At 44.0% G+C, this 56,201-nt stretch overlaps 1 protein-coding gene across 1 annotated transcript; it reads right to left on the reverse strand.

The window, feature by feature from the left end:
• Positions 1–4,213: 4,213 nt before the first annotated feature.
• Positions 4,214–40,178, reverse strand: LOC137346610 (E3 ubiquitin-protein ligase TRIM50-like). The gene is made up of 6 exons (XM_068010195.1): positions 39,774–40,178; positions 29,798–29,893; positions 27,100–27,330; positions 23,434–23,456; positions 11,131–11,255; positions 4,214–4,761 (listed from the first exon to the last, which is right to left on the reverse strand). Exons 1-6 carry the CDS (start codon positions 40,176–40,178, stop codon positions 4,214–4,216), a joined length of 1,428 nt encoding a protein of 475 aa, XP_067866296.1.
• Positions 40,179–56,201: the final 16,023 nt, after the last annotated feature.

Genomic DNA, 56,201 nt, shown 5'->3' on the forward strand with positions numbered 1-56,201 from the left:
TCTTATCCACCTGCGTTGCCACTTTCAGTGACCTGTGGACCTGTACGCCCAGATCCCTCTGCTTGTCAATACTCCTAAGGGTTCTGCCATTTACTGTATATCTCCCACCTGCATTAGACCTTCCAAAATGGATTACCTCACATTTGTCCGGATTAAACTCCATCTGCCATTTCTCCGCCCAAGTCTCCAACCGATCTATATCCTGCTGTATCCTCTGACAATCCTCATCATTATCCGCAACTCCACCAACCTTTGTGTCGTCCGCAAACTTACTAATCAGACCAGCTACATTTTCCTCCAAATCATTTATATATACTACAAACAGCAAAGGTCCCAGCACTGATCCCTGCGGAACACCACTAGTCACATCCCTCCATTCAGAAAAACACCCATCCACTGATACCCTCTGTCTTCTATGACAGAGCCAGTTCTGTATCCATCTTGCCAGCTCACCTCTGATCCCATGTGACTTCACCTTTTGCACCAGTCTGCCATGCGGGACCTTGTCAAAGGCTTTACTAAAGTCCATATAGATAACATCCACTGCCCTTCCTTCAACAATCATCTTCGTCACTTCCTCAAAAAACTCAATCAAATTAGTAAGACACGACCTCCCCTTCACAAAACCATGCTGTCTCTCGCTAATAAGTTCGTTTGTTTCCAAATGGGAGTTAATCCTGTCCCGAATAATTCTCTCTAATCGTTTCCCTACCACTGACGTAAGACTCACCGGCCTATAATTTCCTGGATTATCCTTGCCACCCTTCTTAAACAAAAGAACAACATTGGCTATTCTCCAGTCCTCTGGGACCTCACCTGTAGTCAATGAGGATGCAAAGATTTCTGTCAAGGCCCCAGCAATTTCTTCCCTTGCCTCCCTCAGTATTCTGGGGTAGATCCCATCAGGCCCTGGGGACTTATCTACCTTAATGCTTTGCAAGACACCCAACACCTCCTCCTTTTTGATAATGAGATGACTGAGACTATCTGCACTCCCTTCCCTAGGCTCATCATCCACCAAGTCCTTCTCTTTGGTGAATACTGATGCAAAGTACTCATTTAGCACCTCGCCCATTTCCTCTGGCTCCACACATAGATTTCCATCTCTGTCCTTGAGTGGGCCAACCCTTTCCCTGGTTACCCTCTTGCTCTTTATCTATGTATAAAAAGCCTTGGGATTTTCCTTAATCCTGTTTGCCAATGACTTTTCATGACCCCTTTTAGCCCTCCTAACTCCTTGCTTAAGTTCCTTCCTACTGTCTTTATATTTCTCAAGTGCTTCATCTGTTCCTAGCCTTCCAGCCCTTACAAATGCTTCCTTTTTCTTTTTGACTAGGCTCACAATATCCCGTGTTATCCAAGCTTCCCGAAACTTGCCAAACTTGTCTTTCTTCCTCACAGGAACATGCTGGTCCTGGATTCTAATCAGCTGACGTTTGAAAGACTCTCACATGTCAGATGTTGATTTACCCTCAAACAGCTGCCCCCAATCTAAATTCTTCAGTTCCTGCCTAATATTGTTATAATTAGCCTTCCCCCAATTTAGCACCTTCACCCGAGGACTACTCTTATCCTTATCCACAAGTACCTTAAAACTTATGGAATTATGTCACTGCTCCCGAAATGCTCCCCCACTGAAACTTCGACCACCTGGCCGGCTCATTCCCCAATAACAGGTCCAGAATGGCCCCATCCCTAGTTGGACTATCTACATACTGTTTCAAGAAGCCCTCCTGGATGCTCCTCACAAATTCCGCCCCATCCAAGCCCCTAGCACTAAGTGAGTCCCAGTCAATATAGGGGAAGTTAAAATCACCCACCACCACCCTGTTACCTTTACATCTTTCCAAAATCTGTCTACATATCTGCTCCTCTACCTGGCTGTTGGGAGGCCTGTAGTAAACCCCCAATATCGTGACTGCACCCTTCCTATTCCTGAGCTCCACCCATATTGCCTCGCTGCATGACCCCTCTGAGGTGTCCTCCCGCAGTACAGCTGTGATATTCTCCTTAACCAGTAATGCAACTCCTCCACCCCTTTTACATCCCCCTCTATCCCGCCTGAAGTTTCTAAAGCCTGGACCATCAGGGCCTCCTGTCACTAGCCCCATCAATGCGCTGCAAAAGTGTAAAAGCTCCATTTTGAGGCACCCTTGCACTCCCCTACCTGTCTCAGTTGCGCCCAGCTCTGCGAGTAGGCCTGCTGTCTATCCAGTGCTGCGGGCCCTCCTAATTTGCCTTCTGCCTTGGAAACCCACCCACCATCCTTAATTATACAGTGAATGCAGAGGTGGCCTATTAATTGGCTGCCTCCCAGAAAATTCCAGCTGTCAGCGAACCTCTGACCCGTGCAGGGTCGGGTCCCAGAAATGGCCCCGACGCCTGAAATTTTTCAAAATACATAAGATTCCGACCAATCATGAATGCTACCAGCTGAACCACAGAAATGTAACACTTCCATTTCCCACAGTGGCTGATTATCTGCACTGTGTGGTCTGGGGAGTACAATAGATATGAAACAGTATAAAGTGGTTTGATTATGTTTGCAGTCATTAATCTTATTAATTAATTTTCTGCTACTCACCTTTGTCAGGCAGCACAGCATCAGTTTAGGAAGCTTTGCTGCTCTTTTAATTCATTGCAGTTTTTTGTATAGCTTATTGCATTTCTTTGTGTCTTATACAGCAGATTGGAAGGACACTGTTTCACAATGGTGAAAGGCAGCACACAAATATGTATTTTTGACTTTGACAGTGGATGCTCAAAGTTGTGGATTCGTCCATTTCCCAGCCATTATATCATTCAAATATCTATATGATATGGATAGTAAATGGCGAGGAGGATAGCAGCAGACTTCAGGAGAACATAGACTGGCGAAATAGGCAGACACATGGCGGATGAAATTCAATGCAGAAAAGTGTGATTGATGCATTTTAGAAGCAAGGATGAGGAGAGGTAATATAAACTAAATGGTACGATTTTAAAAGGGGTGCAGGAACCAACAGATCAGGGATGTACATACAGAAATCCTTGACGGTGACGGGACAAGTCGATAAGGCTGTTAAAAAGCTACATGGTATCCTTGGCTTTATAAATACAGGCACATAGTTCAAAAGCAAGGAAGTTATGCCATACCTTTACAAATCACTGGCTAAGCGTCACTTGGAGTATTACGTACAATTCTGGGCACCACACTTTAGGATGGATGTCAGGTCCTTGGAGGGTGCACAGGAGATTTACTAGAATGGCACCAGGGATGGGGGAGTTCAGATACATGGAGAGACTAGAGAAGCTGGGGTTATTCTTCTTAGAGAACAGAAAGCTAAGGGGAGGTTTAATAGAGGCATCGCTAGAATAAATAAGCCACTGGCAGAAGAATAGGTAACCAGAGGACACAGAAGTAAGGTGATTGGAAAATGAGCTAGAGATGAGATGAGGAGAAATTGTTTTACACATTGAGTTCTTATGATCTAGAATGCACTGCCTAAACGAGCAGTGGAACAGATTCAATAGTAACTTTCAAAAGGCAATTGGATATATACATGAAGGGGAGAAATTTTCCAGGGCTATGGGCAAAGAGCAGGGGATTGGGATTAATTAAATAGCTCTTTCAAATAACCAGCACAGGTACAATGAGCCGAATGTCCTCCTTCTGTGCTGTAAGATATGATTCTATATATAATATAAATCTTGCAACCAACACATGTCTGTCACTCTCCTGTTACAATCCGGATGTCACCCAAAAGACATCACTCAACAGACATCATTCTTTGTTACAGATGGAAAAAATCTTAAACAAAATGAGATAGAAAGCCAAACCTTTCACCATTGCTTCTTTTAATCTGGAGCCAGAAATTTTAAGCAGATAATTGCCATCTATTTGACCTCAGCACTTTCCAAGCAGCTGAAATTGTCTGCATTTGGAGAACTTATTTAAGATTACTTCCCCACACAAATCAGTGGCCATAAAGGGACAGGCCTGTTAAACACATATCCATCTTACAGCTAAACATCACAACTGTGTTTCAGACCACCCTGGAGATCTGCTAATAATTTGAAAAGAAGGATCTCATGAACTAAATGCTGCTTTTCATTGGATGAGCTATGTTACAAAATCAGGAGGCAGTAATTATGACACCAAAACAACTGTCATGACATCATAAAGAAAGTTAGTTGCTTTGCATGATGCATCTTGCTGTGTGACTGGAAGTGTTTATACACGGCAAAGTGTGATAGGTGCTAAGTCACTGCTTCTGTCAACACAACAAAGGTCAAAAATTGGATAAATCTTCCCTTGAAAATCTGCATCAAAAGCATAGATCAAGCTCAGCTCATCTGGATTATCGACATTATAGAACGAGAGTCGCCTTCCCTCATAATCCAGGAACACGCCAATCTTCCGCGGCCTCACCAAGAGTGAAAGCTGGATTTTGGGATTCTTGTATGCCTCATAAATCTTTCCTTCCTTCACTCCGATCATCCAGACTCCATTCTCCGGAGTCTTGTTCAGCTTTCCTTTACGGCCGGTGGTGCCTTTGATGACACCGAGGCGCCACTTCATCTTGTCGCTGACAATCACTTGCCAGTAGTGCTTGCCTGAGGAAAAGCCTTTGTTGGCGAGGATGCAGGTGTTGTAGTCAAATCGCTCCTGTACTAACGACAAGCGCTTCAGATATGTTCCACATTCTACCCTGGTGCTACTGTTGGTAATGATCAGAAGGGGGTGTGCGGTGCTGGGATCCAATTTTAATTCCTCTGGTTCTGACAGAAATCAAACAAACAAATACATAGAATAACCAATCTACATGGAGAAAATTTCCAGCCTGAATATTAAATTCAAGGCATCAATTCTATGGATATACACTTCCCGCTAGTTATGCAAAAGGAGATATTGCAGTTAGATACCCATTCATCTGCGGGTGCTACAACGGGGTACATATAGGCATATTGTTTAATTTTAAAATTCATTTTTGGGATAGACCATTGCTGACAAGACCAATATTTATTAAAAACAAAATACTGCGGATGCTGGAAATCTGAAATAAAAACAAGAAATCTTGGAACCACTCAGCAGGTCTGGCAGCATCTGTGGAAAGAGAAGCAGAGTTAACGTTTCGGGTCGGTGACCCTTCTTCGGAACCACCAATATTTATTGCCCATCCTAGTTGCACTTGAGAAAGTGGTGGTGGCTGTTTCTCTGGAACTGCTGCAACAATTAGGAAGGCAAATGGCATGCTGGCCTTTATTGCAAGGAGTACAAGAATAAGGAAGTCTTGCTACAATTGTGCAAGGCTTCAGTGAGACCACACCTAGGATGGTATGTTGCTTCCCTGGTGGTAGGTTCAAGGATGTCTTGGAGCAGTTGCAGGACATTTTGAAGGGGGAGGGTGAACAGCCAGTGGTTGTGGTACATGTCAGTACCAACGACATAGGTAGAAAAAGCGATGAGGTCCTGCAAGATGAATTTAAGGAGTTAGGAGCTAAATTAAAAAGCAGGATCTCAAAGGTAGTAATCTCAGGATTACTTTCTGTGCCACCTGTTAGTGAGTATAGGAACAGGAGAACAGATCAGATGAATGCATGGCTGGAAAAATGGTGCAGGAGGGAGGGATTTAAATTCCTGGGACATCAGGACCAGTTCTGGGGAAGGTGGGACCTGTACAAGCGGGATGGGTTACACCTAGACAGGACCGGAACCGATGTCCTCGCAGGTGCGTTTGCTAGTGCTAATGGGGAGGATTTAAACTAGAATGGCAGGGGGATGGGAACCTGAAGAGGAGGAAACAAGGGTAGAAATGAAAGACAGGAAACAAAAAGGCAAAAGTGGAAGGCATAAAAATCAAGGGCAAGAAACAAATAGGGCCATAGTGTGAAATAATGCGAAGATGACTAAGAATGTTAAAAAGACAAGCCTAAAGGCATTGTGTCTCAATGCGCAGAGTATTCACAATAAGGTAGGCGAATTAACCGCGCAAACAGATGTAAATGGATATGATATAGTTGCGATTACGGAGACATGGCTGCAGGGTAACCAAAGACGGGAACTGAACATCCAAGGGTATTCAATATTTAGGAAGAACAGGCAAAAAGGGAAAGGAGGTGGAGTAGCATTGTCAGTAAAAGGGAAAATCAATACAATAGTGAGGAAGGATATTAGCTCAGAGAATCCTGATGTGGAATCTGTATGGGTGGAGCTAAGAAACACCGAGGGGCAGTCAACGTTGGTGGGGGTTGTATATAGACCCCCAAATAGCAGTGATGATGTACCGGTTAGCACCGCAGCCTCACAGCTCCAGCGACCCGTGTTCAATTCTGGGTACTGCCTGTGTGGAGTTTGCAAGTTCCCCCTGTGACTGCGTGGGTTTTCGCCGGGTGCTCCGGTTTCCTCCCACAGCCAACGACTTGCAGGTTGATAGGCAAATTGGCCATTATAAATTGCCCCTAGTATAGGTAGGTGGTAGGGGAATTGTGGGGATGTGGTAGTAATATGGGATTAATGTAGGATTAGTATGAATGGGTGGTTGATGGTCGGCACAGACTTGGTGGGCCGAAGGGCCTGTTTCAGTGCTGTATCTCTAAATAAATAAATAGGAAATTAGAGATGCATGCAATAAGGGTACAACTGTAATTATGGGTGATTTTAATCTACATATAGCTTGAGCAAACCAAATTAGCAATAATACGGTAGAGGATGAATTCCTGGAGTGCGTATGAGAGGTTTTTTGGACCAATATGTTGAGGAACCAACTAGAGAACAGGCCATCCTAGACTGGGTATAGTGTAATGAGAAAGGATTAGTTAACAATCTTACTGCGCAGAGTCCCTTGGGGAAGAGCGGCCATAACATGATAGAATTCTTCATTAAGATGCAGAGTGAAAGAGTTGATTCCAAGACTAGGGTCCTGAATCTAAATAAAGGAAACTATTAAGGTATGAGGCGTGAGTTGGCTAAGATAGATTGGGGAATGTTACTAAAAGGGTTGGCAATGGATAGGCAATGGCTAGCATTTAAAGAGCGTATAGATGAATTACAACAATTGTTCATTCCTGTCTGGCGCAAAAATAAAACAGGTAGGGTGTCTCAACCATGGCTTACAAAAGAAATTAGGGATCGTATTAGATCCAAGCAGGAGAAATATAAAATGGCCAGAACAAGTAGCAAACCTGAGGATTGGGAGCAGTTTAGAATTCAGCAAAGGAGGACAAAGGGATTGAGTAAGAAGGGGAAAATAAAGTATGAGAGTAAGAGTGCAGAGAACATAAAAACTGACTGTAAAAGCTTCTATAGATATGTGAAAAGAAAAAGATTAGTGAAGACAAATGTGGGTCCCTTACAGTCAGAAACAAGGTAATTTATAATGGGGAACAAAGAAATGGCAGACTAATTAAATACATACTTTAGTTCTGTCTTCACATAGGAGGACACAAATTACCTCCCAGAAATGTTGGGGAACAGAGGGTCTAGTGAGAAGGAGGAACTGTATGAAATCAGTATTAGTCGGGAAATGGTGTTCGGAAAATAGATGGGATTGAAGGCTGATAAATCCCAGGGCCTGATAATCTACATCCTAGAGTACTTAAGGAAGTGGCCTAGCAATAATAGATGCATTGCTGGTCATTTTTCAAAATTCTATAGACTCTGGAACAGTTCCAACGGATTGGAGGATAGCTAATGCAACCCCACTATTTAAAAAAGGAGGCAGAGAGAAAACAGGGAATTATAGACCAGTTAGCCTGACATCAGTAGTGGGGAAAATGCAATAGTCCATTATAAAAGATGTAATAGAAGAGCATTTGGAAAACAATGACAGGATCAGACAAAGTCAACATGGATTTACGAAAGGGAAATCATACTTGACAAATCTACTGGAATTTTTTGAGGATGTAACTAGTAGAATAGATAAGGGATGTGGTGTACTTGAACTTTCAGAAGGCTTTCGATAAGGTCCCACGTAAGAGATTAGCGTGTAAAATTAAAGCACATGGGATTGGATAGAGAACTGGTTGGCAGATAGGAAACAAAGAGTAGGAATAAACGGGTCTTTTTCTGATTGGCAGGCAGTGACTAGTGAGGTACCACAGGGCTCAGTGCTAGGACCCCAGCTATTCACAATATATATTAATGATATAGATGAGGGAATTAATTGTAATATATCCAAGTTTGCAGATGAAACAAGGCTGGGAGAGAGTGTGAGCTGTGAGGAGGATGCAGAGAAGCTCCAGTGTGATTTGGACAGGTTGAGTGAGTGGGCAAATACATGGCAGATGCATTATAATGTGGATAAATGTGAGACTATCCACTTGGATGGCAAAAAGAGAAAGGTAGATTATTATCTGAATGGTGATAGATTGGGAAAGGGGGAGGTGAGACCTAGGTGTCCTTGTGCACCAGTCGCTGAAAGTAAGCATGCAAGTGCAGCAGGCAGTTAAGAAGGCAAATGGTATGTTGGCCTTCATAGCGAGAGGATGCGAAAACAGGAGCAAGGATGTCTTGCTGCAATTATACAAGGCCTTGGTGAGACCACATCTGGAGTATTGTGTGCAGTTTTGGTCTCCTTATCTGAGGAAGGATGTTCTTGCTATGGAGGGAGTGCAGCAAAGGTTCACCAGACTGATTCCTGGGATGGCAGGACTGACGTATGAAGAGAGATTGGGTCGATTAGGCTTGTATTTGCTAGAGTTTCGATGAAAGAGAAGGGATCTCATAGAAACCTACAAAATTCTAACAGGACTGGACAGACTACATGCAGGAAGGATGTTCCCAATGGCGGGGGAGTCCAGGACCAGGGGTCACAGTCTGAGGATAAGGGGTAAGCCATTTAGGACTGAGATGAGGAGAGATTTCTTCACCCAGAGAGTGGTGAACCTGTGGAATTCTCTACCACAGAAAGCAGTTGAGGCCAAATCATTAAATATATTCAAGAAAGAGTTAGATATAGTTTTTAGGGCTAAAGGGATCACGGGATACGGGGAGAAAGTGGGAACAGGTTACTGAGTTTGAATGATCAGCCATGATCATATTTAATGGTGGTGCAGGCTCAAAGGGCTGAATGGCCTATTCCTGCTCTTATTTTTCTATGTTTCTCGAGTACTGTGTGCAGTGTTGGTCTCCATATTTAAGGAAGGATATACTTGCTTTGGAGGCGGTGTAGTGGAGGTTCACTCGATTGGTTCCTGGGATGAAAGGGTTGTCCTATGAAGAGAGGCTGAGTAAATTGGACCGATACCCTATGGTGTTTAGAAGAATGAGAGGTGATCTCATTGAAACTTATAAGATTGTGAAGGTGCTTGATGGTAGACAGTGAGAAGTTGTTTCTCCTGGCTGGGGATTATAGAACAAGGGGGCACAGAATAAGGGCTTGATCATTTAGGACTGAGATGAGGAGAAATTTCTTCAATCAGAGGGTTGTGAATCTTTGGAATTCTCTACCCCAGAGGGTTATGGATGCGCCATCAGTGAGTAGACTTAAGGATGAGATTTTTGATCGCTCAGGGAATCAAGGGATATGGGTAAAAGGTGGGAAAGTGGAGCTGAGGCAGAAGATCAGCCATGATCGTATTGAATGGTGGAGCAGGCTCGAGGTCTATTCCTGCTTCTATTTCTTATGTTTTATTAGTGTAGTGCAGGTACACCCTCAGTATGGTGCAAAACTTGGAAGGGAACTTGGAGGTGATTATGTTCTCATGCACCTGCTGTTCTTGGCCTTCTAAGTGGTGGAATCCACAGGTTTTGGGCTGTGCTGTCAAAGAAACCTTGGCAAGTTGCTGCAGTGCATCCTGTGGATGGTACACACAGCAGTCACAGTACGCCAGTGGTGAATAGAAGGTGTCAATCAAGCTGACTGTTTTGTCCTGGCTGGTGTTGAGGTTCTTGGAAGAAGAGCAGGAGCAAAAGTAAACGTAATGCCAGGTCTCCACCCCTATTGCATTCCATTGGGATTTCCTGGCACGTTCCCACTCATACAGGCCCGCAGCTGTGCTCGAACTTCCTATCTGATTTTTTTGGAAGAAGGTCCAACCAGCCTGTGCCTGGAATTCCCCCAGGCCAAGCAAATAACTTGGGGGAGGAAAAACATAGACAGTTGCTTCCTCTCCAATGACCACTGGGCACCCAGAGAGGAAATTCTACCAGTATTTCACACCCTGTCCTGGGGTAGAATGATATACAGCTTCACTTAATTAAAATCTCTTCCTGCAGGTTCAATTCAGTAATGGGTTTGGAACATCCCAGTTCTAAGTAAGCATAAGAGTACAGCATAAATCTGTTCTGAATTCAGAATTAATCTGGTAATATCAATTACACCACAGTTATGTGGATTGCAACACCTTGGGGCCACATCCCTTAAAGTAGCTCCTTTGCGGTGGCCAAGGTTATATAGGCGCATTCGGTGCTCTGACTTTCTCTGAAACTTGAAGCGATACTGCACACGCCCATGTAAACATAGACCACCATATTGCATTTCTCTCATTTGCTTTGGGATGTGGGCGACATTGGCAGGGTCACATTTTTCTCCAGCCCTGAGAAGGTAGTGGTGAGCCCTCTCCTTAAACCGCTGCAGTTGAGGTGCGGATGGTGCTTCGACACTGCTTTTAGGTGTGGAATTTGAGGATTTCGGCACAGCAATGTTAAGGGAACAACATTGTGGAAATAAGAATGGGAGAGATGGAAAATGGGCTGTCAACTTGCTTTCAACCATTTTACACTAGTGCACAAATTCAAAGTTACTCCTTATGTGTCCAAGTCCATGAGATGTGCGACTTACTTATTACATAGTAATTACGGCACAGAAGCAGATTATTCAGGCCTATATCAATGTTTATGCACCACATGAGCCTCGTCACACATATTTAATCTAACCCTATCACCATGTCCTTTTCTTCCTTTCAGAGGTAATGTTGGTTATGAACTAACAAAAACATATTTTCTGATAAATAAATTAATCTATAAATTCTATTTAAAACTAAATACTAAACATACCTGGTAACAATCTCTTTACTTACTCTTACCTGGTCACATGATGCCTTTACTTGCTCTTACCTGTTAAAAATGATTCCTTTACATAATTTCACCTGGTAACATGATCCCTCAACTGGATCCCATCTGATACAATTCCCACTATTCAAACCCACCTGGTAAAATCCTCTTCTGCAGTTTTTTCCAGACTGTCAGTTTGATATCATCATGTCTAAAGCCAGGTTTAAAGGATATGGCACTGAAGGTTTTGTCTGACTGTGGCTGTGGCACCTGTTGGCAACTAAAAGAATCATCAATGCATTAAACGATCAAACCGTATACACTAGTATTAGTTTGTGAAGCTTCATGCTTTTCAGAACCGATGACAGCTGGTTGATACAGTCAATCTATCGACAGTGAACACGTTTGCATCTACAATTAAAAGGGAAGTATATTCCACTAAATTGCCTTGTAATCCTAAATGTAACAGAGGTAGATGGTAAACTTCATGTCTCTCTGTCTCTTCTTTTTGCTTTGCATAATGTTTTAGAACTGCTGGGCGGTGCCAGTATGCAAGCACTTTATATTGACCCAGTCCACCTGTAACATCATGAAGTACCAAATAGAGTTCCCCGTATTACACTTAGTTTAATATATTTTTCCGTTTCACTCCTTCCAGATTCAGCGATGAAGACTTGAAGGAATCTCTTAATATTGCGCAGGTCTTCCAGTCTCTTCATTGTAGCTTGACCTACTCAAGCACCTCCATGTGCTTAAATCTGCTACCTAGAGTCTAGACTACTACTGACTCACCCATAAATCTGCTACCTAGAGTCTAGACTACTAGGCAGCACAGTGGCACAGTGGTTAGCACTGCAGCCTCACAGCTCCAGCAACCCGGGTTTGGTTCTGGGTACTGCCTGTGCGGAGTTTGCAAGTTCTCCCTGTGACCATGTGGATTTCCGCCGGGTGCACCAGTTTCCTCCTACAGCAAAAGACTTGCAGGTTGATAGGTAAATTGGCCATTGTAAATTGCCCCTAGTGAAGGTAGGTGATAGGAGAATGGGGGGATGTGGTAGGGAATATGGGATTAATGTAAGATTAGTATAAAATAGGTGGTTGTTGGTCGACTCAGACTCGGTGGGCCGAAGGGCCTGTTTCAGTGCTGTATCTGTGTATGTATGTATGTACTACCGACTCACCCATAAATCTGGTACCTAGAGTCTAGACTACTACTAGTATCAGAAAAGTTAAAATTACCCCTCAATCGGGAAAGAGAGATCATGTTCTTCAAAATTTAAAAGTGCAAAGAAATGTACATTCAATAATCATAGAATCTTACAGCACAGAAGGCGGCAACTATTCGGCCCATCGTGCCTATGGTGGCTCTTTGATAAAGCTTTCCAGTTAGCCCTACCCTCCTGTTATTTCCCCATCGACTTACAAATTTCTCCTTTTCAACTATTTATCCAATTCCCTTTTGAAAGTTAGTATTTAATCTGCTTCCACCAGACATCATACCAACTCTCTGCATAAAAGCATTGCTCCTTATTTCCTCCCCCACCCCATCCCCAACTTTTTAACCAATTTTCTTAAATTTGTGCCCTTTGGTTGCAGGGAAATATATATTTTTATACTAAAATGTGAAAAATATAAAGTTACATAGAATACATATCATTGAAATTTTGGGGAAATGGGGAGTGCATTTGATTTTAACTTCTGGGACCTAGGTTCAAATCCAGCCCAAGTTGATGAAATGATAATCTCATCTGTCTGCTGACTGTAAGGTGCTATATAAAATGAGTTTGGGCAGTCTCAGTACAGTTTGAAATGGGCATGGCCTGACCACCACAAAACTACAATTCAACAGCAATGTCACTCAAATGGATCTGTTGTTGTCAGAAATGGAAGATGGAGAGAACTGTGGCAGTGGATGAAGCACATTGTTGGAGAGAATTGGGAAGGAGCCTTACTTTGCATCTAGCAGAGTTATACCTCACGAAGAAATGTTTTATTCTGACAATGAATGCCTGAAATGTTTCATTCGCCACAATTAATATTCCTCACCTTGAGGGCCAGAGCTCTTTTTCTTAAAAAGGGGCTCCAAATGCTCCATAAAGGCCCATTCTACCTATGCCAGATCTATGCACTCTGCATTTACCTGTCCTTCCTCCATATTCTATTATATTCTCTCTTGTCACATACATATCCAATTCTACTTTAATTGCTAGAGACCCCACAACACTGCAGCGAGCCAAGCTAGACAGCAGCCCAGGAGGAGTTGAAACACTGAGTACAGCAGGCAATTTGCCAGGAGATCAGAGCTTTCACCTAATCTAGCAGTGGGTCAAAACATTTTAAAAGCAGTAGCTGAAGCTATTACTGTTTTAGCTTTGTGGGCAGGGCCGAAGCTGAAAGCAGCACCATGGGAGGTCCAGCTCAAAGTAAAAGACTGGTTGTGGCAGCAATAGTACAGCAAGGTGCAGCTGGCTGATCAGATTAAACTCTTTCCTCAGTTTAAAAAAAGGCAGCTCACTATGTAAAAAAAAATGAACAGCTGTGTCAACAAAGAGCCTACCTCTTGATTTAAAAAAACAAGCTATGCAAACAATGAAGACTGCAGTCTCTTTCACTCATAAAAGGGGCAGGTCTAAACAAAAAAATTAATCTGTCTTAAAAGGGCAACAAACAGAAGTAGACCTGAAAAATCCTGTATTTATAAAAAAGCAGGATCATTAAGCAGGTATCCATTTGTAGACTGGAAGTTGTCAGACATAGCATTTACATTTAAACTATTCTGACAGCAAATAGAGTTGTGTTTCTTGGACCAAGAAGTGAGTGAACCAAAGAAACAAGCTACCAAAATTAAACTTTGCAATGGTTCGATACCTCAGATATTGTCATCTGAGGACCTGAAGGACTCTGGTAAGATCTGGGCATTCCTGGAACTGCAATTGAAAGTAAAGCTAAATTTCCGAGTACATAGGCTTGAGCTTATGACCCACTGGCAAAGAGTCCACTGACCAGTTTGTTGCAAGGTGCCGAGACACAGCTCAATATGGTGACTTTGCAGATATCGAACTGTCAAAACAGGTTATAGAGCTAATAATCATGTCTACCCCACTAGGAGCCTTTCAAAACGACCTGCTAGGAAAGAAGATGCACAACTCAATGATGGAAGGTAATTTGAAGCCATCATGGCTCGGTGCCAACAGTTACAAGCATTGGGGGCAGTTACAACAATTGGGATGGTAACCAAGGCTCAGAAGTCTGCTAAGCCTTGTGGCAAATGTGGCCTGACTTACCCAATTCACAGTTGTCCGGTGTACCAGGACCTGTGCAAAGCTTGTGGCATGCGAGGACATTGGGAAAGGCAATGCAAAAGGCCAAGCTCAGTTACTGCACACAGCAATTGTGGCATGCAGAGAGAAAGGATGGCAAATGCAACAAACAAAAGGCCAAGCAGGTACATCAGGTCAGCAGATAGACAGATTGTCAGGAGGATATTTATGAAGAGTGCACGCATGCGAATAGCGACAAAGCATTTCACATAGTTAATTTGGATCAACGCATCAATGATATTACACAATCTGAGGCATTCACCATGATCAGGATTATATGTCCGCAGAAGAGTGGCAAGCATAAGCTCAGAGTAAAAATCGACACTGGAGCAAGTGCAAATATTCCTCCCATCCATATACTGAAGGACACATACGCGAAGAAATGGGAATCTATGGTACAACCCACCACAGCTAGGCTGATGGCCTACAATGGTTCTCTAATCAAGTGCATTGGAACAATAACCTTGCAGTGCAGCTATGGGAGCTCTGAATGGCTACCACAATTTTTTTATATTGTAGAGACAACCGGACCAGCTGTTGCAGGACTTGCAGTATGCTGAGGCTTATGAATCGTCACTACACATGAGGGCAGCGCTGCACCGAGAGGTATGGAAGGTTGTAACACAGAGTGCATTGAGTCAGTTAGAGACCTGAAACTACTTTGCCCAGACAGGTTTGATGCAATCAGTGATTTCAAGGGTGATGCCATATTGCATGTGAGGGAGGATGTAGTTCCTAGTATTGATACACCAAGGAAGTTCAGCATTCACACTGAAGAGAAGCTTAAAGTAGAGCTGGATGAGAGGAAGCGCATCGGAGCCATCCGTCGTGTGCACCAGCATTCTGATTGGTGCAGCTCCAATAACCTGCGTGTTGAAGATAGATGGGTTTTGGACCCCACAAATGCTAGCAACTCAGGGATGAGATGGGCACGTGACCCAACCCTATCGTTGTTGTGGAAGGTGATTGTGGAAGGATCGCCTGACACCATACAGGAAGTAACCAAACGTCTACATTGTTACTCGCTGTACTGAGACGAGCTTGGTATATCACAAGGGGTGATTTTCAAAGGCAAACAAGTCCTGATACCCAAAGCTCTGCATTCTGATATTCTAGCTCAAACGCATCAAGAGCAGTTCGGAATAGAATGTACCAGACGCCTTGCCAGAGGAACAGTCTGCTGGCCAGGAATCAACAGTAATGTTGAGACGGTGGTGAAATCCTGTGAGGCATGTCAAACTTTTGGCCAAATCAACAGAAGGAACCTTGATTCCCACATGAAATACCTTCACATCCATGAGCAGAGATCAGCACAGATTAGTCTCACGTTCAGGGTGATGATTTCCTCCTTGTTACAGATTACTTCACCAAGTTTCCGATCATTAGGTGGCTACGAGATACATCGAGTGCAGTGGTTGCTGATACGGTCAGTGCTCTGTTCAGCCTATTTGACGTGCCGGAAGAAATCATCTCTGGTAATGGGCCACAATATGCAGGAGGACCATTCCAAGACATGGGCATCAGGTGGGAAGTCCGTCACATAACATTGTCAACGCATTATCCAAAGTCCAATGGCATGGCTGAATGCATGGTGTGAACCATCAAATCACTAATTTTAAAGTGTAGGCAGACGGGACATGATCTCAAGGTTGCAATGCTGCATCTCTGAGATACTCCATCAGACATGGGCTTACTGTTGCCTGCAGAGTTGACGTTTGGAAGGCAGGTAAGAACCACCCTGCCCAGTCATCATCTCTGTACGTTTTACACAGTAAAGAATATACTTCTGTCGAGACAAGGGAAGATGAAGGCATCATATGACAGGCAAGCATGACCAGAATTAGTTTGATTGCAAGTAGGACAGAAGTTCAGAGTCCTCAATTATGCATCGGGAACTTGGTATCCTGCAGAGGTGGATATATGAGCTACCCAGATCATACGAGGTCCAGACACCCAATGGTGTTATTCTCAGACAAACCCGAAGTCAGCTCAGAGAGCTGTACAACAACACCTGTGGCATCGTGGACACATTCAAAGTCTGAAGATGAATGTACAGAGGCTACGAGCATAGAGGAAGAACATGCTAACTGGAGTTCTGAATCACCAGAATTTCAGGAGAGTCATCAAGATGAGCTCACCTCTGGGAAGAGATTCATGAAAACAAGATTGGGATAAATAATAAAACCTCCTCTATGTTTTATGGAGTGTTATAGTTGCTTCCCCGTAAATAAAGTTTTGTTTAATAATGTATAGTTAGTCTGAACCACAACATCACCGTATATTGTCCATATGTTTGTATCTTTGGGAAAAGGAGGGATGTTGTGGAAGGACCTTAAGAAGGGACTACCTTAACAGCTGCAAGTGAAGATACCAGAGAAAGTGATGTCATGTCGCACACGACGAGGCATTTGTGGGTAGAGCCTGGCATTCAAATCTAGCTTGTGCAGTAACTATTTTGTATATTTTTTATTTGTTCATGGGATGAGGGGATCTCTGGCCAGGCCAGCATTTATTGCAAATCCCTAATTGCCCTTGAGAAGGTGGTGGTGAGCTGCCTTCCTGAACTGCTTCAGTCCTTGGGGTATAGGTACACCAACAGTGCTGTTAGGAAGGGAGTTCCAGGATTTTGACCCAGCGACAGTGAAGGAACGGTGATATAGTTCCAAGTCAGGATGGTGTGTTGCTTGGAGGAGAACTTGCAGATGGTGGTGTTCCCATGCATCTGCTGCCCTTGTCCTACTAGGTGGTAGAGGTTATGTGCTTGGAAGGTGCTGTTGAAGGAGCCTTGGCGAGTTGCTGCCGTGCATCGTGTAGATGGTACATACTGCTGCCACTGTGCTTTGGTGGTGAAGGGATGAATGTTGAAGATGATGGACAGGGTGCCAATCAAGCAAGCTGCTTTGTCCTGGATGGTGCTGAGTTTCTTGAGTGTTGTTGGAGATGCACCCATCCAGTCAAGTGGAGAGTATTCCATCACACTCCTGACTTGTGCCTTGTAGATGGTGGACAGGCACTGGGGAGACAGGAGGTGAGTTACTTGCCACAGAATTCCCAGCCTCTGACCTGCTCTTGTTGCCACAGTATTTATATGGTTGGTCCAATTCAGTTTCTGGTCAATAGTAACCCCCAGGATGTTGATGGTGGGGGATTCAGCGATGGTAATGCCATTGAACATCAAGGGGAGATGGTTAGTTTCTCTCTTGTATGAGATGTGACTCCAGACCCACAGCAATGTGGTTGACTCTTTACTGCGCTCCGAAATGACCTAGCAAGCCACTCAGTTGTATCTAACCGCTACAAAGTAGATAAGGAATAAAACCGGACGGACCACCTGGCATCAACCAAAGCACCGGAAACAAAAATAGCAAACCCAGCCATGTCGATCCTGCAAAGTCCTCCTTACTGTGGGCTTGTGCCAAAGTTGGGAGAGCTGTCCCACAGACTAGTCAAGCAACAGCCTGACATAGTCATACTCACGGAATCATACCTTTCAGACAATGTCCCAAACACCGCCATCACCATCCTTGGATATGTCCTGTTGCACCGGCAGGACAGACCCAGCAGAGGTGGCTGCACAGTGGTATACATTTGGGAGGGAGTGGCCCTGGGAATCCTCAACATCAACTCTAGACCCAATGAAGTCTCATGGCATCAGGTCAAACATGAGCAAGGAAACCTCCTGCTGATTCCTACCTACTGCCCCCGTCTCCCCTCAGCTGATGAGTCAGTACTCCTCCATGTTGAACAGCATTTGGAGAAAGCACTGAGGGTGGCAATGACACAGAATGTACTCTGGGTGGGGATGTCAATGTCCATCACCAAAAGTGGCTCGATAGCACCACGACTGACCGAGCTAGTCAAGTCCTAAAGGACATAGCTGCTAGACTGGGTCTGTAACAGGTGGTGAGGGAAACAACAAGAGGTAAAAATATACTTGACCTCGTCCTCACCAATTTGCCTGTCGCAGATGCATCTATCCATGACAGTATTGGTAGGAGTGACCACTGCACAGTCCTTGTGGAGACGAAGTCCCGTCTTCATTTTAAGGATACCCTGCATCATGTTGTGTGGCACTACCACCGTGCTAAATGGGATAGATTTCAAACAGATCTAGCAATACAAAACTGGACATCCATGAGGCGCTGTGGGCCATCAGCAGCAGCAGAATTGTAAACCACAATCTGTAAATTCATGGCCTGGTATATCCCCCACTCTGCCATTACCATCAAGCTGGGGGCCCAACCCTGGTTCAATGAAGAGTGCAGGAGAGAATGCCAGGAGTAGCACCAGGCATACCTCAAAATGAGGTGTCAACCCGGTGAAGCTACAACCCAGGAGGAGATGGCTCCACAAATATCCCCATCCTCAATGATGGGGGTGCCCAGCAAAAAAGACAAGACTGAAGCATTTGCAACAATCTTCAGCCAGAAGTGCCACATGGATGATCCATCTCGGCCTCCTCCTGTAGCCCCCAGCATCATAGATGCCAGTCTTCAGCCAATTTGATGCACTCTGCATGATATCAAGAAATGATTGAAGGCAGTGGATACTGCAAAGGTCAAGGGCCATGACAATATTCCAGCAATAGTACTGAAGACCTGTGCTCCAGAACTTGCCGTACCCCTAGCCAAGTTGTTCCAGTACAGCTACAACACTGGCATCTACCCGGCAATGTGGAAAATTGCCCAGGTATGTCCTGTCCACTAAAAGCAGGACACATCCAACCCGGCCAATTACCGTCCCATCAGTCTACTCTTGATCATCAGTAAAGCGATGGAAGGTGTCGTCGACAGTGCTATCAAGCGGCATTTGCTTAGCAATAACCTGCTCAGTGATGCTCAGTTTGGTTTCCACCAGGGCCACTCAGCTTCTGACAGCCTTGGTTCAAACATGGACAAAAGAGCTGAACACAAGAGGTGAGGTGAGAGTGACTGTCCTTGACATCAAGGCAGCATTCACCGAATATGGCATCAAGGAGGCCTAGCAAAACTGAAGTCAATGGGAATCAAGGGGAAAATTCTCCACTGGTTGGAATCGCACCTAGTGCAAAAGAAGATGGTTGTGGTTGTTGGAGGTCAATCATCTCAGCTCTTGGACATCAGTGCAGGAGTTCCTCAGGGCCTGGGCCCAACCAGTTTCAGCTGCTTCATCAATAACCTTTCTTCAATCATAAGGTCAGAAGTGGGGATGTTCGCTGATGATTGCACAATGTTCAGCACCATTCGCGACTTCTCAGATACTGAAGCAGTCCGTGTAGAAATGCACTAAGACCTGGGCAATATCCAGGCTTGGGCTGATAAGTGGCTAATAACATTCGCGCCACACGTGCCAGGCAATGACTATCTCCAACAAGAGAGAATCTAACCATCTCCCCTTGACATTCAGTGGCATTATCATTGCTGAATCCCCCACCATCAAAATCCTAGGGGTTACCATTGACCAGAAACTGAACTGGAGTAGCCATATAAACACCGTGTCTGCAAGAGCAGGTCAGAGGCTAGGAATCCTGCGGTGAGTAACTCGCCTCCTGACTCCCCAAAGCCTGTCCACCATCTACAAGGCACAAGTCAGGAGTGTGATGGAATACTGTCCACTTGCCTGGATGGGTGCAGCTCCAACAACACTCTAGAAGCTCGACACCATTCAGGACAAAGCAGCCCGCTTGATTGGTACCCCATCCATAAACATTCACTCCCTCCACCACCGACACACAGTGCAGCAGTGTGTACTATCTACAAGATGCACTGCAGCAATGCACTAAGGCTCCTTAGGCAGCACCTTCCAAACCCACGTCCTCTACCACCTTGAAGGACAAGGGCAGCAGATGCATGGGAACACCACTACCTGCAAGTTCCCCTCCAAGTCACACACCATCCTGACTTGGAACTATATCACCATTCCTTCACTGTCGTTGGGTCAAAATCCTGGCGCTCCTTTCCTAACAGCAGTCTGGGTGTACCTACTCCGCATGTACGGCAGCAGCTAAAGAAGGCAGCTCACCACCACCTTCTCAAGGGCAATTAGGGATGGGCAATAAATGCTGACATAGCCAGCAATGCAACATCCCTTTACCGAATTATAAGAAAATGGTCATTTCCTGGCACTTGTGTGGGGTGAATGTTACTTGCCACTTGTCAGCACAAGCCTGGATTTTGTCCAAGTCTTGTTGCATCTGAACACGGTCTACTTCAGTATTTGAGGAGACGCGAATGGCGCTGAACATTGTGCAATCATCAGTGACCATCCCCACTTCTGACCTTATGATGGAGAGATGGTCATTGATGAAGCAGCGTTCCAGTTCAGTTATAATAAAACCCACGTTCATATTGGGATATTACTTGTATTCCTGTGAGTCTTACAACAGATCTCCCACCAAAGGAACAAGTAATATTACACTTCTAACTTTCCCTTTCATTCTTCTAGTGATATTCCAATCCAATTTACCAGCAAATTGTTACAATTGTTAACTATTTACCCTATAAAATTCGTTGAGAATTTTGAAGCTCCCTTTTAACCTTCTCTGTTCCAGTTAAAAAGATCTAAATTTTTAAGGTTTTCTTTATAACCTTACACTCACATGACCACTCATGAATCATCCCTGCAACTTTCCTATAGCTCTAACATCCTTCCTATAATGTAGTTCCCAGAAATATTCCTACTCTGGCCAAACCAATGTCCAAGTTCGACATTGTTTCCATGCTGCAAATGCCAAAAGGGACTCGACCTCCTGTACATATTTTAGATCGTCCTAATTGCATTTAGATTTGAAAACAGTCCATAGAGTCATATGAGTAAAGTCACTGCACTGAAAATAGTAAAACAACTTTTACTGTGCAAATACAACAATCATCTATTGGCTGATGCAGTAAAATCTATTTGCGCTTGGCTTAATTGTAGTGCATAAGTAACACTCATTGTGCATTGAGTAATGACTAATGTAAATATTGAGGCTGTGATAAGAATCATCCACAGTTTTGCACAACAGAACTAGCCGAATAGAAAGGACTCATCTAATCAGTGAGGAATTCAGCACCCACACACATTGTACTAAAACAAATCCATAAATTCTCCAAATCTCCAACTTTGACGCCCTCCCCTATCTAGAGGTCATCTCTCTTAAATTAGCACCTGGTCTTATTTAGTTACTTCTCATACTAATATTCATTCATATACTTATTTCAATCATAGTAATTGAAAAAAAGGACATTGTTTTAACCCAGCCAGCCCATGGGAATCTGACACAATCAGGTCAGCTACTCGATTTTACATTCTATTGATTCGTTTCCTAATATGTGTGGGTTACATAAAAATTAGCCCCAGTTGTCTGACTATCCCCATCTCCTAAGTTTCTATTCTTGTTAGGGAAATTTTAGGTTTTGAAATTATTAATTTAAAATCTTCAAACTGATTTGGTGTACAAAATGAAGAATAATCTTCTAGCATGGGAACAGGATGGGGAGTCATCAAAAATATTACTAATGACAAACTGAAAGTAAGGAGACACTTACTTTACTTGATAGAGTTTCATCAATGAATTTGGAATGTATAAGGAACACAATCAGTAGGGGAGGGTGGGTGCAGGGTAAAGCCCTGCTCAGGTCTGCAAATGAGACCCGATCCGAGCCCGACAGAACCCCATCCAAGCCTGAGCCCGACCCGGCCCGAGCCCTTCCATTTTTTCCCGCGCCCGACCCCACCTGAGCATCAGTTAACTTACCTTCCGTTTTTCACTTTGTTCCTTACCTGCACAAGCTTAAAATAACTAACAAAACCGCCTTTAAAGTTCAAAAAGTAAATTAACATGAGAGTCACTTACCTGAGGTGGTGATAGAGCGTGTCCGATCCGGCCCAACCCAACCCGAGCCCGAATGCCGGACCCGGAAGTGCGACCTGACCCAAACCCGACATATGTCGTTGGGTCCCGTTGGGTTTGGGTCGGGTAGCAGGTCTTTAGTGAAGGGTACCAACTTGTTTAAACAGGCTTGAGGGGCTAAATGGTCTCCTCCTGTTCCTATGTTCTTTCGGTGATGAGGCCTTAACAAAAATTAAGTCAGTTACCCAGTAATGACTAATCCCCAAAGCTAGTGACTCATTATTGGTTTAGGTACTGTTAGGTCCAGCAGTCACCTGCTATCTGGACAGTGAAGAGTTGATAATACTATTATGATCACCCTGGATAATTAAGTGCACATAGCCGGCACCTGCAATGTGTTAATGCAGCTGGCCAGCACAGAGGGCATGAGAGCCTTTACACAAGCAGTGCTCAAGGCTCATTGGCCCTCTGAAAGACATTTAAATTGGGGAGGTGGGGGTGGCTGTCCATAATGGGCCTGAGGTACCTGAGCAGCATTTCAGTCACTGAGTCACAATGAGCACTTAGAGGGAGGCCCTAAATTTAAAAAAAAGACTATCTTACCCCCTACCCCCTCCTGCTGGTCTTTTTCCCCTCACCTCCTCCCACCCAGCCACCCCTTTCCTTCCCATTTGCCGGAAGGTGATACTGCCAATGCTTCACAGTCAAATAGCAGCACTTCGCTGGCTGCTGGTGTCCAAACTTCCAGCTCAGATTTCCCCTCCCGCACCTCACAAAAAAAGCAAATATGGTGATCTTACATTATTGGGGAAAGTTAGTTCATTTGCAGAGTGCCTAAACAGTACCAGTGTCACTGCAGTGTGTGCGTGCGTGCGTGCGGGCGGCTTCATTGTTAGCCCCTGAGTGCCATCAAGCTGTTTGATTGTGGGGGTCATCAGAGCCAAGCCACATCCTGTCCTCAATCGATAGTCACACTGCCTTCCTGGGTGGGGGTTGGGGGTTGTGGGGGGAGAGGTCAAAGATAGTTATCAAGAGTAAGAATCTTTGCTAATTTTATTTGTTGCTCTCCAACTGAGGGGTGCCGAAGACAGCTTTAGATTCAGTCAATTCTGAGCAGACTGGTATAGGAATCACGCCTTCTGGTCTGTATAACCTAGTGCTACAGCAGGCACTGTTTTTCCCTTCTGCACCATCGAGAGGTTTGACAGATTTCGGGGAGAGGCAACAAGAGTCCAGAATTAGGCAGAATAAATACAGACAAGATCCCTCTTAACCTCCCTCCCTCAGCACCCAATAAAGTAACTGAGAAATTGGAATTATCTTACCTTGAGGCGATCGAACTGTATTTCTGCAAAATGAATAGAAAATAAAATTAAAAGATTTATGAGATAAATACAAAAAAGTTAACTATTATTTTTCTATTCATCTTTAATTTTATATCACATCTCCACATTCCGAGGCCACACACCCCTCAAATCCAAGAAGGCAGCTACCAATATCACTCTGATCAGCTATAAGGAGCTGGTCCAGCAGAAATGTCGGGATGAATTTTGCCGGGTGGGTCTCAATCCCAATGTTGGCCCCAATTCCAGGTCAAGAACCCTGAAGTGACCGTCAATTGAGATCTTCCCAGAAGGAGCCCATTAAGAAGTCGCCTCCAGGAGCATCTTTCAGTGTCTGGCCGACAGCCCCACTGGGAGAGGTGAGCACTGCTGGAGAAGAGAGAGACCTAGGGGGCGTGTCAAAAGGAGATTCTCACAAAGCCCTCCTTCTTAAGCTGTAATAAACAAAGGCACCGTACTGTGAGGGGTCTTGGGGGGGAAGGGATAAAGCCTCCACAAGAATGCTTGTGTCTGCTCCTGTACCCCTGTGAGTCTTGCAGCCCCCGATGCAGCCATTTAATGCAGCCTGCAGTGGCCTGCTAAACTCAGAGGCCACCTCTAAGGAGTTGGCAGTCACTGCATTTGGTGGTGGGTGGGGAGGCGGGGGGGGGGGGGAAGTGGTATGCTACTCCAAGGGGAGGAAACTGCCATCTTTGGAATAGCCCTGCAGTGGGGCATTAAATGGCTTACTTGGCTGCCTGCCTCTGTGGAGTTGGCTGCTGACTTTGTTCCCAGCCCATCCCTGGGAAGTTCCCCTGGAGGTGGGAATGCATCAGGGACCCACCCCAACGCGGTGTCCCCCTATTTTCCTGACCTCCTCCTGCCTCCACACCCATCACCACAGGGCCAGGAAAATTCACACCATCTGGTCTGATTCTATCTCCCTCTGGCTGGGAGATGCCTGGACACAGCTCACATTTTCCCCATTGTAACAGGGGTGAGATAGGAAATTTAGCAGTATGCAGGAACAAAACTGTGTTCCACCATCCCACAAGTGCCATGCTAATACTTTGATGCATAATGCCAGTGGTCCACTGTTTACATTGATGAAACCCTCATGCAGGCACATTGCTTCCCAAGTCCAAATTAATTTGTCATGTGCCAAGTACCAGACTGTATACAGCTGTATATTTATTCTAAGTTACTGAATTAACAGCACTATATATAAACAATATAAGAGTATTTTTCTTCGTGTGTTTTATAGAAATTATTTTATCCTTGTAATCTGTAGTTCATTTATCATTGGGGGAAAATCCAAGTCAAATGATAGGAAATTGACTTTTAGTAAACCTTGTGGATAACATATTGTTTGATGGTTGACATGACCCTCAGGTCCTAACAGATACTGTTGTCATTCATTGATTAAAGACTTGTGCATAAGGATTCTGGATGCTGCTGAGCAAATTTGGCTTAACAACATAATTAAGAAACTTCACTATACCATGGTGGACAAAGTGATCAGTGATGGTGACGGATCCAATGCATTTCCTATAACAAATGGTATGAATCAAAGCTGTCTGTTCACCCTCTGTCCCTTCAAGCTGTTTATTTTTTCAGCTAAGCTGGTTGATTGCATAACATTTCTAACAGTCCAGGTCACCTGGACTGCGTGATAGTTTCAATAAAGTGCCAAAACTAAGATAAAACAGCAAGGCCAACTTCCCTAATGTCTCCTTCTGACGTAGAACCATTGGGTATGTATATCATGCAATCATGGTGCATTCTCTATGATTTTCCATATATTATCGATTAAGTTAAAAGAGGAAAATTGTGGTGCCATGTCTGTACTATCCTGGTACGCACATCCATTGGGTGAGGGTCCATGCCAAGAGGGTACCTTGGGAAAACTGCTCTTGATGTGCCATCCATGAAGGTACTGATCACTGCACTGAAGTCGATTTCTAGTTGATCAGTTTGCCTGGTCGACTGTAATGATGTACCAAATTGCACCAGATCAGCCTTACAATGAATTCAATGTCACTATAGGATACTCTAAAGCTGTGGGGCTATGCACCTAACATGCTCAGTCATAATGCATGACTGAACCAAGAAATCAACAGCCACATCAAAAAATACCAATTTTGCATACCATCACCTTTGAAAGTTGCAAACTAATCTACGTTTGTACAGTGTGGCTGTGCTCACTACACTTTTATATGGCTGTGAAACCTGAACTTCTACCATCAGTACACCAAGCAGCTGGTAAGGTTCTTCCAAAGGCATTTATGAAAATTAGGTAGCAAAGCAGAGTCCTGCTGAAGACCTACATAATTGGCATTTGAAGCCATAGCAACATAGGTGAACTTTGGTGGGTCAAATGTATTGTCCACACATCAGACAACTTGTTTTCCAAAGCCGTATTCGACAATCAGCTATCAATCAAGCTTAGGAGAAAGGACAGCACGGCTAAGAGGAAAAACTTCCAGGATAACTTTTGAGTGAAAACCTAAAGAATATAATATTCATTCAGAAACCTGGTTAAATTTAGTCAAACTTTGCATGGTCCGAAAATCCATTGTGAAGCATAACACTGCCCACTTTGAAATCAGCATGGTATTAACAACAGAAAATTTTAGTTGCAGAAAGTAAAACGGACAAAACTGGACGTGTAAATATATGTGACCACCGATGGGCAATACATACAGGGTTTTAGAAGAACGTCTGCAAACATTGCTGTCTAGTTTGTGGGTCATCATACAATCAATGTTTTTAAAACATTCTCTGAGAGTTCTGACTCTTACTGGGTAACAGGAAGACCCGCTCAAGTGACCATTCTGTGCATGAGGCTACATAATAGATGTTGATGAGTACGGAGGACATCTCACCTGATGCTCACACACCTGTACTTTCAGGCAGTCACTGGATAACAATCAGGAATGGAAACCCTCTCTAAATTTTCGCCATCCTTAACCAGGAGAGCTGAGGCCACTGTGGATTTTTTTTTTCTGTCCCAGTTTAAGATCAGCTAACTCAGCGAAGACCAGGGATTGAACCTGATCCATATACCTCTGTACCACACCAAAACCATGCAGTTATCCATGACTCCTTGGGCTTTCTTTAAGTACAAAGTATTTGATTCATTAGTGCTGTGTTAATTGTAATCATTTCACCAGTGGCCTGATTTTATAGTTGCTTGGTTTTAGATCACCATTTCTCTATGCAGGCTTTCATTTTATTGCAGTGCTAATCTGTATTTTTGGGATATTTTGCATCCTCACCTCCTAGTTGCTCAGCAGTAGGACAACAGAACAGATCCCAACAAATCAAGATCAGGCAAAGGGAGGTGCTTCTGCTAAATAGTCTGGTCCAGATAGTATTTCTTGCTCATTAAGATGGCGTGCTCTAATTTTGAATAACCCAGGCAAGACTGGTAGAACTTCAACACGGAGCATCTGAACAACATTTAAGGCTGGAATTGGAATTGGTGGACCTTCCAGTTGATGTCCAACATTATACCAATAAGCTTCTGAATCCAGAATCTTTCCAGATTTCTTTCTATGTTACTTTACTATTTGTTACTTTCTAGACCTCTATCTATTCCGATAGCTCAATTATCTGTAGTGCTATATCTTAATCAACCATGAATTGGGGAAAATTAATTGTACTTACTCTTATGAAATCCAAGTGATTTTCATTGCTCAGTTTTTTCAATGAAACCTCAACTTCGGCAAATTGCTTTAGAGTCTTGGACATCTCTTTCAATTGTTCATCAATTGACTCAACAGCAGTGGTACAATTTAACTGTATGGTCTGAATGAAGTTGGCCTCTTCTTCATCAACAAAACTTCTGAGCTCTTGGAATTCTTTCTGAATCACCAACTTAAAGACATCAGATTCATTCTGGTGAAATACAGACAATATAAGAAGGCAAGATTCTCCTGAGGGAAAACTGAATAAATACTTGAAGCAGAAGAAGCTAGAGGGTTAGTGTAGAGAATGAGGAACAGTAGGATGGGTATTTAGGACAGTGTATTTGGTAATTGGGGGGAACGTAATGAAAATGATCAGTGGGGAGATGGTGGCGTGGTGGTAATGTCAATGAACTAGTAATCCAGACGCCCAGGCTAATGCCCTGGGGACATGGATTTAAATCCCACCGCGGCAGATGGTGGAATTTAAATTCAATTAATTAATAAACATCTGGAATTGAAAGCTAATCTCAGTAATGGTGCCATAAAACTATCATCGAATGTCATAGAAACCCATCTGGTTCTCTAATGTCCTCCAGGGAAGAAAATTTGCCATCCTTACCTGGTCTGGCCTACAGACCCATAGCAATGTAGTTGACTTTTAACTGCCTCTGAAATGGCCTAGAAAGCCACTCAGTTGTCAAAGGCAGTTAGGGAGGAGCAACAAATGCTGGCCTTGGCAGTGACACCCGCATCCCATGAAAGAATAAAAAAAGGACCATCACATATGAACATAAGAAATAGAAGCAGGGGTAGCTATTTGGCCCTAAGAGCCTGCTCTGCTATTCAATAAGATCATACCTCAGTTACACCTTCTTACATTATCACTCTAAAAGAGACAATATGAGTGAATTGATGAACTCTGGAGATATTGCATTTGATTAAAAATTGGAAACAGATGAACATGGTGCCTATTTTCAAAAGGTGTGACAAAACAAAGCCTGTTAACTGCAAACATAATAGCATCACATCAAAACTGAATAAAATAAATACACTAATTGTCATGTGGGGATTGTCTGTTTGATAATGATCCCATAAATAGTAGCTAACAGAAGGGGATGATTTAGCCTAACCTATTTTACTTTTTTGAAGAAGAAGTGACATCCCAAATGGATTGTTGCAACCTCTATGATGAGTGACATAAGTACTCCATGAGAGGTGTTGAAGGGTGAAGTTGAAAAATATCCAATTGTATGAATGGACTTAACACTTAACATGTGCAATCATTGTGAAGCAGAAATCAACAAAGCAAATGCTGAATGAATTGTGTGAAATGCAGGAGAGTACTGATTGGAGGAAGTCATAATGAACGGGTGCTCTGACCACCAAGATACTAGGGAGACATTCAAGCATTGGAAATGGTGCAGACACAAGCCTGATCCATAGAGTCAGACTTACTGAGTTGTGAGGAAAGATTGAAATGATATATATTTTAAAAATTATCAAAAAAGAGTACAGAACGATAAGAATTTAAAATAAAAACTGTTAGTTGCTCTCTGAAAGGAATGCTTTGTGTTTTGTCTATGTGTCGGGGTGGGGGTGGTTGGTGGGGTGGGGAGGGTATAGCAAGTTAAGACCTCCTGTGGCGCTATTGTCTAGAGAAATAGGCATTTCCGTCTGGTCCCTCAAGCTAGGCAGCGTCAAGAAGGAAGTTATTACATGTTAATCGGACTACAGAAAAGACGCTGCCGTTTATCTGGCCAGTCCCAAAAATGAATACTTTGCAATCACCCACTCCTTCAAATGGCATTAGGAGTTCTGTCCTAGCTCTGCAATGTTAGCTGCTTGTGAAGCTCTCAGCACATAATCATCACTAAGAGTTGTTCTTAGAACCAAATTGTTTAATATGCAAGTGAGGTATCAAACGCAAACATAATTCGCGTTCAACTTGCAAGGCTGAATCTGAGTTTTTCTTGGTTATCAGTTTGCAGTTCCCCTACTTCAACTGTGGATTTCCCCACTGCAACAGTGAGACAGGATTCTGTGAAGCATAGAAGCACTCATGTTACAGTCATAATGAACTCTGGAAAGAACTGTTAACATTTTGTTATTATTGAAACATTTTTAGTGTCTATGTTAAGTATTTGTTTTGTGAATTATTTTAATGTGTTAATTTTGCATACGTATAATTATAAGTCTTGTAAATAAATTTGATGTATTAGTTTTAGTCAGAATGATACAGTCTTGAATGTGATGTTTTCTGTTTTTTGGAGAGGACATGAGTATATGGTGGGAAAACTATGCAATGTCTAAATAAATTGGGAATAGGGTCCTTCTTAATTCTGTAGCACACATCTTACATTCACAGAATGCACAAGGGTATCATTTTCTCGGCTTAGAAGGTTTAGGTCTGCCTGTAGAAAGTCTTAAATCTAATACTTATGTATAGACTACAGTGTCAACTGTTCCCATCTGGACAGTTATTGAAGAACACATTTCAGAACATGATGACTGTGGTAGGGATCGAGTCTGCCCATTAAATTGATGATACAATTCCTTTATAGATAACCTATCCATTCATATTAAATTTAATATCAAAGAGGAACAGTGCAAAGATGATCTTTACAAAAAGACATGCACTGGACCTTGTAAACAATCTCCAGTGCTTCTAGACTCACAATGATACGAGTCTTGTTGTGTATTAACTTGTTCATGTGCCCCTCCATGTTGTTCTTTTGCATCTGAGCTCCTGTTATGAGCAAAGCGAGTTGTTCCTGTAAAGAAATGCAATATCAATTAGGCTGCAGCTACTATTTCTTCTCAGGACCTTCGTCCTGCCAAACACAAAGATTTAGACTGAGGAATTTTTCCCTGTATATGACAATCTTCCTTCCTTCATCATACTCACCCGTGAGTTAGTCACAATTATTCTGTAGAGATCTACCAATACAGTAATAGCGAATCTAGTGGGATTGCATCGCATGCTTAGGTGGTAGTTGAAGCTACTTCAGGATCTAAAGAACTGCAACTCATTGCTACCAGCACACAGTCTTAAACTTTTATAAGGCAAGTTGTCAACTCAGCTTGCTTGATACTACATGGTGTCACATACAGCTCAAAGGGGAATCGATACATTTCTGTGGCCTAACCTAAATAGTACAATTCTCTCCCACAACCAGACTGTCTTTCAGTACAAGTTTTCCCCTACCTACCTTAGCTAGCACACAATCTTTAGCTGATGAAGTGATTCAAAATGTTGAAAACTATTTTTTAAGGAAGTTTCACAAATGAAGAGTGCTGAAAGGTAGGACAAATAGTCAGCTACAGAACAGCAAAGGAGCCCAAACAGTAATTGCCATTTCATAGGTGCATACTATTCAATTCATAATTTTAAATGGGTTAATGCCTCTACTAAAATTACAGATAGATACCTAACATATGAACTTGTTAACAAATCTAGAATTAAAATCTAGTCTCATTAATGGTGACCATGAAACTACCGGATTGTCGTAAAATCCCATCTGGTTCGCTAATGTCCTTTAGGGAAGGAAATCTGCTGTCTTTACCCGGTCTGGCCTACATGTGACTCCAGACTCATAGCAATGTATTTGACTTTTAACTTCCCTCTGAAATGGCTTATCAAGCCACTCAGTTGTACCAAACCACCACAGATAAGTCAAAAATGAATAAAACCGGTCAGACCACCCAGCATTAACCTAGGCACCGGAAATGACAACGGCACACCCTGCCCAGGTGATCCTGCAAAGTTCTCCTTACTAACATCTGGGGAATTGTGCCAAAATTGGGAGAGCTATCCCACAGCTTAGTCAAGCAACAGCCTGACACAGTCATACTCACTGACAGGACAGACCCAGCAGAGTTGATTGCACAGTGGTATACAGTCGTGAGTGAGTTGCCCTGGGATTCCTCAACATTGACTCCAGAACACATGACATCTCATGGCATCAGTTTTTAAAAAATATTTGTTCATGGGATACAGGCATCGCTGGCTAGGCCAGCATTTATTGCCCATCCCTAATTCCCTTGAGAAGGTGGTGGTGAGCTGCCTTCTTGAACCACTGCAGTCCTTGGGATGTAGGTACACCCACAGTGCTGTTAGGAAGAGAACTCCAGGATTTTGACCAGCGACAGTGAAAGAACGGTGACGTAGTTCCAAGTCAGGATGGTGTGTGGCTTGGAGGGGAACTTGCAGGTGGTGGTGTTCCCATGCAGCCGCTGCCCTTGTCCTTCTAGTTGATAGAGGCCGCGGGTTTGGAAGGTGCTGTCTAAGGAGCCTTGGTGAATTGCTGCAGTGCATCTTGTAGATGGTACACACTGATGCCACTGTGCGTCAGTGGTGGAGGGAGTGAATATTTGTGGGCTGCTTTGCCCTGAATGGTGTTGAGCCTCTTGAGTGCTGTAGGAGCTGCACCCATCCAAGTGAGCGGAGAGTATTCCATCACACTCCTGACTTGTGCCTTGTAGATGGTGGACAGGCTTTGGGGGGTCAGAAGGTGAATTACTCACCGCAGTATTCCTAGCTTCTGACCTGTTCTTGTAGCCATGGTATTTATATGGCTACTCCAGTTCAGTATCTGGTCAATGGTAATCCCCAGGATGTTGATAGTGGAGGATTCAGCGATCGTAATGCCATTGAATGTCAATGGGAGATGGTTAGATTCTCTCTTGTTTGAGATTGTCATTGCCTGGCACTTGTGTGGCGCGAATGTTACTTGCCACTTATCAATCCAAGCCTTTTACATTGTCCAGGTCTTGCTGCATTTCTACACGGACTGCTTCAGGTCAAACATGGGCAAGGAAACCTCCTGATTACCACATACCACCCTCCCTTAGCTGATGAATCAGTGCTTCTCCATGTTGAACATCACTTGGAAGAAGCACTGAGGGTAGCAAGGGTACAGAATGTACTTTGGGTGGGGGACCTCAATGTCCTCACCGAGTGGCTCGGTAGCACCATACTGACTAAGCTGGCTGAGTCCTGAAGAATATAGCTGCTAGACTAGGCCTGTGGCATGTGGTGAGGGAACCAACAAGAGGAGAAAACCCTGCTTGACCTTGCCCTCACCAATCTACTTGTCACAGATGCATCTGTCTATGACAGTATTGGTAGGAGTGAACACTGCACAGTCCCTGTGAAGGTGAAGTCCTGACTTCGCACTGAGGATACCATCCATTGTGTTGTGTCGCACCATCACCCTGCTAAATGGGATGCAAACATATGAATATACGAATTAGGAGCAGAAGTAGGCCATTCAGCACCTCGAGCCTGCTCCGCCATTCAATAGGATTATGGCTGATCTGTTTGTGTTTTGAATTCCACACTCCCATCTACCCCCGATAACCTTTGATTCCCTTGCCTAACAGGAATTTATCTACCTCTGCTTTAAAAATATTCAATGACCCTGCCTCCACCACCTTCTGAGGCAGAGAGTTCCAAAGTCGCATAACCCGCTGAATAGATTCAGAACAGATCTATGAGCTCAAAGCTGGGCATCCATGAGGTGCTGTGGGCCATCAGCAGCAGCAGAATTGTATTCAACCACAATCTGTAACCTCTTGGCCCAGCATATCCCTCACTCTACCATTACCATCAAGCCAGGGGATCAACCCTGGTTTAATGAGGAGTGCAGGAGGGCATGCCAAAGCAGTACCAGGCATACCTAAAAATGAAGTGCCAACTGTAATATTACTTGTCCCTTGGTGTGTGATCTGTTGTAACGCTCACAGGACTACATGTAATAAATGGGAATGCTAAAACAGTAATGGCTTCAGCTACTGCTTTTAAAATTTTTCGATCTACTGCCAGATTAGGTGAAAGCTCTGATCTCCTGGCAAATTGCTTGCCGTACTCACAGAGTTTCAACATTTCCCTGGGTCCTGTCTGTATCCTGGCTCACTGCAGTGTTATGGGGTCTCTTGCAAGCTGCTCTCCTGCTGGATACTCAGGTATGCAGCCTGCTCTTTAGGAAAAGTCAAACATTGCCACAATGTGATGTTTGGTGATCTTCAGAAAAAATAAATAGATCCCACCGCTGCCACCATGTAATATTACTTGTCCCTTAGTGTGTGATCTGTTGTAACGCTCACAGGACTACATGTAATATATCAATATAAATGTGGGTTTTATTATAACTGAACTGGAAGATATATACAAAAATAGTTACTGCATGAACTAGATTTGAACACCTCTCACTCTGCCGGGCTCCACCCACAACTCACTCACTGGTCATATGTGACCTGACATCACTTCCTCTGATGATCTTCACTTACAGTTCTTAAGGTGATCTGTTCTGAAGGTGTCAAAGTTAAAAAACATATGTACAATAAACAATCATTATGGCTCGGACAAACTATACATGATTAAACAAAATGTTATTTACAGGTAAGCAAATGTAACAGTCTATAAAACATAGAGGAGGTTTGCTTATCCATCCTGATCTGGTTGTCATGAATCTCTTCCCTTGTTTGGAAAGCTCAGAAAAATGATGACTGGCAACATAGCCAATCACCGGTAATTTCTCTGGCCTCCATGAACTGAAGTCTGAGGAGAGACTCCCAGTCATACCTCTTGGTGTCAAGACTACCAGCCTTTGTGTCATCCTTTACATGGACCGACCCGATACACTCGACCCGGATATTTTCTGCCATCTTCGATGTGTTACTGATTTCATGTATTGTGACAATTTGTAGACCTCGGCATACTGAAAGTCCTGCGACAGCTGGTCCAGTTGTGTCTACAATATAAAAAAATTGTAGTAGCCATTCAGAGCTCCCAAAGCTGCACTGTAAGGTTATCGTTCCAATACACTTGATTGGAGAACCATTGGAGGCAGGCAGTCTAGTTGTGGTGGGTAGCACCATAGATTTCCATTTCTTTGAGTACGTGTCCTTCATTATATGGATGGGCAGAATATTTGCACTTGCTCCGGTGTTGATTTTTGCTCTGAGTTTACGCTTGCCACTCTTCTGCGGACATATAATCTCAATCATGGTGAGTGCCTCAGATTGCGTAATAGCATTGACATGCTGATCCAAATTAACTATGTGAAATGCTTGCTCACTGTTCACATGAATGCATTCTTCATTAGTGTCCTCCTGACAATCTGTCTCTCTGCTGACCTGATGTACCTGCTTGGGCTTTTGTCATGTGTTGGCATACCTTTTGTTGCATCTGTCATGCTTTCTTGAGGACATTCTCTCTGCATGTGATTTGCCCCGATTGCTGTGTGCAGTGTCTGAGCTCATTCTTATGCGCTGCCTTTCCCAATGTCCTCGCATGCCACAAGCTTTGTACAGGTCCTGGTGCACCAGCCAACTGTGAATTGGGTCAGTCAGGCCACATTTGCCACAAGGCTTAGCAGACTTCTGAGTCTTGGTTACCATATCGATTGTTGTAGCCGCCCCGACGCTTGTAATTGTTGGCACCCAGCCACGATGGCTTCATATTTTCTTCCATCATTGAGTAGTGCATCTACAGTGTGCCCTTTCTTCTTTTCTAACAGGTCTTTCTTAAAGGCCTCTCATTGACATATACACGATGACTAGCCAACTCGTTCTGACAATCTGATATCTGCAAAGTCACAATATTAAGCTTTGACTCAGCCTCTTGCAACAAACTGGTCAATGGACTCAACTTGCCTTTGCTGGTAGGTTATACGCTCGAGCTTATGTACTCGGAAATTTAGCTTTACCTTCAATTGCTGTTCCAGGAATGTCCAGATCTTACCAGAGTCCTTCAGGTCTCACCTGACAATCCTGAGAGTATTGAGCCATTTTGTTGCCCAGTGCAATCTTAATTTTGGTAGCTTGTTTCTCTGGCTCACGCACTTCTAGGTCCAGGAAACATAGCTCCATTTGCTGTCAGAATAGTTTAAATGCAGATGTTATGTCTGACACTTTCCAATCCATAACTGGATATCTGAAAGCCATTGTTATAATGATCCTGATTTTTGTAAGTATAGGACTTACAGGTTGTATTTTTTACAGGCAAACTCCTTTTGTTTCCCTTTTAAGACAGATTCGGTACCTGCCCCTTTTAAGAGTGATAGACTATAATTTTTGTTGTTTGCTTGTTTGCATAGACAGCTGTTCGATTTTTTTTGAACTGTGAACTGCCACTTTTTTAAACAGAGTAGTTCTTTTAAAAGGGCTGGAGCTTTCAGTACTAGAAGCTGCCACAGCCAGTCTTTTACTTTGTGCTGGACCTCCTGTGGCGCTGTTGAGTTCTTCCCGGTCTTTTGGACTTCAGTCCCACCCACAAAGCAAAACAAATGGGAATGCTAAAACAGTAATGGCTTCAGCTACTGCTTTTAAAATTTTTCGATCTACTGCCAGATTAGGTGAAAGCTCTGATCTCCTGGCAAATTGCTTGCCGTACTCACAGAGTTTCAACATTTCCCTGGGTCCTGTCTGTATCCTGGCTCACTGCAGTGTTATGGGGTCTCTTGCAAGCTGCTCTCCTGCTGGATACTCAGGTATGCAGCCTGCTCTTTAGGAAAAGTCAAACATTGCCACAATGTGATGTTTGGTGATCTTCAGAAAAAATAAATAGATCCCACCGCTGCCACCATGTAATATTACTTGTCCCTTAGTGTGTGATCTGTTGTAAGGCTTACAGAACTACAAGTAATATACCAGTATAAACGTGGGCTTATTATAACTGAACTGGAAGATATATACATAAATAGTTATTGCACGAGCTAGATTTGAACACCTCTCACTCTGCCGGGCTCCACCCACAACATCCTGGTCATGTGTGACCCATCACTTCCTCTGATGATCTTCACTTACAGTTCTTAAGGTGGTCCATTCTTAAGGTCATCCCACAATGCCAACCGTGGTGAAACTACAACACAGGACTACATACATGCTAATCAGCAGACACAGCATGCTGTAGACAGAGCTGAGAGAGCCCACAACCAGTGGATTAGTTCAAAGCTCTGCAGTCCTTTCACATCCAGGGCTGAATGGTGGTGGACAATTAAACAACTAACCTGAGGTGTCTCCACAAACATCCGCGTCCTCAGTGATGGGTAGCCCAACACATCAATGCAAAAGAGAAGGCTGAGGCATTTGCAACCATCATAAGTCAAATGTGCCAAGTGGACAATTGATTTCGGCCTCCTCCTAAGGTGCCCAGCATCACAGATGCCAGCCTTCAGCCAATTTGATCCACATGATAACAAGAAATGGCTGAAGGCACTGGATACTGCAAAGGCTATGGGCCCTGACAACATCCCAGCTGTAGTTTTGAAGACTTGTGCTCCAGGACTAGCTGCGCCCCTAGCCAAGCTGTTCCAGTACAATTACAACACTGGCATCTACCCGGCAATGTGGAAAATTGCCCAAGTATGTCCTGTTCACAAAAAGCAGGACAAATTCAACCCAGCCAGTTACTGCCCCCATCAGTCTACTCTTGATCATCAGCAAAATGATGGAAGGTGTCATTGGCAGTGCTACCAAGCGGCATTTACTTACCAATAACCTGCTTACTGATGCTCAGTTTGGGTTCCGCCAGGACCACTTGGCTCCAAAACTCATTACAGCCTCGATCCAACATGGACAAAAGAGCTGAATTCAAGAGGTGAGATGAGAGTGACTGCCAAGTCTGTCATCAAGGAGCCCTTGGGAAATTGAAGTCAATGGGAATCAGGGGTAAAACTCTCCACTGGCTGGAGTCATACCTAGCACAAAGGAAGATGGTTGTGATTGTTGGAGGCCAAACATCTAAGCCGCAGGACATCGCTGCAGGAGTTCCTCAGGGTAGTGTCCTAGGCTCAGCCATCTTCAGATGCTTCATCAATGACCTTCCCTCCATCATAAAGTCATAGTGGGGATGTTTGCTGATGATTGCTCAGTGTTCAGTACCATTCGCACATCCTCAGATACTGAAGCAGTCCATGTCCATATGCAGAAAAACCTGTATAATATTCAGGCTTGGGCTGATAAATGGCAAGTTACATTCTTGCCAGACAAGTGCCAGGCAATGACCATCTCCAACAAGCAAGAAGCTAACCATCGCCCCCTTGACATTCAACAGCATTACCATTGCTGAATCCCCCACCATCAACATCCTGGGAGTTACCATTGACCAGAACCTTAACTGGACCAGCCATATAAATACTGTGGCTACGACAGCAGATCAGAGGCTGGCAATTCTGTGGCAAATAATTCACTTTCTGACTCCCAAAAGCCTGTCCACCATCTACAAGGCACAAGTCAGAAGTGTGATAGAATACTCTCCACTTGCCTGGATGAGTGCAGCTCCAACAACACTCAAGAAGCTCGACACCATCCAGGACAAAGCAGCCTGCTTGATTGGCAACCCATCCACTACCTTAAACATTCACTCCCTCCACCACCAATGCACAGTGGCAGCAGTGTGTACCATCGACAAGATGCACTGCAGCAACTCACCAAGGCACCTTTGACAGCACCTTCCAAACCCACAACCTTTACCACCTAGAAAGACAGGGCAGCAGTCCCATGGGAACATCACCGCCTGCAAATTCCCCTCCAAGTCACACTTGGGACTATATCGTTGTTCCTTCATTGTCGCTGGATCAAAAACCTGGAGTTCTCTTCCTAACAGCACTGTGGGTGTACCTACATCACATGGACTGCAGAGGTTCAAGAACAATTAGGAATGGGCAACAAATGCTGGCCTTGACAGCAACAGTCACATCCGTGAAAGAATAAAAAGAAAGCATCATCCCCTGATATCAGCAGCAGTAATCTGTAGGGTGGTGTGTCTATAACTAATTTTATCAAATGCAAAGTAAGTTGATTCAAGATAAATAGATACTTAATTAAAAGTAGGCTCCAATGAACCAAATCATTTACTATTCATTCCCATAGTATGTGGTTAAAATTCTATCCAACTATTCTGCCCATATCCCACCACCCCCCACCACCTCCATCAGAATCCTCCACCTGAACACCCCAGCCTCCCCACACACACCCCATGGCCTAAGTTAGTAAATTGCACTGCCCAGTGTGGAACTGAAATAGATAGACTAGAAAATTTGGACCTTGTTAGCTGCACTCAGCCATGGCTTAATAATTAGCAGTGCCTCAGGAATGGTTCAGAATAGGAAACATTAACCAGGATTCCTCTATTGCTCACAATCCAATGACCCCACTATTAACTGCATATGTGCTCAGACTCAGATATGATGTCTCTCAAGGTTTTATGACTTATAGAATCACAAGCTGTGATTTTCCTCCCTGGCATGGTAAAATGGCAAGTAGTCTGATCCAGCCCTGATCCCAGCGAACCTGCTGGAAGGTGGCTCATTTAAATTTTTTGAGTGGGCTTTTGGTTTAGCATAACTTCCTTGCTTTTGTACTCTGTGCCTCTAATTAATAAAACTAAAGATTCCAAATGTTTATTTATCAGCCTTCTCAACTTATCCTGCCACCTCAAAAGATATGTGTACATACACCCACAGGTCACTTTTTTCCTGCACCCCATTTAAAATTTTCCCATTTACTTTATTTTGCTTCTGCTCATTCTTCCCACCAAATGCACCAGCTCTTTTTTTGGAGGAGCTGGCACAGTTTTAGTTACTTTTAATGGTTCTATGCTCCCCATATTCAGTGGTGTGTGGCTTTAAAAATAGAGTAATCCTTAGTCTCACTCGAGACTGTTTTGCCTGTATTGCCAAGTCCTATACATGATCCAAGTTAAATAGTGAGCTTATTTTTACAGTTTTCATGCCTATCAGCATTTGAAAATCTGTATTATGTCACTCTCCACCTTGTCCCCAATAAAAATAAGTTCAGCTGTATAACTCTGTCACAAGAATGTAAAGCCATTAATCCCAGAATCGCCATTGCCATTTATCATTAAATGTGTTCCAATGGATTTCTCATCTTATGTCAATGCTAGTTTTCCTTATTTTCATTGTCCATGTATATACACAGGTTAACATTCATGTAGAATTTGGGAGTTCCTGTGAATACAGGGCTACTATTTTAATGTAATAATACAGTAACATTTTTAAACTCAAAAGGTCACTCTGGCCCCATGGGATTCCATTTCAAAGCTGCTTCTTTCTGACCAAATCACTGTTATTCCCACAGCCCAGTTGCTGCTATGCTGCGTTTACAAACATCTCCCCTCTTCTCTTGTCCAACTCTGAAGTATTTGTCTTCAGCAAAGACTCAACTTCATTGCTCTCCACCAGAACCTCAGTAAACTGCAGGGCCAACATAATGTTGGGTTCTTCTTCCATTATCCTTGTCTCCATAGCTTCTCCTTTGACTGTGAGCCCACTGTCCCTTTCCCCACTATGATTCAGACTGCATCGTCCGTCCCCAACCTCTGACATTTTGGCTCCTCGTGATTATTTTTTGCCCCGGTGTGAACTGAGTTTTTTGAATATTGTGGATTCTTTTTACCTTTACCCGTAAATTGACGACAAACTGTTTTGGCCTTGCCATAAGTCACTGATTTTTGTGAGGGAAAATGGAAACAGTTTCTGGATCTCACTGTCACAGCTTTAATCACTTCAGTGGGTTTGCAACCTGTTGTACTATTTCTCTCATAAATGGCAACAAAGGAACCTTGAGAAGTCTGCAGTCTGGGAGAGTTAATATTGAGAAAGTGAATACACTGATAATGATCATTACCTTCATCCTCTCATACACGCTGGAGAGTGGGGTTATTTTATGCTGCTTGTGTTGTCCAATGATACCACAGAGCCCACAGATTATCTGCTGGTCCTTCTCGCAGTACAGGCTCAGGGGGTTGTGGTGATCGCTGCAGTTTTCCTGGTCGTCGCTGGACCCACTCATTACTGTCAGTGTGTCAATGACACGAGCCAGTGAGACATTGGGGGAAGAACTCCTGCAGTCCACTGCCTTTCGACACACAGGGCAAGTGAAACAGCTGGCCAGGCTTCCAGAAAGAGAGAGGACGCAGTTCTTGCAGTAGCTGTGACCACACTGCAGCATTAAGGGCTGCTTGAAGACCTCCAGACAAATGGGGCACAAGAGATGGTCCTCCAGACACTGAAAATTCTGCTTCGCTGCCATGTTTTAAACTTCAAATGCAATCGTTTCTCTCCTTATGTTGACCAGGTTGAGGCTCTTATCTTTGTTTCAAGCTGTTTCAACAGGGAGGAGGAAGGTACCAATGAGCACCGTGATCATATGATCCTGTTTTTATTCAGACTAAGTGATTGCATTATATATATAGGAGATTCCATTAGAATTAGGTCAGTATTTGTCATTTCACTGCGTGTCTTTGAAATGTCAAACTCTCTTTAGTTTTGCTATTTTTCCCCCTCTACTTTTCTCTCTATTCTAAACTTCCTCAGTCAAACAAATTTACAGTTCTATAGGTAATGGCTGCTCTTTGGTATTAGATATTATCTTGGGTTTGGGTGGTGGCATAGTGGTATTGTCACTGGACTAGTAACCCAGGGTATTTCCCTGGGGACATGGGTTTGAATCCCACCATTAAAATTGGAATTTGAATTCAATTTTTAAAAAAATCTGCAACTAAAAAGCTAGTCTAATGATGGCCATGAAACCATTGTCGATTGTTGTAAAAACAAATCTGGTTCACTAATGTCTTTTAAGGAAGGAAATCTGCTGTCCTTACCTAGTCTGGCCTACATGTGACTCCAGACCCACAGCAATGTGGTTGACTCTTACACGCCCTCTGAAATGGCCTAGCAAGCCATTCAGTTGTACCTAACCGCTAAAAAGTCAATAACGAATGAAACCGGATGGACCACCTGGCATCGACCTAGGCACCAGAAACAACAACGGCAAACCCAGCCCTGTTGACCCTGCAAAGTCCTCCTTTCTAACATCTGGGGGCTTGTGCCAAAGTTGGGAGAGCTGTCCCACAGACTAGTTAAGCAACAGCCTGACATAGTCATACTCATGGAATCATACCTTACAGACAATGTCCCAAACGTGACCATCACCATCCCTGCAGAAGTGGCAGCACAGTGGTATACAATTGGGAGGGAGTTGCCCTGGGTGTCCTCAACATTGACTTCGGACCCCATGAAGTCTCATGGCATCCGGTCAAACATGGGCAAGGAAACCTCCTGCTGATTACCACCTAACGCCCCCGCCCCAGCCTCTCAGCTGATGAATCAGTATCTCTCCATGTTGAATACCACTTGGAGGAAGCACTGAGGGTGGCAATGGCCCAGAATGTACTCTGGGTGGGGGACTTCAATGTCCATCACGAAGAGTGGCTCGGTAGTACCACTACTGACTGAGCTGGCCAAATCCTAAAGGACATAGTTGCTCGACAGGGTCTGCGGCACGTGATGAGGGAACCAACAAGAGGAAAACACATATTTGACCTCATCCTCACCAATCTGCCTGCCGCAGATGCATCTGTCCATGACAGTATTGGTAGGAGTGACCACCGCACAGTCCTTGTGGAGACCAAGTCCCGTGTTCACATTGAGGATACCCTCCATCGTGTTGTGTGGCACTCCCACCATGTTAAATGAGATAGATTTCGAACAGAGCTAGCAAAGCAAAACCAGGCATCCATGAGGCATGTGGGACATCATCAGCAGCAGAATTGTATTCAACCACAATCTGTAACTTCATGGTCTGGCATATCCCCCACTCTACCATTACCATCAAGCCAGGGGATCAACCCTGGTTCAAGGAAGAGTGCAGGAGGGCATGCAAGGAGCAGCACCAGGCATACCTCAAAATGAGGTGTCAACCTGGTGAAGCTACAACACAGGACTATTTGCATGCCAAACAGCGTAAGCAGCATGCGATAGACAGAGCTAAGCAATCCCACAACCGACGGATCAGATCTAAGTTCTGCAGTTCTGCCACATCCAGTCGTGAATGGTGGTGGACAATTAAACAACTAACTGGAGGAGGTGGCTCCACAAATATCCCCATCCTCAATGATGGGAGAGCCCAGCACATCAGTGTGAAAGATAAGGCTGAAGCAATTGCAACAATCTTCAGCCAGAAGTGCCGAGTGGATAATCCATCTCAACCTCCTCCTGAAGTCCCCAGCATCACAGATGCCAGTCTTCAGCCAATTTGAGTCACTCCACGTGATATCAAGAAATGAGTGAAGTCACTGGATACTGCAAAGGCTACAGGTCCTGACAACATTTCGGCAATAGTACTGAAGACCTGTGCTCCAGAACTTGCTGCGCCCCTAGCCAAGCTGTTCCAGTACAGCTATAACACATTTTCCGCATCTACCCCGCAATGTGAAAAATTGCCCAGGTAGGGCCTGCACACAAAAAACAGGACAAACTCAACCTGGCAAATTACCGCCCCATCAGTCTACTCTTGATCATCAGTAAAATGATGGAAGGTGTCATCGACAGTGCTATCAAGCGGCACTTGCTTAGCAATAATCTGCTCAGTGACGCTCAGTTTGGGTTCTGCCAGGGCCACTCAGCTCCTGACCTCATTACAGCCTTGGTTCAAACGTGGATAAAAGAGATGAACTCAAGAGGTGAGGTGACAGTGACTGCCCTTGACATCAAGGCAGCATTTGACTGAGTATGACATCAAGGAGCCCTAGCAAAACTGGAGTCAATGGGAATCAGGGGAAAACTCTGCACTGGTTGGAATCATACCTAGTGCAAAGGAAGATGGTTGTGGTCGTTGGAGGTCAATCATCTTAGCTCCAGGACATCAGTGCAGGAGTTCTTCAGGGTCGAGTCGTAGGCCCAACCATCTTCAGCTGCTTCATAAATGACCTTCCCTCAATCATAAGGTCAGAAGTGGGGATGCTCGCTGATGATAGCACAACGTTCAGCACCATTCGCGACTCCTCAGATACTGAAGCAGTCCACGTAGAAATGCAGGAAGACCTGGACAATATCCAGGCTTGGGCTGATTAGTTGGAAGTAACATTCGCGCCACACAAGTGCCAGGCAATGATTATCTCAAACAAGAGAGAATCTAACCATCTCCCCTTGACATTGAATGGCATTACAATCGCTTAATCCCCCACTATCAACATCCTGGGGTTACCATTGACCAGAAACTGAACTGGAGTAGCTATATAAATACCGTGGCTACAAGATCAGGTCAGAGCCTAGGAATCCTGAGGCGAGTAAGTAACCTCCTGACTCCCCAAAACCTACCCACCATCTACAAGGCACAAGTCAGGAGTGTGATGGAATACTCTCCACTTGCCTGGATGGGTGCAGCTCCAACAACACTCAAGAAGCTCGGCACTATCCAGAACAAAGCAGCCCACTTGTTTGGCACACCATCCACAAACATTCACTCCCTCCACCACCGACGCACAGTGGCATCAGTGTGTACATCTACAAGATGCACTGCAGCAACGTACCAAGGCTACTCATGCAGCATCTTCCAAACCCACGATCTCTACCACCTAGAAGGACAAGGTCAGCAGATGCATGGGAACATCACCACCTGCAAGTTCCCCTCCAAGCCGCACACCATCCTGCATTGGAACTATATCGCCGTTCCTTCACTGTCGCTGGGTCAAACTCTTGGAACTCCCTTCCTAATAGCACTGAGGGTGTACCTAAGGTACATGGACTGCAACAGTTCAAGAAGGTAGCTCACCATCACCTTCTCGTGGGCAATTAGGGATGGGCAATAAATGCTGGCCTGGCCTGCGACACCCAGATCCCATGAAATTATTATTTTTTTAAATTTATTCCTATATATGGACAAGGCATCTCTATGACTATAAAGTACCTTTACCACCCAACATCTACCTAAGTTGTGGCTCAATTGGGAGCACTCTCGCCTCTGAGTTTCTAGTTTCACGTCCCACTCCAGGGCTTGAGCACAAAAATCAAGGCTGACACTCCAGTGCCATACTGAGGGAGTGCTGCACTGTCAGAGATGCCATCTTTGGGATGAGATGTTAAAATAGGCCCCATCTGCTTGCTCGTGTGGATGTAAAAGATCCCATGGCATTATTTCGAAGAAGAACAGGGTGTTGGTGTCCTGGCCCATATTTATCTCTTAGCAAAACAGATTATCTGGTCATTATCACATTGCTGTTTCTGTGCATATCAACTGCCGCATTTCCTCCATTTCAACAGTGACTTCTTTTTTTTCTTTTTTTCTTTTGGGCCTCCTTATCTCGAGAGACAATGGATAAGCGCCTGGAGGTGGTCAGTGGTTTGTGAAGCAGCGCCTGGAGTGGCTATAAAGGCCAATTCTGGATTGACAGGCTCTTCCACAGGTGCTGCAGAGAAATGTGTTTGTCGGGGCTGTTGCACAGTTGGCTCTCCCCTTGCGCCTCCGTCTTTTTTCCTGCCAACTACTAAGTCTCTTCGACGCGCCACAATTTAGCCCTGTCTTTATGGCTGCCCGCCAGCTCTGGCGAATGCTGGCAACTGACTCCCACGACTTGTGATCAATGTCACACGATTTCATGTCGCGTTTGCAGACGTCTTTATAGCGGAGACATGGACGGCCGGTGGGTCTGATACCAGTGGCGAGCTCGCTGTACAATGTGTCTTTGGGGATCCTGCCATCTTCCATGCGGCTCACATGGCCAAGCCATCTCAAGCGCCGCTGACTCAGTAGTGTGTATAAGCTGGGGGTGTTGGCTGCTTCAAGGACTTCTGTGTTGGAGATATAGTCCTGCCACCTGATGCCAAGTATTCTCCGAAGGCAGCGAAGATGGAATGAATTGAGACGTCGTTCTTGGCTGGCATACGTTGTCCAGGCCTCGCTGCCGTAGAGCAAGGTACTGAGGACACAGGCCTGATACACTCGGACTTTTGTGTTCCGTGTCAGTGCGCCATTTTCCCACACTCTCTTGGCCAGTCTGGACATAGCAGTGGCAGCCTTACCCATGCACTTGTTGATTTCTGCATCTAGAGACAGGTTACTGGTGATAGTTGAGCCTAGGTAGGTGAACTCTTGAACCACTTCCAGAGCGTGGTCGCCAATATTGATGGATGGAGCATTTCTGACGTCCTGCCCCATGATGTTCGTTTTCTTGAGGCTGATGGTTAGGCCAAATTCATTGCAGGCAGTCACAAACCTGTCGATGAGACTCTGCAGGCACTCTTCAGTGTGAGATGTTAAAGCAGCATCGTCAGCAAAGAGGAGTTCTCTGATGAGGACTTTCCGTACTTTGGACTTCGCTCTTAGACGGGCAAGGTTGAACAACCTGCCATCTGATCTTGTGTGGAGGAAAATTCCTTCTTCAGAGGATTTGAACGCATGTGAAAGCAGCAGGGAGAAGATGATCCCAAAAAGTGTGGGTGCGAGAACACAGCCCTGTTTCACACCACTCAGGATAGGAAAGGGCTCTGATGAGGAGCCACCATGTTGGATTGTGCCTTTCATATTGTCATGGAATGAGGTGATGATACTTAGTAGCTTTGGTGGACATCCGATCTTTTCTAGTAGTCTGAAGAGACCACGTCTGCTGACGAGGTCAAAGGCTTTGGTGAGATCAATGAAAGCAATGTAGAGGGGCATCTGTTGTTCACGGCATTTCTCCTGTATCTGACGAAGGGAGAACAGCATGTCAATGGTCGATCTCTCTGCACGAAAGCCACACTGTGCCTCAGGGTAGACGCGCTCGGCCAGCTTCTGGAGCCTGTTCAGAGCGACTCGAGCAAAGACTTTCCCCACTATGCTGAGCAGGGAGATTCCACGGTAGTTGTTGCAGTCACTGCGGTCACCTTTGTTTTTATAGAGGGTGATGATATTGGCATCGCGCATGTCCTGGGGTACTGCTCCCTCGTCCCAGCACAGGCATAGCAGTTCATGTAGTGCTGAGAGTATAGCAGGCTTGGCACTCTTGATTATTTCAGGGGTAATGCTGTCCTTCCCAGGGGCTTTTCCGCTGGCTAGAGAATCAATGGCATCACTGAGTTCCGATTTGGTTGGCTGTATGTCCAGCTCATCCATGACTGGTAGAGGCTGGGCTGCATTGAGGGCAGTCTCAGTGACAGCATTCTCCCTGGAGTACAGTTCTAGGTAGTGCTCAACCCAGCGGTCCATCTGTTTGCGTTGGTCAGTGATTATGTCCCCCGATTTAGATTTGAGGGGGGCGATCTTCTTGATGGTTGGCCCAAGAGCTCTCTTCATGCCATCATACATTCCTCTGATGTTTCCGGTGTCTGGAACAGGGTGTTGGTGTCCTGGCCCATATTTATCTCTTAGCAAAACAGATTATCTGGTCATTATCACATTGCTGTTTCTGTGCATATCAACTGCCGCATTTCCTCCATTTCAACAGTGACTACACTTCAAAAAAGTGCTTTGAGACCTCTGGTGTTCATGAAAGGCACTATATAAATGCAAGTCTTATTTTTCTTTTTATTACGGTCCCTGGTTCATGCTAATACTCCTTGTAATGTGTCAAGCCCCACTCCAGAGACTTGACTACATTAATCTTGGCTGGGACTTCAGTGCATTACTGAGGGAATGTTGCACTGTTGGAGATGCTGTTTTTTTGGGTGACACATTAAACCGAGGCGCCGTCTGCTTTCACAGGAGGATAGAAAAGATCCCACGGCACTACTCGAAGAAAAGCAGGGGAGTTCTCCCTCAACCAATAACTATTCTTCAACCAACACCTAAAACAGATCTCGTTATTTATTTCATTGCTGTTTACGGGAGCTTGCTGTCCATAAATCAGTTCATGCATTTCCTACAAGAATGGCTACACTTCAAAAGTACTTCTTTGGCTGAAAAGCACGTTAGACGACTTGAGGTTGTGAACAGCACTATATAAGTTCAGTTCATTCTTTCTTTTACAAGACACTGTAATCACTTACATAACCACCAGATGCATTCTCCTATTTTTAAAGGTAGATTGATAAACATTGTAGTGATATGAGATTAATTGTGAAGCAATGAACTTGTTTATTTTACATGAAGTATATGAATATACTTTTCCATGAGTTTGACTTCATGGTAATGTTTAACCAAGCAAGAAATTGGCTACTATTTTTAGGGATCTAGGGAAGACAAAACCTCAGGTTAATTTTGGAAAATTCCTTTCCAATCCTTGAGAGACGAAGCCAGGAGATAGAGAGGGGAAGGGAAGGGAGTGGGGTGGGGGGGGGGGGGGGGGGGGAGAGGAGGAGGATAGGTGATTGAGAGAACAGAGGAGGGACGCAGGGAGAAGAGGAAAGGACACAGGGTGTGGGAAGACCAATAGGAATGGAGAGGTTGAGATAGGAATAGGGAGAGAAAGTGAAATGATGGGATGGAAGGGATGTCAATGGGGAGAGCTAAGCTAGCGAAAGTATTTCAGCATGATAAAACATTCTCAACATGGGGGCGGGGAGTAGGGGATGTGAGACAGGCTGGTAAACTAGCTCATCAGATGAAGAGGTGGGGAGCCAAGGCTGCCAAACTCTCTGAAGCGGGGAGGAAGAGAGGAAGCCTAGGTAAATATCACATCGAACAAAGGGCTAGCAAGAGGGCATGGGGTCCACAAAATTGCAACATTGTCCAATTGTGCCAACAGTGGAGGAAATTGGAGAGACAGGGGGCCTAGCAGAGTTAGGAGTTAACAACATTTTCCTGGATGCCCCAGAAACTCTCTCAACTGTTGTAGGTACTTGCTGGATGAGCAGCAATTTCCTCCATTGTCTTGCCATAAACTCTATTCCCAGCGATTGTCTCCATTCCTCTCCATGGCCATTGCCTAAGGCTGAATAAGACTATTCGCAACCTTGGAGTCCTATTTGATTCTGAGTTAAACTTCTCACCCCTTATCCTCTCCATCACAAGACCATTTACGTCCATCTCTGCAACATCGCTGGCTCCACCCCGCCTCAGGTCATCTGCTACTGAAATCCTCATCCATGTCCTTGCTTTTCTACATTAAAGGTGCTCTATAAACTGAACTTGTTTGTTACTAGATTTGAATATTCCAACACAGTTTTGGCCAGCCGCTCACATTGCACCCTCCATAAACTTCAGCTCATCCAAAACACTGCTGTCTGTATCCTAACTCGCACCAAGCACCGTTCACCCATCACCCCTGTACTCACTGACCTACATTGGCTTCCTGTCCAAAAAGCCCCGAATTCTCATCCTTGTTTTCAAATCGCTCCATGATCTCACCCTTCCCTATCTATGTAGCCTCCTTCAGCCCTAAAACCCTCTCAGGACACTGCTCCCCTCCAATTCCAGCTTGTTGCACTTCCCCCAATTTCATTGCTCCATCATTGGCATCTGTGCTTAAGCTGTCTAGGCCCTAAGTTCTGAAATTCCCTCCCTGAACCTTTGCTTCTCTTCTTCTTTCTGATTTAAGACGCTCCTTAAAACCTACTTCTTTGACCAAGCTTTTGGTCACCATAAGAACATAAGAAATAGGAGCAGAAGACCATTTGGCCCCTCGAGCCTGCTCCGCGATTTAATATGATCATGGCTGATCTGATTGTGGCCTCAATTCCACTTTCCTGCCTGCCTCCCCATAACTGTTAACTTCCTTGTAGATCAAAAATCTGTCTAACTCAGCCTTGAATATATTCAATGGCCCAGCCTCCACTGCTCTCTGGGGAAGAGAATTCCAAAGATTAACCACCCTCTCAGAGAAGAAATTCCTCCTCATCTACATCTTAGAAGGAAGACTCCTTATTTTGAAACTGTGCTGCCTAGTTCCAGATACCCCCAAGAGGGGAAACATCCTCTCAGCATCTACTCTGTCAAGCCCCCTCAGAATCTTCTTATAATTTTTTTTTGAAATGGAATGTTATAAGCCACTCAGTATCTTTAATATGTAATATTTCTTTCAGTAGTGTAGCAGTTAAGATGCACCCTTCTTCAATACCTGATTAGAGGCTCCTATTTCCAAGTTAGCTCTATTTCAATAAAAATTCTGTGATGAGGAGGAACCACTTAGGAAGTTTAGTAGCGCAGAGGGGAGCCAGATCATACAGTAGAATGAGGACATTGAATCTCTGAGACAATACACAAAATAAACTACATGTGAAGTACACTCATAATTGTTACACTTCATCTGCAGCGTGAACATCCAGATGGTTTATTTTACTGTTGCACTGTGTACTGTACTTGCAAACATTTTTTGGTCATCAGGATCATATATTCTGATCACTTCAATGATTCATTTATCGGCTGTTATCACAGGTAGCTGCAGTTCAGAAGCAAGATAATTAAAAAGTCGCAGAACCATTGAACAAAACCTGCCTGGTTCCTTAAATAGATATTGTCACTTCAGGTCAATCTGTATCTGGCAAACAATATTTTCATTTGATTAGCGGGGACATCACCCCCGGGACATGCACTTTACCGAGTTTGTTTTTTTGAGGTTATTTTTATCTTTACTGCCAGTGCTATTTTTATAAAGCACCACTTTTTTCACCTTGCTGAAGCTATTATTTATTATAGCCCCAGATATTGTGCAGCTTGTAACAACAACAACCTGTACTTATATAGCATCTTTGATGTAATAAAACATCACAAGGCGCTTCACAGGAGTGTTATAAAGCAAATTTGACACTGGGCAACAGGAGACATTAGAGTAGAAGACCAAAAGCTTGTTCAAAGAGGTAGGTTTTAAGGCGCATCTTAAAGGAGATAGGAGAGATGGAGAGTGTTACATCTTCTTATTGCTTTCTGGCTCCCAGATATTGGAAATAAATCACACTTTAAATTTGAAAAGACATGAGCTTTTCATTTATTTGTTCAACCACCATGCTGCCTGCTGTCGGACTGGTTTTCTGTTACATATCACATGACTCTCCAGTGCAGCCGTGAATGTGGCCCTACTGGAACACTTACACGTAACAACTAGTTCCTAGTTAATTAGTTCCTAGCACTTTACAGATAGTATAACAATATATAACATTCCTCTTTCTTTAAAACATAATGCCCCTATATCAATATAACTGTCAATATAACTAAAGAAGATTATCAACCGACATTTGGAAATAATCTGAACCCCTTGTTAGAGTCTTTTATAGCATGTATTCTTTTTCTAAAAAATATTATTCACGGTATGACTTAGGTGGTAAGATTTTGTGCCTCCATCTTGTCGATGTGGCATGTCTTTCAATAAATCCGTGTCCCCATGTGTAGTGTGGTGATGAAGTAATGGTATTGAACCCATACTGGTCAATGAATTCCTTAAATTCTCTGGATGTAAACTAGGTGCCATTGTCACATATTAATCTTTCAGGAATCCCTTGCTCAGCAAATAGAACTCATACTGCTGAGATGATTGTTGTGACTCTCAAGACTTTCACCTTCTGGATAAAAGGGACCTTTGAGTAGTCGTCTGCGACTATCAGATACCATTCTTGATTATGTGTGAATAAATCGACTCCTACAGTATGCCATGGTCTAGGTGGTACTTCAGTAGCTATCATCTCTTTTTGCTGTGTGTTTCTGTACTTCTGGCATTTATTGCATATAGACACAATTTTTTTGATGTCTTTGTATATGCCCATCCAGTACACAGCTGATCTGGCTCTGAGCTTACACTTCTCCATTCCCATGTGGCCTTCATGTATCTTTTGGAGAAGTTCTTCTTCCTGCATTATTTTGGGTATGATTCTTCTGGATCCGGCCAGCAGAACACCATCTTCTAGTGAGATGTCATCTCTGATAGACCAGTACTGCCATATTGCTGGCTGTGTGTGCTGTATTCTATCAGGCCATGGATCACTTGCTGAGATAGCATCTGTAACTCCTCGTCTTTGCTGGTCTCATCTCTAATTTGACTCAGTTTCAGTGGTGTTACATTCACTAGGTGATGAATCTTTATACCTAGATCTTCTATCTCATGTTTCTCCTGTGGTGACAACTGAGATAGGGTGTCTGCCAGCACCATTTCCCTTCCTGGCTTATATTTCAGAGTGAAATCATAACCCTGAAGCCTCAAGAGTAATCTCTGCAGTCTTGCTGGTGCTTTACATAGATTCTTCTTGTAGATCTGCTCCAGTGGATGATGATCACTCTTCACTATGAACTTTCTCCATAGAGATATGTTTGAAACTTCGCACAGCCGTACATGACTGCCAAAAGCTCTCTTTCTATGTTGGCATATCATGTCTCAGCTGAGGTTAGAGTTTTGGATGCAAATGCTATTGGCTTTCCCTCTTGTACCAGGGCTGCTCCCAGTCCTTTTGTGGAAGCATCTACTTGCAGAGTGACAGGTTTCTTTCTGTTCTAGTATGACAGACTTGTCTCCTTGCATACTACCTTTTTGAGTTTGTTGAAACTCCTGTCATGTGACTCTGATCAGTGGTACTCTACATCTTCTTTCATCAGCTCCCGCAGGTTTGCTGTGTGTTCCGACATGTGCGGAATAAAGGAGCTCATGTATTGTATCAAACCAAGGAAACTTCTCAACTCTCTCTTATCTCTTGAGGCCTCCATCCCCGAGATGGCTGAGATTCTTTCAGGGCTCGGCTTAATTCCGTCAGGTGTGTACACCATTCCGAAGAACTGGCATTCTGTCACTTTCACAGTGTATTTGTCTGTGTTTAGCTTCATCCCAGCTTTCCTGGTTCTTTACATGTCTTCATGTAGATGGTTGTCATGATCTTTTCCATCTACAACATATATCTGGATATCATCTGCTATGCCGACTGCTCCTTTGTATCTCCTGTATGTCTCGTCTAATTTCTGTTGGAACACATCCTGGCTCACTTTGAGAGACTCAGGAATTTGTACCATCCAAAGGGTGTGTTGAATGTTGTCAACCATGAAGTTTCTGCATCTAGCTTCACATTCCAGTAGCCATTTCTGTCATCAAGCCAGTGCTGGTGTGATTTCTTCCAGTGTGGCCTGGCCAGCGATGCCCACATCCCATGAATGAATAAAAAAAAAACATAACAACTTGTTCTTAGCTAATTAGTTCCTAGTACTTTACAGATAGTATAACAATTTATAACAGAAAGGCTGAGAGGTTTAGCGAAGGATTCCAGGGCTTAATACCTTGGCAACTGAAGGCAAGTCTGCCAATGGTGGAACGATTAAAATTGGTGATGCTCAAGATGCCAAAATTAAATGAGCGCAGATATATCAGAGGGGTGAGGGGCTGGAGGAGATTACAGAGATAAGACAGAGCGAGACCATATAGGGATTTGAAAACAAGTATGAGAATTTTAAAATTGAGGCATTGCTGAACCAGGAGCCAAAGTAGGTCAGCGAGTACAAGGGTGAAGGGTGAACGGGACTTGTTGTGAGTTAAGACAACAGTGCAGTGCCACCCAGCCGAACAACAGTGAAGAGGGGTTGGGGGAGGATGGAGTGGTCAATTGTGTCAAAGGCAGCTTAAGGAGGGAAAGTTTACCTTTGCCACAGTCATATAGGATGCCAATTGTGACTTTCATAAGAGCCGTTTCAGTGCTATAACAGGGGTGGAAACCTGATTGGAGGGATTCAAACATGGAGTTCTGGGAAAATAGACATGGATTTGGGAGGCAACAACACATTCAAAGACTATATGCTAAGGAAAGGGAGATTGGAGATGGGAAAGTAGTTTGCAAAGGTGGTTTTCTCTCTGATCAGCTGTTTCATTCAAATCAGAACTGACACTCCAATAGAATACTGAAATAGTCTTCTGGATGAGACATTAAACTGAGGCCCCATCGGCTCTCTCCGGTGAACGCAAAGATCCCGTGGCACTATTCGAAAAGTTCTTCACCATGCCCTATCCAGTAATTTATCCCTCAACTAACATCACAATAACAGTTTATCTGGTCATTATTACATTGCTGTATGTGGGAGCTTGCTCTGTGCAAATTGGCTGCCATGTTTCCTACAAAAGAACAGTGACTACACTTCAAAAGTACTTTGTTGGTTGTAAAGTGCTTTGGGGAATCCTGAGGTTATGATAGGTGTCATATAAATGCAAGCCATTTCTTTCTTATGTCTCACGACTGTAATAAGTTTTCTTTTGTTTGTCATCTGTGAGACAGCATTTCAGTCTTCACAAAAAAGCAATAAGATTGTGGAGTGCGATCCCAAGACACATAAAAATCATGAAATCCTATGTAATCAAAAGGATTTTATTATATTACTCAGCGGCCTAAATCCTAGGCCTATTTATAGGGTTGCATTACAGTTGTACATTATTTTATGAGATGTCAGCTTTTTTTTTGAAGCTATGTCCACTTCTTTTAAACTGTTAGTCAACTTCTGAATTTGTAGGTTGGCATATCTGAGGACCATAAAACAAACTTACAGCATTCTTCAAATGATCTGAACAAATTAGAAACTGAAGCTGTGCTGCGGAGAAGTTGGTGCAGCCTTGCAACCTCAGGATCATTTTATTAGGGTTAAACCCGGCTACCTGTTGAAGGAGCAGAGCCGTTCGCTGATAAGCATTCAACACTTGTGCATACCAGCCAACAGCAGAACTTGCCTAACATCCAAGTCTGTGCTGACTAATGGCACATAGCAATCATGCTACTAAGTGCTAGGTAAAGATAATGAAAGAAATAAGATAGGGGTGATTTATACCCCCTTCTAAGGTGGGAACAGACTTGGCAGCATAAAGCTTGTTGTGCATCAATTTTATTGAGATAAAGGTAAAGACAAGTTTGTTAAGTTTTCAGATAAACCATAGTCACAAACTCAGGTAGTGATGAACAGCCTAACACAGATATTACCCATATTAGAGACTGGATGGCAGAGTGCACAACTCTTTCTCTTGCAGCTTTTGGTCTTCAGGTTTTTGGTCAGTCTCTCTCTCTTGTCTCTTGTTGTTGTTTGAAAATTCTCTGCTGTACAGTGTCAAAGACAGGACTTTTTATCCTGGCAGTTTTCCAATTAACACTCCTTCTCCCAATCAGTGGTTAGTCGTGTATTAAAGGATGCCTTTCTTAACCAACCAAGGATCATTTTGTGATGGTTGCTAACCTTTCGAATTTACACAAGTAGTACCCCTTTGTGTTGACTACTTTATCTCAATGATTTTACATTCTGAGGTTCCTATCACATGATGAGACAAATCTACACAGAAGCTGTTTTCACTCTCTGCTCTCAAGGTCTCACACGTTTACTGCAAGTAAGCATTTTAAAACTTAACATAATCTCCCAGAATCCCTCTACCTTGACATCTTGTCTAAACTGTGCCTTATTTCCTAAGTTTTTTTCCACTTTAACCATACTACAAAGAAGGGTTCTAATAAAGCTAAATGTTAGTTTATGATATTAAGTTGTTGTTAGTTTATAATAGCTGGATTTTAACAATTAGTATTCTGGTTAGTAACTTTTCAGTAACCTAATAATCTTACAGTCATCTCAAATAAGAGAAAGCCTAGTCATCTCCCATTGACCTTAAATAGCATCACCTTCATCCTGTTCCCCCACCATCAACATGTTAGGGTTGTGGAGCCACCATTGAACAGATGCTTATTTTGGCCTGTCGTAACAACAATATGGCTGCAAGAGCAGGGTGCAGGCTGAGTAATCAGTGACAAGTGGCTCACCTCCTGACCTCACAAAGCCAACATCCACAAGGCTCAAGTCAAGACTGTTATGAAATACTCACCCAGGTACAGCTGCATCACTCAAGTACCTAAAGGCTACCCAGAACAGAGCAGATAACAACAACTTGCATTTATACAGTTCCTTGTGTACATTAATGATTTAGACGTGAATATAGGAGGTATGATCAGTCAGTTTGAAGATCACACGAACATTGGTGGTGTCGTAAATAGTGAGGAGGAAAACTTTAGATTACAGGACAATATAGATGGGCTGGTAAGATGGGCAGAGCAGTGGCAAATGGAATTTAATCCTGAGAAGTGTGAGGTGATGCATTTCAGGAGGACTAACAAGGCAAGGGAATATACAATGGTTGATAGGACCCTAGGAAGTACAGACGGTCAGAGGGACCTTGGTATACTTGTCCATAGATCATTGAATGCAGCAACACAGGTAGTAGATAAGGTGGTTAGGAAGGCATATGGGAGACTTGCCTTTATTAGCCAAGGCACAGAATATAAGAGCAGGGAGGTTATGATGGAGCTGTATAAAACGCTAGTTAGGCCACAGCTGGAGCTCTGTGTACAGTTCTGGTCACCACACTATAGGAAGGATGTGATTGAACTGGAGAGGGTGCAGAGGAGATTCACCAGGATGTTGCCTGGGCTGGAGTATTTCAGCTATGAAGAGAGACTGGATAGGCTAGGGTTGTTTTCCTTAGAGCAGAGAAGGCTGACGGGGGACCTGATTGAGGTATACAAAATTATAAGGGGCACAGATAGGGTAGATAGGAAGAAACTTTTTCCCTTAGCGAAGGTGTCAATAACCAGGGGGCATAGATTTAAGGTCAGGGACAGGAGGTTTAGAGGAGATTTGAGGAAAGATTTTTTCATCCAGAGGGTGGTTGGAATCTGGAACACACTGCCTGAAGGGGTGGTAGAGGCAGGAACCCTCACAACATTTAAGAAGTATTTAGGTGAGCACTTGAAAAGCCATAGCATACAAGGCTACGGGCCAAGTGCTGGAAAATGGGATTAGAATAAATAGGTGCTTGACGGCCAGCATGGACACGATGGGCCAAAGGGACTGTTTCTTTGCTGTATAACTCTATGACATTTTCTTCTTCTTTGGCCTCCTTATCTCGAGAGACAATGGATAAACGCCTGGAGGTGGTCAGTGGTTTGTGAAGCAGCGCCTGGAGTGGCTATAAAGGCCAATTCTAGAGTGACAGGCTCTTCCACAGGTGCTGCAGAGAAATTTGTTTGTCGGGGCTGTTACACAGTTGGCTGTCCCCTTGCGCCTCTGTCTTTTTTCCTGCCAACTACTAAGTCTCTTCGACTCGCCACACTTTAGCCCCGTTTTTATGGCTGCCCGCCAGCTCTGGCGAACACTGGCAACTGACTCCCACGACTTGTGATCAATGTCACAGGATTTCATGTCGCGTTTGCAGACGTCTTTAAAGCGGAGACGTGGACGGCCGGTGGGTCTGATACCAGTGGCGAACTCGCTGTACAATGTGTCTTTGGGGATCCTGTCATCTTCCATGCAGCTCACATGGCCAAGCCATCTCAAGCGCCGCTGACTCAGTAGTGTGTATAAGCTGGGGATGTTGGCCGCCTCGAGGACTTCTGTGTTGGAGATACGGTCCTGCCACCTGATGCCAAGTATTCT

Source organism: Heterodontus francisci, chromosome 30 (assembly GCF_036365525.1).
Source record: "Heterodontus francisci isolate sHetFra1 chromosome 30, sHetFra1.hap1, whole genome shotgun sequence".
Lineage (NCBI taxonomy): Eukaryota > Metazoa > Chordata > Chondrichthyes > Heterodontiformes > Heterodontidae > Heterodontus > Heterodontus francisci.

Bases quoted from the DNA above. Each gene is read 5' to 3' on its own strand.
- LOC137346610 (XM_068010195.1), bottom strand. From the start codon at position 40,178: ATGGCAGCGAAGCAGAATTTTCAGTGTCTGGAGGACCATCTCTTGTGC. The intron at 29,894-39,773 runs GTAATGATCATT...ATTTCTTTACAG, and splicing joins GCGTGTATGAGAGGATGAAG to GAACAACTCGCTTTGCTCAT. The intron at 27,331-29,797 runs GTGAGTCTAGAA...GTATTTCACCAG, and splicing joins ACAACAAGACTCGTATCATT to AATGAATCTGATGTCTTTAA.